This window comes from Pinus tabuliformis, chromosome 1_2 (assembly GCF_031772625.1).
Source record: "Pinus tabuliformis cultivar Carrire ecotype Pingquan chromosome 1_2, CPIR1, whole genome shotgun sequence".
Taxonomy (NCBI): domain Eukaryota; kingdom Viridiplantae; phylum Streptophyta; class Pinopsida; order Pinales; family Pinaceae; genus Pinus; species Pinus tabuliformis.
The window spans coordinates 333,989,187-334,061,275 of NC_142298.1; the positions used below are offsets into that span (position 1 = coordinate 333,989,187).

A 72,089-nucleotide genomic window follows, 5' to 3' on the forward strand; every position below is an offset into this window, starting at 1 on the left:
GAATGTAGTTTAACTATAAATGATAACGTTGAATAGATTAAAAAAAATTGTAGCCATTGTTATATTTGGATGGTTGTTAAATAGTAAATTATTATTTTGATAAATATAGAAATGATTGAGAAATTTGGAGTTTTATTTTCTTTAAGGGACCATAATAAAGTGGATTTGAGCTAATGATTTATGGTAAATAGTGCTTTGATAATGTATGATAATCATAAAGTGAATTTAAATTAATAATTTATGGTAAAGAAAATTTTGGCTAAATATTTAAATTAATTGTATTATAAATTTTTTTTGTTATATTCGATGAATCTATTGTTATTTTTTGTATTTTACTAGAGGAATCTATTTTTATTTTTTATATTATATTAGAGGAATTTACTTCTTTTTATTTTTATTTTTTATATTATATTAGAGGAATCGATTTTTATTTTTTATATTTTATTAGAGAAATCTATTTTTATTTTTTATATTATATTAGAGGTATCTATTTTGTTTAAAGGACAGTTATAAGTGGATTTGATCTAATAATTTATGGGAAGGTGTAATGTCTCCACCTTAAAAAATAAATAAATTTACAACCGCATAAAAAGGAAGTTACTGTGTATTACTACGCTGGTCTACAGTACCCATTTCTTGGTTTTTACGCAGCTCTAGAATTTACTGTTATTACAACTGTACCGGTGTCATTAAATAGCGTTTTTAATGTCAGAGGGTTGGTTTATGGTTTGTGAACCACACTGCTTGCATTTACATTCATGCCGCTGCCATCACGTGGCAAGCCATGCCAGATGAGCGTGATGTTAATTCCGCCTGCGCTGTCCTGTACATGGCTTGGGGCAACCAATAAATCCCATGCTATCGGGCTTTAAATGAATGGCGGCTATATATGCTGACCGTTCAATTTTGCTAAGGCCAAAATCGAACAGTCGACATATACAGCCGTTGTTCATTTAAAGCCCGATAGCATGGGAAATATGGCTCGCCCATGGCTTGGGAGGATCATCCGGCCTCACCAGCCACACTCGGAAACGGCAACCAATAAATCCTATGCTATTGGGCCATTAATGCATAGGATTTATTGGTTGTCAGTACCTTATGCTTGGTGTATGGCCTTCTTAATATGCATACCATACATGACCGTTGTCTTTCCGGCAACGTTTACGGTTTCAACTTCAGCGGCTAGATTAATCGCTCTGACCCACATAGCTCCATAATTCGTACTTCTATCACATCAGTTGGTTAATGCAGTTTTAATCTCAATGCCATTGTTTACCATTTCAAACCTTCCCATTCACTATTTCAAATTGGCAATGGCGCCCAATTTTTTTGAAATTAATTTATTTTGATTTCAAACTGGCGCGCAAATATTTTGTTATCCCTCCTCTGGTATCCGCTCATATAGCAGCCTGGCCGAGGAGCTGAGCCAGTCCATACCCAGAAGTTTCATCAGGCACTCCCCCAGCGGAATTTTCTGCGTCCTGCTGAAATAATCTGCATCATCTGGTTGGTGGATTAACTTCTATTCATTTTCTCTCTCATTCTCATGATGTTGTTTATGTTTGAGATAATTTGGTGGAGAAAAGTAATGGAGATGAATGAAATACAAAAATTCCCTTTACCAGGCCAAGACTCTGTAGGCCCAGAGGCTGAATGGCGAGTATGACATCTCAGACTACCTGCTCGGACGCGCATCTTCTCCTCTGAGAGTGATTGATTTCGTGGGTTCTGTGGAGATCAAGACGACCGAAGACAGTCGCTGCCGAGGACTCTACGCCACCCAAGAAATAAGGACCGGACAGCTCTTGCTGGTAAGCAACACCGTAGCAATTGCTTATAAGAGCGTTTTTATGGCCATGTTTCAAGTGGACAACAGGCGTAAAATGAACAACGCATCTCAGGAAGATCTTGTGGCCGCGGTAGCCTGTGCTGCTAGGAAATCACAAAGATTGCTCCGTCAAATTTATACTTTATTCTATTCTTCTACGCCCAACAACCTTTAGGTTTCTGCCATAGATCTATTTAAGATGGACAATCAAATCCTTGCTGGCCAAGAAGTAAAAAATGAAATTTTGCAAGTGGATGTTAACTGTATTCGGGAAATTGTAAGACTGAACTCATTGGATGAAGGCGTAGAGACTTTTGTTTCAAAATCCAAAATAAAGGAAGCCAGACTTGGCCTCCGAGAACTGAAATATACCAAACTCTGGCTGTTGCCGTCCCTCGTTAATGATTCCTGCCTGCAGAACTTGAGCTAGCTGGTAGTCGGAAATGCCATATTTATACATGTTTCCAAGCCCATCGGGAGAGAAGAGATCATTGTTCCTTACTTTGATACCTCCTTCCCTTGTTGCAGCACCAAGCCAAGTGAAAGAACTGGGGTTTTAAGGGCAAGTGTAAGAGATGCATTCTGGAGCACTCTTTAAGGAAATCTCTGGACCCTATAGTTACGGTAAGGGTTGAACAATTGTATGACAGAAAATGAATTGATTGCTGGAAGGTCTCATCAACTTTTGAACCATATAGATCTTCTGGAACAGGCAAAATTTGCGAAGCCTTTCCCAAAAGAAGAGATCATCCAGAGTTCCCATGTTTTGAAAACGGAAGAAGAAAAGCTCTGGATTTGTGCATCATTTTTGTCTGTATACCTCCTATCCACAATGTTGAGAGGCTTCGTTCCTTCCAGTGAGAAACTTGTGGAGGCTATTCATAGCACCGTGGCCGACAACGTACTAAATATGGCCATGGCAGCAGGGAAGTTAAAGAATTTCCGGCATTGGATGGTGGATGAAAATGAAGGAATTAATGCATGACTTGCATCAGACCAGGCAAGGGAGGCATGCATTAGTGTGTTTGGTAGACAAAGTGAATATGCTTTCAATGCGCTCATCCTCATGCATTCAAACGGACTCCATCGTTATGGAACCATCACAAATCTCTCAATAAATGAATGTTTCAAGAGAACTCTAGGTTGAGTTCTTTGACAATGGATTTAAAGGACAATAAATCAAAACAATGCATAGATTCTGAATGATTTGTGTAAATAGTTTAAGTCAAATTCTCTCAATACTAATTTGAAATATATTTTATTTGGTTACTAGTTGAGAATCACCAAAAATCTAAACTTAATAAATAAAAAATTCACAGTTAGTTGTTAATTTTTTTGCCATGAAGATCTCTAATCTAGATTAAACTAATTTTGCTTTAAAAATGACATTTCATTAGAAAACACCATCGAGGTACACCCATCTAACAACATAATCTATATTCAAGTTAACTCAATCTAGACTTTCTATATCATAGAGTAATAAGCAATTTCATCTTTTTGGCCTTTAACTTCACTTCATATTGTAATAAGCATGTCTTTCAGATTAATCACTTCAATGTTATTTGGTGACATTTCAAACTAACTAATGTGGTTTATTTCATATTCCTTGGAATTTTTCAAAATGAATTATTATCTTATAGTTATAAATATTATTGATGGGATTCTTTTCTATTTTTCAAATTTATTATTTTACGTGCTAATTTTAGATTAAATTTTAATAGTTTAAAAATGTAGATAAGAAAAGAAAGAAATTTATTTATAACTAAGAGTAAAAAAAATATCATTAATCAGGTTTTTTCCTATTTTTCAGATTTATTATTTTTCTTAGTGATTTTAGATTAAATATTCATCTTTTAATAATGTAAATAAGAATATGGAAATATATTTATATATCAGGAAAGGAAGATATTTATATTTAAGAGTGAAAGAAATAAAAATGAAATGTATATAATTTAGATTTGATAGTTTAACTGTTGTATGTTGAGTTCTTTGACAATGGATTTAAAGGACAGTCAATCAAAACACTGCATAGATTCTGAAAGATTTGTAAAAGAAGTCTAAGTCAAATGCTGTCAATACTGATTTGAAAGATAGTCCATTTGGTTATTAGTTGAAAGTCACCAAAAATCTAGATTTACCTAATATCTTTTCTTTTTTCTTTCACTATTTCCAGTAATGACCAAAGATAGTTTCTCCATGAAGATCTCTCATATGGATTAAACTATTTTTTCTTAAAAACTGCATATTCTTAACAAACACCATCAAAGTACACCCACTAGCAACATAATCTATATTTAGGATCTCGCAATGTGGACTTTTGGACTTTTTGTATCTTAGAGTTAATAAGCAATTTGAGATTTTTGGCATTAACTTCACTTCATATTCATATTCCTTGGTTTTTTTGCAAAATGAATTATTATCTTATAAATATTATTGATTGGATTCTTTTCTATTTTTGGGATTTATTATTTTATGTAGTAATTTTAGATTAAATTTTAATTTTTTAATAATGTAAATAAAAATGTGAAAAAAGAAAGAGAAAGAAATATATTTATAATTAAAAGTAAAAAATAAATATCATTAATTAAATTCTTTCATATTTTTTAGATTTATTATTTTACTTAGTGATTTTAGATTAAATTCTCATATTTTAATAATAAAAATAAGAATGTGGAAATATATTTATATATCAGGAAATGAATATATAAATGAAATGTATATATTTTAGTTTTGATGTTTGGGGTCGAACATGACTCTATTATTGTATTTGGCGATTCCATTTAAATCTGAAAGATTGTAAATGACATTTAGCCCAAATGAAATTATAGTTTTTACGATGTATTTGGATAAACTATCACATTTTGTTAAAAACATATACTATTATAGTTTTATAAATTAAATGATGGATAGGTATTAAAAAACATCAATCCATAATAAGTATTTAAAGATTTTATAATACATCTCATGGTATAAATTCATTTTAACTAAAGATCTAGTAAGTAGGCTAGAAGGATCAAATCTCATGAGGCTCAAACTTCTTTTAGGGTACCCAATTTAAACATGCAGTTCCAATAAATCTTTGTTGGAATTCACACTACATTGTAATATCAACCCAACAATGATGTTTTATAATACTTTTAATTAAAATTAATCAAATATGTATTTTCATTTTTGTTTTTTCTATATATATTTTTTTTTCATTTAGAGAATATTTTATTTTTATTTTAAAAGGAACACATGTCAACTTGTTGAGCACTAAGAGAATTATACAATTGTTCTTGGTGCAAAAATCGTAAAAATAATTAAATTAATTTTATTATTATTATTAACCATAAAAGGAATTAACATATAACTTAAATATGTATGCATTTAAATAAACATGTAACAAAAATTTTCAAGGATTAAACGTCACTTTATCATGAAGATTTTTAATTTGTAAATAGATTTTGTTAGAATACTATGGACCAATACCATGGTTCATCAATATCATATCCCAAAAACCATAACTCATTCCATGACACTTGTTCAAATGACATTTTTATTTAATTAATCAATTCAATTAAAATGACAAAAATGGAATAACTACTTTGAAGATCAATTTCAACTTTTGATTTGTGAATATCATTAAGAATATTCTAGAATGTTTCATGGAGGTTAAATAATTATCATTTACCTAGAAATTATTGATAATTAAAATGAAATTATGAATCCCTATTCTAAAATAAACAAGTCTACTAATATAATTCATATCAAAGTGATGAAACCAACACATAAGAGAAAAAATTGTAATAACTTTTAAAATAAAATATCATTTGAGGCATGGAGGTTAAATGTAGAAAATGAATTCTTAAAAAACTAGAAATTAAGTGTTTCAACTTATAGTTAGATTTTAGGAGCTATTTTCACTGATATAATTGATGAGTTTTTCAAATTTTTAATATTTACCATGTTAATATTTTTAGCTAGTGAGCTATCTCATAGGATTTTGACGAAGAACACTAACTTCATTCAACAAATAATTAAGTTATGCCTTTATTCAGTAAATAATTTATTGTATAAATGAAGAACAATAAGAGTGGAGGCCTAGTATGTGGCTTCTACTCCAACAACGACCTCTGATGGCACCCACTAACTTGATCTGATAGGTCTCAGTACTGCCACTTGCTTCCATGTTTCAATGTAAGCCCCTACTTGACATACATCCATGTTTTGGTTTTCGTTTTGAGGGAAGAATGGGTTAAGTCTAACCCTCCCAATCAATGAAGAATTCACCAGAGCTAAACACATTGTATGATTAACAGACAAAGTTTAAGCTCCCCCGTAATGGCCACACAATACAGGAGTCAGTGTTACATGCATGTTATGGTAAATATTTTTACTATGGAAGAAACACTAGTCGATTACTCGGAGGACCCACTAGAGGGTAAAACCATTTTCACCTCACCGACAACCAGTCCTCGAGGTGAGCAACAACTCCCCTAGTGACTAGGAAACAATGGATTCATTGATGGCACACTTTCCTCTACAAGGTAACATTTTGGATGGTCATTTTGTGACAAGAACAAACTCAGAAGACCTAATTGAGGATGTTGTTGGACCGGTTCTTCCCTCGGGAACCTCAAACCTTGAAGGTGGCCAGTTCACACTTCCCTTCCATGACTCCCCTTATGGTAACACTAGATATACCTCCTTCTCTTCTTTGTATGAAGGTGCAACTCCTTTCCATAATTTTTCATGGTCAAAGAGTTTTTTCTTTAAAAATCATGTTTTAGTGGCTCCTAGTATCCGCTGTCATGCAGGCCACCCCTTGATTTGGCCCTTTTCGAGAGATACACTACTTGTGAGTTTCTTTGCTTAGCCGTCCCTATATCCCCTCTTCATCAACTCTAGAAATATCCCTTTAATAATTTCTTAAAATCACCTAAGGTCATTGATCATTAGCAAAATTTGATGCATAACATAACAAGTGACCAACATATTTATCTTATCACCAACAAACCTATCGATGATTAATGAAATTTGATGAGTAGCATAATGTGCTACCCAAAATATTTCACTAGCCACTGACAAGCCTATCAACATTAGGAAAAATTCAATGGGAAACATAATGTGCAACCTAACATATTTCATTGATTTTTGACACCCTTATCAATAATTGGAGAAATTTTATGAGTAGCAAAATATGTAACCCAAAATATTTCATTGACCTCCAACTGGCCTATTAGTGCCTAACGGAATTTGTTGGGTAGCATAATGTGTGACACAATGCATTTCATCGATCACCAATAAGCCTATCAGTGTAGGTATCAGAGTGTTGCTCCATGTTGACTTCTCAACACATCCTCTTAAAATTCACTACAAATAAATTTTAGGATACCACTTTGTTTTCTCAACTTCAACTTATTGTCCCATTTATGTTTTCTAAGTAATCATCTTGTTGAAAATTTTGATGAATAATGTTTTCTATTGTTGAGATTCATTTGAAAAATATCCAATAAATTTTGGAAAAACACAATCAACTTTAATAATTGCTTAAAATAACCCAATTGGATATTAGAAAAACTTGATGCATAACATAACACGTGACCAACACATTTTTCTTATCACCAACAAACCTACCGATGACCAATGAAATTTGATGAGTAGCATAATGTGCCACCCAAAAATTTTCACCAACCACTGACAAGCCTATTAGCATTAGTAAAAATGCAATGGGAAACATAATGTGCAACCTAACATATTTCACCTATTTTTGAAACCCCTCTCAATGATTAGAGAAATTTGGTGACTAGCAAAATGTGTCACCCAAAATATTTCATTGACCTCCAACAGCCCTATCAGTGTTGAACAAGATTTGATGGGTAACAAAATGTGTGACATAATGCATTTCATCGATCATCAATAAGCTTATCAGTGACAATGAAATATATTTGGTTGGACATGATGTAACTCAAAAGAATTCATCGATGGCCAACAAATCCCATAAGTGTCTAGAAAATTGTGTTACCTAGAGGATTTCATTGATACCATAGATTTTATCCATCACCAAAAGGTCGTCAACATTCAATGACTTAATGGACATTAGTGAAATCCTAATGTTGATTTTCGATGTTAACCAAATCACTCAATAGGGCACTAATAATATTTCTCAACCATCCATTTAAAAGATGAAGTTCGATTCGAGCGAGTCCATCTTGTCATAAATTAGGCCCAATGACATCAAACCATGTAATTCCATGTCACCGTTGACACAATCAACAAATATTTAACTTGAAAATGTTATTTGTGATGGTCGAAAATCAATAATTGATGGAATTTACCTAGTATAGCATCAATGTAACCATAAGGAAAACATCAAAACTCGAAATACATAACACTAATTAGCAATCCATGATGTCATCCACTAATGGGTAATCATTGACGAATGCATCCAAAATCCTTTTGAAATCACCAAATGGTAGTTTCATGTGCTTGGAACATCATACCAGCCATCAATGTCGATTCAAGCATACACTACTACATTAGGACTAGACAATTCAGAAATTTTGTCATAAATAACATAGATTGGGTGCCCAGTTGGATTTAAATTCACCTAGAATCTTGTAATGCTTCATTCCATAAAAAGAATTCAAACAAAAGTCAAACCTAGTTGGATTTAAATTCACCTAGAATCTTGTAATGTTTCATTCCATAAAAAAATTTCAAACAAAAGTGAAACAATGAAGCAACTATTGTTTCAATACATGGTGATATCACTTAATTATATTTGATTATTGTTTTATGATTAAGTGATTTGAGATGAAACCTTCATATTTTACATTAGGTGAAATCATCCTTAGTTTAGAGTTATTCATGGTAATTTCCAAACATTTCCCATCCTTTTTCTTTTTCTATATAAAAAATTGGATTTTTTTTTTTTTTTTTGCATGTAGAGTCAAACAAAGAAATGCTACAAAAAGGAGTTGTAGTGTGAAAATATCCAAATAATCCAAATATGAAGGCTAAGGAAGCAGTCATAACATCTATCCCTATGACGATACATGAGGAAGAATATAAATTAGGAAGATGATCAGATGTTATTTCATTGTCGAAGAGAAATTTGGATATGAGGATCCTTTGATTTGGGGATAGAAAAGAAAGAATATGATTGTCGATGATGATTCTATCCTAGAAATACGTGTATACTATGTCCAAGAATTAATAACACACATACTTCACACCATATAGTTAACAATACAATTGAAAGGTAGATTATTTTGTTTTCAATTTTGTCAAGAAATCAACTTTACATTTGGTAATGGGATGGGAAATAGCATTTCCAACGATAGAATTGATCAAATAGGTTACCAATCACACCAGGCTCAAAAGTGGTATGATCATTACTGAAAAGGGAGAATGCCTGGGCAACTTCCTACCTCAAGATGTAAGAAAGTACTGTGAGTTTTCTCATTTCAATCTTTCATCCTCTCTTTGGGTGTAACCACAAGTTCAATTAGTCAAGGTGTCCCATGGGTCTAGGGAAGCCTCATTGGAATTGAACCTTTCCCAATGGTGAAAAACTCATATCTTTACACCATTGGAGTCTTGTAAAATTTTCCCCTTATATAACACATTTTGAGAAGGAGTTATTATCATTAGGACAACCTGGAGAGTTTCAACATTCTCCTAACTTACAAGGCATTAAGTATGCACATGGTACAAACATGCTATCAAAAAAGGAGAAATGCAAAGCTTAGTTAGTAGCAAAGGGTTATTCCCAGTTACAAGGAATTAAATTTGTTGATATTTTTTCTCTTGTTCCTAAGTTTACTTCTATTATATTTCTTATATCTATTGTACTGCTTTTGATCTTGAAGTAGAACAAATGGATGTGAACATAACATTCCTTTTTGGGGATCTAGAAGAAGAAAACTACATGAAGCAACTAGAAGGATTTGTTGTGAAAGGAAAGAAAGAGTCGATATGCATGCTAAAAAATTCCTTGTATGGGTTAAAGCAATCACCAATGATGTTGTATCAAGAATTTGATACTTATATATTGGGACTTGAAACATCCCCAATTCACCCAACTGGGGTGATGCAACCGACACTGACACCATTACCATAATCATAAAATATACATATACATAACATGGCATAATAACATGAAATAAAAACCATAAAAGATAAACCATGGGAATGCATAAAATAAGTTTCAAATACTTATATGTTAAAATATGTCGATCAAACTATGGAATTTGGGATAACATTATTTTTAGCAAACATCAATACAAGGTCATGGTCGGGCTTCGCTATCAAAATATACAACTATGATCTGGCAAAGTTTCCTTGGGTGGGAAAAAAAGGAGCTTGAGCTCCTCACAAGAATTTTTAAAAGACACAACCCCCATCATATAGTTAAAGAGCATTGCAAGTATATGAAACTCTTACATCCATATGAACATTAGTCTCTCCCTAAGAACTCATGTTCCAAGACATGCTCACATATGAAGAGTTATGGAACAAAATGCAACAGAGAGAATATTATGACTTGCTTCCTATCCACTACCCCAAAATAAGGAAAAGGGAAAAACAAAGAAAGCAATTCCCTTCAAAAGTAGAGGCCCTTTGAAAGGCCATAAATGAAGAGAAAAGGCTTAAAGCCAAGGCCCTTGAAAGGAAAATATTTCAAGCCAAAATGAGAATAGAACAACAAAGGTTGGTCAAGACCAAAGCCTTCATTGTTGATCAAGTAACTCTTCATGATGATGAATGAAAAACATAGACAAATGTATATAGCCTTCCAAGATTCATACTTGATACAAATGCTCAACTATGAACACATTCATTATATGTAAGCATAGTTTTGCTTGTAAGTTAAGGTCCCACCCACAATGCTCATGTTGGCTCCCAATTTTTATATACACACATATTAAATTGCACACATATGAAAGCAAACTTTTGTATGTGTGTGACTTTTGTAATTGCACACAAATATAACAACATGCATATCTAAAAGCCACACATGTAGATTTGGAAGTGCATATAGGAAAATATTTATAAAAGCTTATTGTCATATTTGTTGTTTTCCTAATACTTCAAATTTTAATAGGTACTCTATAAATGGTATCTCATGAAAAATGAGGCCATGCATGCCCACCACTTGTCATCTTATAATTGAATCCAGACCATCTCAGGATGCACTAAGGCATATAGTAATCAAGCCCTTTGCTGCGCATCACATTGGATTAATAACTAGATATATGATACATTTGGATAATTTGTTTATATCTAGGCATCTGGGCCTCCACAAGTGCAACCAAGAAATGCTTAAGAAAATAGTCGGATCTATATTTCCTTACCTTAGCCAACATGTGGACCCCAACAGAATGGTGATATAAATGGAATGACAGGTGGGTCTAGGTGGCAAAGGACATCAACGTGGCAACCAAAGGTGATGACACGTGACACTCATTTTTTTCACTTTTAGGTGGTTAATTGGATAGGCGGTAGATGACACATGGAGGTAGCAAAGAATAACACATGGAAATGTGTTGACTTGGAATATTAGGTGGCAGTGACATCGAAGTGATGACATGGTAGTGACATGGAAGAGATGATGTGGCAGTGACATGGAAGACATGACATGGCAAGAGAACCAAGTGGAAAGTTTTGATTGGTTCTCAAAATTTCCACATGAGAACTCCTGAAGTCTCAGGACTTGCACTCGGATTTGTTTGGCAGACTTTTTCTTTTTATTTTAATTTTCTCAAGTAGGACCATACCATGCCATGCAAGAATCCTATTGTCTAGGGTTGTAGGCAGCATGGACATGAGATTGAAGTCATGATCTGAATTCATCAAAAGAAAAAGAATTTGGTTGAGGTTCCAAAAATGGTCTTGATTTTGCACGTAACATGCTATTTGGTTATTTGGGCCTTCGGGTAAAAAGAAATATGGTGTATAAAATTTTAAGCTTAGATATGAATATAAATGAATAGGTGAAATACCTATTAAATTTCTTGTCTGCACTTGGTCATATGGATTCCATTAAAGCCCTTAGAAATGAAGTGTTATATGAAAGTGCTTATAGGAAATTCAAATTTTTGAAAAAGAATTTGTTTTTTTATTTTATGAAAAGATGTTAATGTTTTTAACACATCATTTAACTAAATCATTCACAAATGACAAGTGGTGGACATGCATGGCATCATTTTGCATGAGATCCCATTTATAGAGTACCTATAAAAATTTGAAGTATTAGGAGAACAACAAATATGACAATAATATTTTATAAATATTTTCCTATATGTGCTTCCGCATATACATGTGTGGTTGTTAGATATGCATGTTGTTATATTTGTGTGCAATTACAAAATTCACACATATAAAAAATATTTCTTTCATATATGTGCACATTAATATATGTGTGTATATAAAAATTGGGAGCCAACATGACCGTTGTAGGTGGGACCTTAACTTAGAAATGAAACTATGCTTAAATATCAAAAAGAGATTAAATATATTGACAGTTTCATATGCAGGAATGAAAGCGCATTTATGAAAGTGGATTTCTCTATATCTGCTTGCATATCTATATGCATATACAAAAGTGCTTGCATATACATATGGCTTCTAACATTGAAAGGGTTGAGTTTGGGGTAGTTGTTTTCGTTTGTTTCTCTTTCTTGCTAGAGACTGATGTAGGGTGAGAGGTATGGTGACAAAAAGCACATGGGTGAACTTCTCATGGGGCTTCTTACTCAAAGACATAGTAAATGGTTTGAGGCATCTCATCCACTATCGGAGTAGCAAGGAGTGTTGGTGTCACCGTTTGGATTGATGGAGGGCCTCTAATGCATCCTGTCAGGTGTATCCAACCATCTGCCACCTCTCAACGTATCATCCATGTCCAACATGTATCATGATTGAGACCTGATATCATATTCCTCATTAGTCCTTTCCTCTTGCCCATGGATGATCCTCAACTATTCTTGTCAATGCAAATTTGATAGGATATGAAGGATTACTACATTACCTTCTACTTGATTTTCCTGAGCTTTGACAAGTCTTTCCTGTGACTCAATCAACTTGTTATTGTCTGCCTTGCAAATTCTGATCTTTTGCTTCAAACTTCTCAGTGTATCTGCTAAATCAAGAGAATACGCATATCCTTTCTACTTGGATGATCTGTAAGGAGAGTCACGTGAATTGTAAGCCACCATTCTGCTCGTCATATCTAATCTTTTATCACCTACAAACATGCCATGTTAGATAAACCAAATATAGACATAATCAAATCATACCTTAGTGTGTTTCATGGGAGGCTATCCTGTATGCAACATCAATTGGTATTAGCATAATATACATAATGACACCAACAACATCATGATGCAACAATTGCAATAATGACCACCACAATGCATGTCTAACCTACTATGCATGATAAATATAATAATCACAATGCATGCACAACCAACACAATAAAAACTAACATGCATGCAGAACAATCACATTCACTAGACTCTTCAGCCCAGTGACTCTTCAGCAGACCTACCTATTAAAGGCACACCGACCACACTTTAATGGTTGTCATACAAATTCTAATTTTCCTTCCTTGGACAAGCAAGGCACCTCTTTCCCCAAGCAATTTGACCTCCCTCAGATCTCTTAGTGTTGGGAAAAATACTAAGGGGGGAGGGGGGGTTGTTGTTGGTGAATTAGTATTTTAAACTCACTTTAAACTTTTCATTTAATATTCTTCATTTTGTACGCTACTGTCATTTATGCAAACCACGTATATACATGACTTCTATGAAGTAAAGCCACGTATATTCAATTAACTAACTTTTCATATGTTCCATCAAATATTCATCTTTAACTAATGCATCATTATGTCATTATTCATTTATTAAGAAGAAACCATGAGAAGTAAAGAGGAGCTAACACAAAACATAAGCAACACACATAGAACACTGAGGTTTTATGTGGAAACCCAATGTGGGACAAAACCATCGTTGTCGTCGTCTTTGTCTTCTTCTTTTATTACAAAGGAAAACATATTACAATCTTGTATTGGCGCAAACTCATACCAGTATACAGGGACCCACCTGTAGAAGGCTACAACCTTCTCTCATTCTCCAACACCCATTGGAAGGGAGCTCCAACCCCTTGATCTCGTTTATCGACTCCTACCAGAAGGGAGCTCCTACCCCCTGCACAAATTCTCCAGCTACTACTCGAAGGAAGCTTTGACTCCCTCAATGAAGGCTCCAACCATCAACACCTCTTGGTTACCACGTTTCATAATGTTTCATACTAGATCCACCTGACTCAACACATAAAAAATGTAGGCCACCTTTCATCATATTTTCAGATTGGACCCACTTCTATCATTAAGCTCAAACCAGTAACAATTGTAAAAACAATCACTGAATCAAATCACCCAATCATTGAACCAACTGAATCATCAAATCAATCACCCAATCATTGAACCAACTGAATCATCAAATCAATCACTGAATCTTTGTCAACCAATGCAACTAGATCAAAGAAATTCATATCATATCATATCAATGCATAACCACTCATAAGTATACTAGACCATGTACTATTCATCACAGAAACCAAATGTTGTCACCGTAAACCCTGATCAAACACATGTCAGAATGTATATGCTACTTCTATGAAGCACACCTATGTATGTACACAATTCCTCTAAAGATGACCTACATATAAATCTCAATATATTGACAGCTGAATATGATTCATTGTAATACTGAAATAACCACTTAACCAATTAATACATCAATCATAGATCATTAATCTAATTACATATCACAACACAGTAACATATTTACTAATCAACATTTCATTCCATAACCAACTCAACTCAACCAGTACGGTCAAACACAGATTATCATGATAGAGACATCATTGAAAGGCAACAACAAACATAGCAGAACAGATGAAATGTCATCAACAAGCCATATTGCAAAACCCTAGAAGACATACGCGACTTCCATAAAACAAATCAATGTATGTATTAAACAACCATGCATAACACCCATGTACAAATTCTGAACACACTGAAAAGCGTATATATTCTACGAAGTCTTTTTAGTGTGTTTAGAAAAATGTATATATATTCTGCGAAGTCTTTTTAGTGTGTTCAGAAAAGCGTATATATTTTGCAAAGTCTTTTTAGTGTGTTCAGAAAAGCGTATATATTCTGCGAAGTCTTTTTAGTGTGTTCAGAAAAACATATATATATATATATATATATATATATATATATATATATATATATATATATATATATATATATATATATATATTCTGTGAAGTCTTTTCAATGTGTTCAAAAAAGCGTATATATTTTGCGAAGTCTTTTCAGTGTGTTCAAAATCAGTACGTGGGTGTTATGCATGGTTGTTGCACATTAACTACAATCTTGTATACTATATTTTTCTAGCATTTGTTTCAAAGACAATAATTAATACAATGAGGATATTTTTTAGTTTTTGTTATGAGAGAAAGATAATTCAAAGTTGTTCTTGGGTGCATTCTTGTATGCTATGTTTATATGCATTTGTTCCAAAGTCAATAAGTAATACGATGAGGATTTTTTTTGTTTTAGCTTTTTTAAAGAGAAAATATTGGGAAATGGATGACATTGGTGGTTTAGTAGAGCTTCATGGTTCAAGAACTCTTTCTTATTTGGAAAATATCTTACAACCAAGAGCCTATGGAGGCCAATAACTAATGATGATTATTAGAGAAAAGTCATAGAATAAATATGAATAACTGATATATATTTAAAAGAACGAACAATAGATTAACTGATCAATATTTTAGAAACTTTAGAATGCTTGCTACCCTTAGGTTTATGGTATTGTAAGATGAATAATTGTGAATTGAAAGAAAATCAAATAGGCCTAGATCCCTAGATAATTGGAACATAGGAAATCAAACACATAAATAACCTTAGTGGGGAACATAGGAAATAAAACACATAAATAAACTTTGAAGGATTATGTCACAACCCCCGCATCCAAAAAAAAAAAAAAAAAATTAAGCAAAGGCTAAAGTTCTTACCCGGCAATTTAACCAAGGTAACATTTACTGTGCCACCTCAGCTACATACGGGTTTGGTTTACCTTTAATGTGATTGAGTACCTGAGACAACGCTTTCTGTACTGTTATTAATTGGCAATGCACCCGGAGCTGGACACCTCAGCCACCACCTCGGGGTTGGCTCAAAATCATCTCCGGGACATAACTATGTTGCACTGTCGATTGTATTGAACCTGCAGCGATATGACTCTCCTCGGGATTCCTAATCTGATCGAGGGTGGAAAACTCCATCCATTCCATCGAACGGCTGGCTTTGCTCCATACGACCTATCAGTTTCATACCACCGGGGTTTGGTGCTCATTCGACTCATTTGGCCTTGGCTCTCGGATGAGGTTCTACTGTTCGCAAGCTAGCAGGCTTGGGGTATTCCCTGTGTCACCTTACAGGCGATCCCCTTGCAGAGATTTGGCAGATCCTTTCTTCTAGACAGGTCTGGTTATTTTCATTGTTATTTTCATTTCCAGTTTTGATTTCAGTCCACATGCTCCGGTATCTCATGAAACTGCTACTAATATCCTATTTGGGTCTCACTATTGCAGGTTCTGTCGGTCATAAATATGCTACGCTGCCGATGGTGATGAGTTGGTTTCTTTTCCAGGCATGGCGCGCACAGATCCTCTTGGGTAAGTCCATTCTTCTGTGTCTCCTTTTGCTTTGGGACTAAGGCGGAAGGATCACCGGTTTTTATTTCAAGTGACTATCTACACATTTCCTTTGCCAGGTCGGGTTACCAGTCCTCGCCTGAGGAGGGTTTCCGTTCGGGCTCTTCTTTTCTGGAGACTATACCCTACAATTTACAACCCAGTATAGGGTTTCATCTGCATGCGTTCCATCCAGAGTTTACTACTGCATTTTAGTCTTGTTTTCTATATCCTGCAACTTACTAGCCTGGACAGAGGCCTCGTAAAAAAATGTTATGCCATTCATCGCCTCAACTTGAGGTTGTGTGGTTCGTGACCGTTATTAATCTCCCTGTGCATGTATTGATAAGTTTGTGACTTTCGGGTTGAGCGTTAGCACGCTGCTCCCTTGCTATGAATGTGTATTCCTGAATTTTAATTATGCAGACTATCATTCGGCTCCTGCTCTTAGCTACAGCCGTTGCTCCTATTTTCTCTTATTCTGCTATTTATGTAACCATGGAGATTTATTCAGAGTAATATATGCACATGCAGTCTATCTGATTTATTTTACGCTGTGGGTGATTCTACATTGATGGAATAATGGATTTATGCACTAGCCATACCCAATTGCATTTCTGTTGGACACATTCTAGATAATTTCAGAAATAGAAGGGTAATTCCCTGCTGCCTTTACAGTTTTATGTTCCTATTTCATGTGTTTGGGCAAGATTACTCGTCTGAATTCTTGCTACAGGTTCATGCTTATGCAAGTCACAGAGGTTCTCTGTGAACTTGCCCCGGTTCCATACTGCTATAATTCTTTGTTTACTTGTTTTTAAGGGAAGGCATCGACCTTCGTATGTTTGGCCAGTTATATTATGTGTGTGCGTTGTGAACACAACTCCGACTTTACAGTTCTTTGCCCATGCATGATATTAAAATGTTAACCCTAGCCCGAGGCTAACATACCCTAGCGGTTCTTGGCTTGATGCCCTTTTTTGAAATTGATTATAACTGGATTCTGCACTTGTACATGGGTTTGAGTTCCAGGAACGAATCTTCCCCTTGTTTTTCCATGTTATCGAGACTTATATGAGGACTAGACAGAGAACACTAACTGTCGTACTCTTTGATATTTTATGCAATTATGTATATCTGTTTTTCAGTGCAATGGCATGTTTCTCGGGTACCATGCAAATTAAAATGTGTCTCTGTATTGACTGCTCTTTTTTTTTTTTTTTATGGTTCCTCGAAAGGGTTCCCTAACAGTCTTGCTCATATTGTCTCCCTGAGTTACATGGTTTTCCTTTATAAATAAAAAGAACAGGATTTCCTTTATAAATAAAAAGAATAGAAACAGAAAACTCGTATACAGTTCTGCCCACCTGGTTATACCCTAGCACGGTTTCCCAGTAAGAATTTCTTTCATCCTCCTCCATAATATAACAGGAACAGGAATTAAAATTAACCTTATAAGCTACCTATTAATATCAGTGCTAGGGGATTGCCTCATACCTGATGTTCTTCTGGTTGAAATGTCGTTTCCTGGCAATCTCCTGGAAGATTGGTGTCTGGAATTCCTGAAATCGAATATAGTCTTTTTTAAAAACAACCAATCACCCGAAACTGGGTTTGTCTTCTATCAATCCGCCCGACCACAAGATTCGTCCTTCAGGACCAAAATCTCCCCCCTTGCTTCTTGCCAGACCTCGGTCTTAGCAAGCTGCTCGCACTTCGAGCAAGGCTATTTGATCATCACTAGACGTAGCCACCTCCGTTTCCTTGGAGTCGTTTTTCTTTTTTTCTTCTTTCTCTACTTGTCCTTACAACCCAGATTTTTGCCTCCTCCCCGTCCATGTCTTTGGAAGCCTTCCAGTTAGGGGAGGTAGTTTGATTGCAGTTCCAATAACTGTCTTTTTCCAACTTCCTCCTCAGAAGTTGCCAGCATTTCAAGAAATATTTCTTACATATTTATATATTAAAAGAACACAATAATAATAACAATACTATTAATAAATTTTTAAACAGTTAACAATGTCATATTTGGTTCTGTCTTTTACCACAGTGAAAATCAAATATTTACATTTTCCTGGGACATCACATCTCCCCCTCTTGAGATTGGACATCTTCCTAATGTTTGATGTTCATAAACAGCTCTGGGTAAGCCTTTTTCATGAGCTCTTCATCTTCCCACGTGGCCTCATCAGGCCCAAAGTGTTGCCACTGCACTTTAACTTGGGTAATAGCTCGCTTCCGCAGCTGTACTTCTCTCCAGTCGAGGATGCTCAGCGGCTCGACCAAGACTTCTCCTTCTGGTTCGACCTGCAACAAACAATATTCCAAATCAGTCTCTTTAAAAGTAAACTTTTAGACAGGTCTATTGGAAATAATCCCCACCTGTATATCTTGCCATCTGATCACATGTTTAGGATCATAAACATATTTTTTTAACACAGAGACATGGAAGACATTGTGGACCCGGATGTGACTTGGCAGGGCGAGCTGGTAAGCCACCGGCCCAATTCTTGCCAAGACTTGGAATGGTCCACAATATCGGGGTGCCAACTTGGCACACCCGCTCCATTGCAGTGTACTCTTTCTGGCTTGGATCCTTACATAAACATGGTCACCGACTTGGTATTCTTTGAACCTCCTCTTCCGGTCAGCAAAGCTCTTTTGCCTATCCTGAGCAGCTTTTAAATTAGAGCGCACCCTTTTCACCATATCCTCCATTTCCTTAAGCATTTTTGGCCCTAACCTTAGTTTGTCTTCAGGTCCACCCCAGCTTGAGGGTGTGCGACATTTCCGCCCATATAGGACCTCAAAGGGGCTCATTTGTGTCGAGGTATGATACCCGTTGTTGTATGCAAATTCAACCAAGTGCAAATACTCCTCCCACTGTGTTGGTTGCTGCATTACATAGGCCCTTAACATGTCTTCCACCACCTGGTTTACTCACTCTGTTTGTCCATCGGTCTGGGGGTGGTACGTTGTACTGAAGTTCAGCTGTGTTCCCAATTCTTCAAATAATGTCTTCCAAAAAGCCGACGTGAATTTCACGTCACGATCAAAGATTATTGTCTTCGGGAGTCCATGCAATTTAAACACATTCTGCATGAAGATATGGGCAATCTGTACAGCCCTGTAGGTGGATTGCACAGGTATAAAATGTGCTGCTTTACTCAACTTGTCCACCACCACCATAATAGAATCATTATTTCTCTTTGTCCTAGGCAGCCCTGTTATGAAATCCATAGAAATGATTTCCCATTTCCATTCCGGAATGGGTAAGGGTTGTAATAGCCCTGCTGGATGCTGATGCTCTGCTTTAATTTGTTGGCACTCCAAACACCGTGCTAAATACTCGGCTACATTCTTCTTCATACCTGGCCAATAGTACTCTTTTCGAAGCGCAGTGACCATTTTCTGATACCCTGGGTGTCCAGCATAGTGACTGATGTGAAATTCGTCCAAAATCAGATTTTTAAGACTGTTTTGATTAGGTACATATAACCTCTTTTTATAATACAACATTCCAGCATTATCTACTTCATAACCTTGCTGATTCTTCTCACTGGTAGACTGTTGAACTTGCTGTTTTATTTGCTGGAATTCAGCATCTTGTTCTGCTGCTTTTTTTATCATTTCCTCGAAGGGACTTTTCCATTCGCTGAAGGAAATTTCGTACAAACATTGTACCTTCCGACTTAAGGCGTCAGCCACCCGGTTTTCTTTTCCCTTCAGATGTTTGATTTCAAAGTCAAAACCGCTTAGGAAATCTACCCACCGCGCTTGCCTAGCGTTCAAAGTGGGTTGGCTAAAATAATTGGTCAAACTTTGGTGGTCAGTCAGCAACAAAAATTTCCTGCCCATAAGATAATGTCGCCACATCTTCAAAGCGTGTATGACAACAACCAACTCTAAGTCATAAGCAGAATACTTTTGCTCATGCTCTTTTAGTTTCCTCGACTCATAAGCAATTACTTTCCCCTCTTGCATTAACACACCTCCCACGCCTTCCTTGCTTGTGTCAGTGCACACCACATAGTCCTTATTAGGGTCAGCTATGCTCAAAATGGGTGCGGTGGTGAGCAGATGCTTAAGCTGCTCGAAACTTCTTTGACATTCTGGGGTCCATTTGAATACTCTTCCTTTTTTCTGTAGGGAGGTGATAGGATGCGCTACTCTTGAGAATCCTTCTACAAAGCGTTTGTAATAACCGGCTAACCCCATAAAGGACCTGATGTCTGCTACATCTTTCGGTACGGGCCATTCCATTATGGTCCTTATCTTTTCAGGGTCCACTGCGATCCCCTCCTTTGTAATTATATGGCCCAGATACTGTATTTCTTCCTTGAAGAAGTCGCACTTGCTGAACTTAGCATATAACTGGTGTTCCCGGAGGGTCTGTAGCACCAATCTAAGGTGCTCCTTGTGTTCTTCCATGGTGCGGGAGTATATCAGTATATCATCGATAAATATCAGCACAAATCTGTCCAAATATCGATGAAATATGTTGTTCATCAAGCACATGAAAGTTGCAGGGGCGTTAGTTAACCCAAAGGGTAGCACCACAAATTCGTAATGCCCATACCTTGTTCTAAAAGCTGTTTTAGCTATGTCTTCCTCCTTAATCCTGATCTGGTGGTAACCCGAGCGCAAATCGATCTTGGAGAACACTGTTGCACCCTTCACTTGGTCGAAAAGTTCATCAATCCGAGGTAGAGGATACTTGTTTTTGACTGTCAGCTTGTTCAGCTGGCGATAATCTATACACATGCGAAAGGTTCCGTCTTTTTTCTTGACAAATAACACTGGGGCTCCCCATGGAGACACACTGGGGCGAATATAGTTTTTGTCTAACAATTCCTGTAGCTGCATTTTTAACTCAGTCAGCTCAGGTACACTCATTCTATAGGGTGCTCGAGATACCGGTGCTGCTCCCGGTATCAGTTCGATGGTAAAGTCTATATCCCTCTTAGGCGGCAGTCCGGGAATCTCTTCTGGAAACACATCCGCAAACTCTTGTATTACAGGGATATTATCCAACGTGGCGTTTTTATCCTTTGAATCAGCATAGCCCACTTGAATGGCATAAATCTGACACCCCTTCCTGATGCATTTTGCTAACTGGGATGTAGTTATTGGCCGAACCTGCACTGGCCGTTTAATTCCTTGCATCTCTTGCCTAGCCCCAAGTTCATCCCTATAATAAATAGTCTTGGTTTTGCAGTTAACCAATGACCAATGCTTTTCTAACCAGTCCATACCGATCAGAACATCATATGAACCAAGGGGGAGCACGTTTAAATCTGCCATTACTGGCTGCCCTACTATTGTTAAAGGGCAGTTATTGACTTTTGCCAGCACTCGCCTCTTGGCCCCTGTAGCCAGCTGTACTAGCCACAGATTCTTGAATTTAACAGGTTGCAGTTTACAATGTTCTACTACCTTTGGACTAATATAACTTAATGTGGCTCCAGGGTCAATTAAAACAGCTACAGTAAGGTCTGAAATTTTACCTTCAAATTCCACCATGGTCGGTTGGTATTCCACCTGACGATCGTCCAGGGCTGCGTTAATCCTTGGTATACTACGTCCTACATCGCCGACTGTCGATGCTTCATGGATTTGAGATAACTGTTCGGTTCCCTTTCGCTGTAGACAGTTTTTGACATAGTGAGGCCCTCCACAACCCCAACACTGTACTGGGGGTCTTGTTGTCCCTTCACTGTCCAATCTTGCAGGCTGCTCGCTGACTCTGGACTCACTGGTTGGCTTGGATTTGAATGAGCTTCTTTGCATAGTTCTGTTGCTCTGCCCTTTGCCCATTCCCTTGCTTCCACCACTACGATTTCCTTTACTGTTTCCAACTGGCTTATTTCCTCTTTTCTCATTCCATCTTTTGCCCGGAGCTTCTCCTTTCTGTTTATTCTGCTGGTAACAAATCCTGGCTTTGCGGATAGCTTCGTCCATCGTCTTTGGATTGTCAAACTCAATCCTTTCCCACATATATAGGGGTAAACTACTAACAAATCTTTGCACCTTAGCTTTTTATTCTCTAATATAAGGCACATAGCGAAGCAGGGAAGTAAAATTCGTCCATGGTCTGCTGGCCCAACCACAAGTCATGGAATTCTCTTACCTTTTCGTTGTAGAAATGCTTGGTCATATATATTTCTTTAAAGTACCTTTGAAATTTCTCTCAAGTTATGGTCTGTTCGCTTACTCCTTTTACGATCTTGACTTCTTCCCACCACAGGGTTGCTTTTCCCTGTAATTGGAAGATGGCTAATCGTGCCTTCAGGTTATGATCGTATTCATACAGCTGGAAGTATTTGTTCATATTTATTAACCATGCCTCAGCTGCTTCCTCCTGTTCCCCGTCAAAGTGCGGAGGTTTAATCTTACGAAATTCTCCCTGCAACTCTATTCGTTGCCTCTTTGATGTATGCTGTTCAGATGCATTATCAGATCGTTCCTCCCTCTCCTCGGACCCTTCAGGTTCTGTATGATGGTTCTGTTCTTCTGACATTCTCTGCTGTTCCGCACTGGGATTAGCTGGCGGCTGGTTCTGCCTGTCAGATAGGATTTTTAGAATTCTTTCTTGCTCCATCGTTAATCGTGCATTATCTTCACGTAACCGGGCCATTTCATTTTTCAATTCTTGCACAGTCTCCAAAATAGCCTGGTTTGTATTACGAGCTTCCTCTCCGAGCTGTACCCATAGCTCGGGGTTATTCTCAGGGCCAGGTACTCCTTGACCCATCGCATACCTGCGGGATGTACTGTCCGCTCTTCTCATGCTGTCGGTCTTCTGGTTCCTGGTTCTGTCCTTAAACATAGGAAAAGTGACAGCAGGAAAAAAAAATTAGCACACTAACTGTTTTCTGGATTTGCACGAATAAAATGAAAATATATTGTATATGTTGTTTTCTATAATTCACTTCCAATTCCCAGAGGCCTCAGTTTTGTAACTGGGCTCTGATACCATATGTCACAACCCCCACATCCAAAATAAAAAAAAAAAATACACAAAAGCTAAAGTTCTTACCCGACGATTTAACCAAGGTAACATTTATTGTGCCACCTCAGCTACATAAGGGTCTGGTTTACCTTTAATGTGATTGAGTACCTGAGACAACGCTTTCTGTACTGTTATTAATTGGTAATGCACTCGGAGTTGGACACCTCAGCCACCACCTCGGGGTTGGCTCAAAATCATCTCCAAGACATAACTATGCTGTGCTGTCAATTGTGTTGAACCTGCAGCGATATGACTCTCCTCGGGATTCCTAATCTGATCGAGGGTGGAAAACTCCGTCCATTCCATCGAACGGCTGGCTTTGCTCCATACGACCTATCAGTTTCATACCACCGGGGTTTGGTGCTCATTCGACTCATTTGGCCTTGGCTCTCGAATGATGTTCTACAGTTCGCAAGCTAGTAGGCTTGGGGTATTCCCTGTGTCACCTTACAGGCGATCCCCTTGCAGAGATTTGGCAGATCCTTTCTTCAGAAAGGTCTGGTTATTTTCATTGTTATTTTCATTTCCAGTTTTTATTTCAGTCCACATACTCCGGTATCTCATGAAACTGCTACTAATATCCTATTTGGGTCTCGCTATTGCAGGTTCTGTCGGCCATAAATATGCTACACTGCCAATGGTGATGAGTTGGTTTCTTTTCCAGGCATGGCGCGTGCAGATCCTCTTGGGTAAGTCCATTCCTCTGTGTCTCCTTTTGCTTTGGGACTAAGGTGGAAGGGTCATTGGTTTTTATTTCAAGTGACTATCTGCACATTTCCTTTGCCAGGTCGGGTTACCAGTCCTCGCCTGAGGAGGGTTTCGTTCGAGCTCTTCCTTTCTGGAGACTATACCCTACAATTTACAACCCAGTATAGGGTTTCATTTGCATGCGTTCCATTCGGAGTTTACTACTGCATCTTAGTCTTGTTTTCTATATCCTGCAGCTTACTAGCCTGGACAGAGGTCTCGTAAAAAAATGTTATGCCATTCATCGCCTCAACTTGAGGTTGTGTGGTTCGTGTCTGTTATTAATCTCCCTGTGCATGTATTAATAAGTTTGTGACTTTCGGGTTGAGCGTTAGCATGCTACTCCCTTGCTATGAATGTGTATTCCTGAATTGTAATTATGTAGACTATCATTCGACTCCTGCTCTTAGCTACAGCGGTTGCTCCTATTTTCTCTTATTCTGCTATTTATGTAACCATGGAGATTTATTCAGAGTAATATATGTACATGCAGTCTATATGATTTATTTTACGCCGTGGGTGATTCTATGTTGATGGAATAATGGATTTATGCACTAGCCATACCCAATTGCATTTCTATTGGACACATACTAGATAATTTCACAAATAGAAGGGTAATTCCCTGCTGCCTTTACAATTATATGTTCCTATTTCATGTGTTTGGGCAAGATTACTCGTTTTAATTTTTGCTACAGGTTTATGCTTATGCAAGTCACAGAGGTTCTCTGTGAACTTGCCCCGGTTCCATACTGCTATAATTCTTTGTTTACTTGCTTTTAAGGGAAGGCATCGACCTTCGTATGTCTAGCCGGTTATATTATGTGTGTGCGTTGTGAATACAGCTCCGACTTTACAGTTCTTTGCCCATGCATGATATTAAAATGTTAACCCTAGCCCAAGGCCGACATACTGTCACACCCCTGTTCATATATATATACATAAATAAATAAAAAAATATTTGAATATCCAAAAGCGTACCATAACTCAGCTATACCATATATTCTTACTTTGTGCATTGTAACATGCGTAACTATATACCAACACTTATGATATGCATCGTTCGTAAAACATAAACTTATTATTCTACCACTTAATCACTTTGCAACTTGGTATATATTTACACCAGGGTATTGAGTTTATGCCGTAATTTGCTTTTATGGAGCACCTTGACTTACAGCCGAACCTAACTATTAAACCCCCCTCAGCATACAGCATACATTTATTGGGCTCGAGATCTGGTGGTCCGGCCGCAGCCCTTGCAGGCGCCAGCTCATATGTTATTTAAATGACCTTGGTCCATATCAGGACAGGTGGCCATCCGGCCATGTGACATCTCGGGCTCGGGTTCCTTGGCCTTCCCGCTTCATTTTCCCGCTAAGCCTGAACGGACGAGATCTCATCCTGGAAATGGAGGGCGAGGATGAGTCCGAGGGTTTAGAGTTATTACATAACCCCTTTGGAGCGAGCTCGGGGTTCATTTGCTTGCATTGGTCTTTCGGCTCCGCCTCGGTGCTTAGACGTTGGTTCAATTCTACCAGGGTTACCTTCACTACCTGCAACCTCACCAGAGGCCGTGAGGTGCCCCGCTCCAAATCTACTCAGGTAAATACTTATGCTCCGCATTTACTGGTTATTGTTTACTGTTCTACTGTAAGGTAGCGGCCACTATTAACTTGTGCCTTTTTACTGTTAGCGAATGCAGGTGAAATTGTCAAACCCCTTCTAAGGTGTCGAGGTGACTGGTCTCGGCAGTCCAGCCTGCTCGGCGGTTACAGGTAGGCTCTTATCTAATGCTTGCTTTTTCCCTTCATTCGAGAGCTCAGAACCCCTCGTTCCTGAGCTATTATTATTGTATTTTTGTTACAGACCGTCGTCGGTATGCCGGCTCTTTGCTTGGGTTTGCTGAGGTATTCTCCGAAGAGAACCCTCCTGGTTTGCCTTTATGTTTTTATGACTGATATGAGTCAATGACCCGTCTGCTAAGTTGTTGCTCTCAGCGGAATCCATGCATTCGATTTCATAAGCTTCATGGATTAATTTGGGTTTTATGCTGCCCTTGCGGCATATCCGGACTTGGGTCTCTGTATTTGATGTAAGGCATACGGTATCGGCCTAGCCGTAACACTCAGTTCCGGGTTAGCGGAACCAGGTTTCTTTTATTAAAGTTGTCTCCATTTTTCGTTGTATGTATACTTGTTTCCTTTCAGAGACACACTGTCGGTATTATTATTTTTTTCGTGGAAGGATGTATGCACATGCTGCTCTGCTCGAGCCCTCAGGACGGCTTCCGTTTTGCGTCCTTGGTTAATATATATTGATGCTTAGTCACAATAATTTGATGCATGTTGAACTGTTTATAAGGTTGTTGCTTATTATCGTTGGTTCCGTATTTGGATATGGATATGTTGTGCGTCTCAGCGACGACAGGACTCACAACCTCCTTAAGATATACTGTGGTTTCGAATCATTCGTTTGATATATATATTTATGCATTCGTTCTGTTATATTCATGCATTTGTGCTGATATATTCATGCATCTGTCGTTTTCACTAGCTTTTACAATGAATGCTCTCGGTTAGTTATGTAGACAATACCATGCTGTTTTTTTCTTATTTCACAGTTGTTGGAATATACGAATGTCCCGAGTTTAGTTTTTTTTCTGTAAACTAATTCCTTTGTTATTTTATCGACAACGCTGGGTTTGATAAACCCTGTTTACAATCGATTACAGAATAGTTCTTTCTGTTCACACAGCTGTGAAATTTATCTTTCTGTCTGGACTAGCATGTTATTCTCGCGTTCCAGCTATTCTCTTACAGAGCGCTGTATATTCTTCTATTTCTTATCATTGAAGTTATAATCCGGCTACAGCCGGGGTTTCTACCCGAGCTCTGGGTTTTACAGGCTCGTTTTTGATGGCACATTATATGTATGGTTTAATATGTTCAAGGCATTTTGGTCTGTGTATTTCGGTATTGGCTTCTTCTGCGCTTATAATACCTCTGTCATTCTGCCTGTTTCGTGCCATATTTCTCCATCCTTAAGCAGTCATTTAATTATCTACACCTTGGTATTCTTTTTATTAACCGCAAGGTTAAATTTAGATCAGGTCTATCAGCTGATAGCCTGTCCCTTAAATTAATACTACACTTATGCAGTTATAAGAACAATATAACAGTTCTAAGAAACGAAACACAGTTTTTGTTTAACTACTGTGGGGTCACTGTAAGTTTCCCATTTAATGCAAAAGGACTCTGAGGTTTGAAACTGTACCTGGTTCACCAGAGTCATAAATAGATACTCAAGCAAGTCACCTGTGCTTCGAGTCTGCTCGTCCACCCAGCCATGAGATCCATCTCGCAGACGGAATTCTCTCCCCCGAGCTATCTTGCAGGCCTCAAGCCCTCAACAAGATCTGTGCACCTTGTGCCTGGTTATCTGGTCCCTACCAGACTTAACCCATTTTTCTTTGTATTTCCTTTTCCTTTCCTTGGAAAAGATCTCTTCTGTCTGTCCCAACAGCACAGAACTTCCTCCCTACATCCAGGACTTTTCCTGTTTGGGAGGGCAGTTCCAATCAGTTATTACAACTGATCTCTTTCTTTGAAATCCACCTCCCAGAGGCTGCCAACATTTCAAGAAAATATTTAATTTATTCAATAATGTAGTTTATCACAGTTTTGTTTTTTTTTTAAACATAAACAACAACTACTATATTGTCTTTTACCATAGTAAAATTTACATTTACATTTACTGGGGTCATTACACATACCCTAGTAGTTCTTGGTTTGATGCCCTTTTTGAAATTGATTATAACTGGATTTTGCACTTGTACATAGGTTTGAGTTCCAGGAACAAATCTTCCCCTTGTTTTTCCATGTTATCGAGACTTATATGAGGACTAGACAGAGAACACTATCTGTCGTACTCTATGATATTTTATGCAATTATGTATATCTGTTTTTCAGTGCAATGGCATGTTTCTCGGGTACCATGCAAATTAAAATGTGTCTCTGTATTGACTGCCTTTTATTTTTATTTTTATTTTTTTATGGTTCCTCGAAAGGGTTCCCTAACAATCTTGCTCATATTGTCTCCCCGCGTTACATGGATTTCCTTTATAAATAAAAAGAACATGATTTCCTTTATAAATAAAAAGAATAGAAACAGAAAACTCGTATATAGTTCTGCCCACCTGGTTATACCCTAGCACGGTTTCCCAGTAAGAATTTGTTTCATCCTCCTCCATAATATAACAGGAACAAGAATTAAAATTAACCTTATAAGCTACCTATTAGTATCAGTGCTAGGGGATTGCCTCGTACCTGATGTTCTTCCGGTTGAAATGTCGTTTCCTGGCAATCTCCTGGAAGATTGGTGTCTGGAATTCTTGAAATCGAATATAGTATTTTTTATAAACAACCAATCACCTGAAACTGGGTTTGTCTTCTATCAATCCACCCGACCACGAGATTCGTCCTTCAGGACCAGAATCTCCCCCCTTGCTTCTTGCCAGACCTCGGTCTCAGCAAGCTGCTCGCACTTCGAGCAAGGCTATCTGATCATCACCAGACGTAGCCACCTCCGTTTCCTTGGAGTCGTTTTTTTTTTTTTTTTTCTTTCTTTGCCTGTCCTTACAACCCAGATTTTTGCCTCCTCCCCCTTCTTTTCTCTGGAAGCCTTCCAGTTAGGGGAGGTAGTTTGATTGCAGTTCCAATAACTGTCTTTTTCCAACTTCCTCCTCAGAAGTTGTCAGCATTTCAAGAAACATTTCTTACATATTTATATATTAAAAGAAAACAATAATAATAACAATGATCTAGGTGGATATTGGTGGCCACCTGCCAAGTCCACCTGGACCCCCACCATTGTCTTTCTCAGCATTTTCAGTTTCCTTAATTGTAGCACAACTTACTATTTTTTGCAGTTTTTCGAGTCCTGAACTTCCGGAGCCGTTTTGAGGCCCTAAACGACGTTTTTTGGGGAATCCAGGGGCAACATGGGTCCATGGTGCCCGTTCCAACAATGATAGTGCTCGGATAGATCTTTCTAATGAGCTATTGTATGCGTCAAACGGAGATCATATGCCAAAGTTACGACCCCGGGAAGTTGATGTACCAACTTACCCCCAAACGGGGCCCATAGTTTGGCGTTTCATCTCCTAGGGTTAGGTTTTGGAATGTTAAGGGTTTTCTATTGTTTCTCAACAATAAATAGGCCTTCGAGCCTCATTGTAACACAGTTCAGAGGCATGTAGCCACCACATCTCTCCTCAGAGATAAGCTACCATCGCCCTAGCTGGTTTATTTCCATTTCTGGTTGTAAGCATATTTCAGTATTTTCCATTAATGAAATGAAGTATTATTTCTGCTGCATCTTTGTGTATATGGTTATCTCTGTAATTTGTTGCGTTCCTGTTTAAATCCGGATCAGTGGTATCAGAGCGGTCTACTTTTTCTCTGTTTTTCTTTGCATGTCCCCAACAAGGTCGGGATATAAGGAGTTAGGGCTTGAACTGGTTGAACCTTTGCAAGACCAGCCTCGCAAATCCCGACGGCCTCCCATGGCGGACGAGAAGAAAGACGAGGGGGTAGGAGATCCCATCAAAATCTTGCTCGAAGAAGCCCTCGAGCGACAACGGAACGCGATGATGGACAACTTTGCCCAAATCCTTCAGCGGCTACCCAGAAGCAACGCATCGACTTCCAGCAGCTACTCTGGAAACGCCACACCCTTTAAGGTACAAGTTAATTTTGAAATCCCCATATTCGAGGGTCAGATAGACGCAGATGTCGTAGATAAATGGTTAAATCTGCTAGAGGGTTATTTTTCTGTTCATGAATTTTCGAGTCGGGAAAAGATTGTTTTTGCTCTTCTCAAAGCAGCCCCCCACGTCAACGACTGGTGGGAAACCTACTGCGAGGAGAAGGATGAAAGTACTGGCTCACTATTTTCAGCCGCACCCACCTGGGATTCGTTCCGGGATGCCATCAAGGAGCAGTACTACCCTGTCGGAAGCTATGAGGATGAATACATAAAGTGGAACACGCTGCGGCAGGGAAGGGACCAATATGTGCCAGAGTTCACCAATATTTTCCATACCCTTCGCACAAAGTTGGGTATCAAGGATTCGGAGCAACATTTGATACTCAAATACCGTGACTGCCTGCACAAGTACATCCAGGAAGAAATACAATTTCTAAACATCCCCTCGCTCGGCGCAGCATACCGATATGCCGTCAAGGTCGAGCAGAAGTTTAAACAAAAGAAGCGAGACTTTGGATCTGCGAATCCAAAGCAGGGGAAAGGTGCCCCTAAACCACAGAACAAAGGACAAAGCCAAGGCGGGACATCCCAAGACAACCAGCCGAAGCCGCAAGCAAAGAACAATGCCGCAAAGCCGAGAAAGGACACTGGAAAATGGTGCGAGTTCCATAAGAGCTCCACTCACAACACAAGTGAGTGTCGGGCCAAGCAGTCACTGGTGGCTGAGCTAAAGGTTTCAGAATTAGATGCATGTTCCGACTCTGAGTCAGAACCTGATAAGGGGTATGAAAAAGGGAAGCAGATCATTGATGCGGATCCCAGCGCCACTGTTGCTACCGCAAAGATCCAGAAAAATGAACCCGAAGATCCAGAGGAGGAGGAGCGTCTCTTCCACTCCCAGATGTGGGTAAAGGGCTCCCCGATACAGTTCATTGTTGATAGCGGGAGTCAAAAGAACCTCATTTCGGCAGAGGTCGTGAAGCGGTTGGGCTTACCGACCACAGCACATCCACAACCATACACCATTGGGTGGCTTCACCAAGGACGAGATCTTCGCGTAAGCCAACAGTGTCGCCTTCCATACAAGATCAAGCCCTTCACGGATGAGGTATTGTGTGACATTGCTCCCCTTGAAGTTTGTGATGTATTACTAGGACAACCATACTTGTGGAAGCGACATGTTGTGTATGAATCAAGGCCCCGTGCTGTTATTATTACATTGGGAAATAAGTTGTTCAGGATACCAGAGGTAGCACCACCTGCCGCCATCTCTTTGATTACTGCAAAACAATGCAGTAAGATCATTTCCAAAACTAGGAAATTTGTTTTCCTGATGATACGCCCTCAAGGAAAGAAGAAGACAGTGGCCGCGGCCTCCAAACAGGGTCCCTCTGCATGACAACTACAGATGGACAAGATTGTGGAGGAGTACGAGGACATCTTCACCTCCCTAGCAGGGGTTCCTCTGCACTGTCAAGTCAAGCACTCCATCGATCTGACCCCAGGTGCGCCGCTACCCAATGGACCAATTTATCGGCGCTCCGTTCTGGAGAACGATGAAATCAAGAGGCAGATTCAGGAGCTCCTGCAGAAAGGTCACATCCGTCCGAGTTCATCGCCCTGTGGGAGCCCGATCGTGTTGGTACAGAAGAAGGATGGGACGTGGAGACTCTGTATTGACTATCGGGCGCTGAACAAGATCACTGTCCGTAATAGGTACCCGATCTCGCGGATTGATGACCTCCTAGACCAACTAAACGGGGCGAAATATTTCAGCAAGATCGATCTGAAGTCAGGATATCACCAGGTACCAATCGAACCCTCCGATGTGTGGAAGTCTGCCTTCAAATCCAAGGAGGGCCTCTTCGAATGGTTGGTCATGCCTTTCGGATTGACGAATGCTCCTGCAACCTTTATGAGGCTAATGGATGACATCTTGCGACCATTCACCAACTCCTTTGTAGTAGTATACTTGGATGACATTCTGATCTTCAGCCAGAGTTGGGAAGAGCACCTCCACCACATCCGACAGGTTCTCCAAACACTGCGGCAACACAAGCTATGTGCCAATTTGGAGAAATGCACTTTTGGCATGACCCAGGTTCAGTATCTGGGATACATCATTGATGAACAGGGGGTACATGTCGATCCGACCAAGATCCAAGTCATTCAGGATTGGCCCTCTCCAACCACTCTAACAAAGCTCCGCAGCTTTCTAGGTCTTGCCAACTTCTACCGCAGGTTTGTGTTGGGGTTTTCTCATATTTCTTGGCCCTTGAGTCAAGTCACCAAGGGCGGGGCGAAAGCAAAATTCTTTTGGTCTGAATCTCAACAGAAGGCATTCAGGGAATTGAAGGATCGCCTCTGCACAACACCAGTGCTCGCGTTACCAGATTTACAACAACCATTTGAGGTCGAGACAGATGCCTCTCACTATGCTATTGGGGCAGTCCTTACTCAACATGGACATCCAGTGGCATATCACAGTGAAACAATTTCAGACACAGTCCGGAAGTACCCCACTTATGATAAAGAGATGTATTCCATTGTACATGCCTGCCGACAATGGAAGCATTACATTTTGGGGAAGGAAACGGTCATCCACACAGACCACCGACCTCTGCAGTTCATACAAACCCAAGGGAAATTGCAGAATGATCGCCATCAAAAGTGGTCTACATACCTGCAACAGTTTCACTTGAATATCAAGTATAAAAAGGGCAGCACCAATAATGTTGCAGATTGCCTTAGTTGGCCACCGATCATGGCGCTAACCACTGTGCTCAACTCTTGTGGGCACGAGACTGCTGATTGGCCACTTCTCTACAAAAGCGACTCAGAATTCGGTCACACATACCAGACACTCTTGGAGGGTCGGCATGTTGCAGATTTTCACCTCCAGGACGCCCTATTATGCCACCTCGGGCACCTTTGTGTTCGTTCAAGCGAGCGTGCCAAGATGATTTGGGAAGCACACTACAGTCGAGCTGCTGGGCATTTCGGGGTCGAGAAAACAGTGGCAGTACTGCAAAATTATTTCTATTGGCCGAATCTTCGATAGGATGTTGGGAAGTACATCCGATCATGTACTGCCTGTGCCATTGCCAAACCGACCATTAAGAAGCACGACCTCTATACCCCGTTGCCTACCCCTAGTCGACCTTGGGAATCCATCTCCATGGATTACATGTCAGGCCTTCCTTCCACTAAGCATGGAAATGACTGTGTTTTTGTGGTCGTCGACAGGTTCTCGAAGATGGCCATTATGATGGCCTGCAAGAAGAATATCACAGCAGAAGCCACTGCTAAACTCTTCTTTGAACGAGTGTGGGTACACTTTGGGATCCCACAGTCTATCATCTCAGATCGGGACAGTCGGTTTCTCAGCACATTTTGGTCCAGTCTCTGGTCAATGCTAGACACCAAACTCACGAAGTCCACAGCCTTCCATCCTCAAACTGATGGCCAGACAGAGGTTGTCAACAGGATGATTGTGCACATTCTGCGCATGTATAACTCAAAGCATCCACGCACATGGGACGAGAGCCTCCCCTATGTTTAGCATAGCTACAACCGAGCTCTTCACAGCTCCACTGGCCATAACCCTTTTCAGGTGGGTTTGGGATTCCAGCCACTATGCCCCATTGATGTGGCCATGCCCCTTGCAGCTACTCACATGAATTCAGCTCATGTCCAGTCCGAAACAGATAAGGCCACCAGCTTCATTGAGCGCATCCAACATATTCGCCAGCAGGTCCATGACATTCTTGAGAAATCAAATGCCAAGTACAAGCAGCGACATGATCAACACCGGGTGCCACACAAGTTTCAGGTGGGCGACAAAGTCTGGTTGCATTTGCAAAAGGAACGCATTACTGGAGCCTATCGGAAATTGAGACCACTCCGATATGGTCCTTACACCATTACTAAGGCTATGGGAGACAATGCATTTGAGCTCAGCATTCCCCCATTCCTTGGCCTGCACCTAGTGTTCAATGTGGACCGCCTTCGGCCATACTTTCCACCATTGCTAGACACATCCGACATTGCAGAATAGCTCAAACCCACAGAATTAAATCCATATTGCATGGAACAAGCTGCAACTAATCGGATCATGGACACACAGATCAAGAACACTCACCAACAGAATATCCAACTGTATCGAGTTGTCAAAGCAGACCAACTCCTTCAGCAGGGAATGTGGCTCACCAGGGAACAAGTTCAGCAGAAGTTTCCTCATCTCATGGAGGAGCTCAACGCAATGGGGACCATTGCTTCCTAAGGGGGGAGGAATGATCCAGGTGGATATTGGTGGCCACCTGCCAAGTCCACCTGGACCCCCACCATTGTCTTTATCAGCATTTTCAGTTTCCTTAATTGTAGCACAACTTACTATTTTTAGCAGTTTTTCGGGTCCTGAACTTTCGGAGCTGTTTTGAGGCCCTAAACGACGTTTTCTGGGGAATCCAAGGGCAACATGGGTCCATGGAATGGACCGATGTTGCCCATTCCAACAATGATAGTGCTCGGATAGATTTTTCTAATGAGCTATTGTACGCGTCAAACGGAGATCATATGCCAAAGTTACGACCCCGGGAAGTTGATGTACCAACTTACCCCCAAACGGGGCCCATAGTTTGGCGTTTCATCTCCTAGGGTTAGGTTTTGGAATGTTAAGGGTTTTCCATTGTTTCTCAACAATAAATAGGCCTTCGAGCCTCATTGTAACACAGTTCAGAGGCATGTAGCCACCATATCTCTCCTCAGAGATAAGCTACCATCGCCCTAGCTGGTTTATTTCCATTTCTGGTTGTAAGCATATTTCAGTATTTTCCATTAATGAAATGAAGTATTATTTCCGTTGCATCTTTGTGTATATGGTTATCTCTGTAATTTGTTGCGTTCCTGTTTAAATCCGGATCAAACAATACTATTAATAAATTTTTAAACAATTAACAGTGTCATATTTGGTTCTGTCTTTTACCACAATGAAAATCAAATATTTACATTTTCCTGGGACATCACAGATCATATTTGAGAAAGGCCAATGACTACTCACATTGGTTAAATTTTATGATCAAAAGATAATGGAGGCGTATCTAAACAATATCATTGAATGCATTTCTAAATATTTCTTCTTCTCATAAAAATATGGATATAAATTTTGTATTCTTTTTCTTCTCCCAATAAAGTTGATGCTTAAAATATTTGATTGTCTAATAGATAAATTAAAAAAAAAACATGGTTAAAAATTCAATTAATTATTTGCCTAAGAATAAGGATGCCTTAATATATGTCAAATTGGTGTAAATACAATAAGTATGTGGGCCATGTTAAATGGATGGACACTCTTTGTTTGGCTCTTGGTGGAGCATAAAAGGATTGGAATGCAATCATTACCACTTCTTCGATTCACCCCATTCTATCCAAAAATTTAGTAGCAAATGGGAGGACACTTTATGAAAGGATTTTAGATATCATTATGTTGGTATTTTTGAGTATTATTGTAAAATGTGGCTCTTTATTCTATTTTGAGAATACATATAGAATCATATTATTGATTGCTAAGTAATATGAAATGGAAACTATATCCAACTGTAATCATCCATATTCAGTTTATCACAATATTTTTCTAAAAAAATAATTATTTATTGATACTCTAACACGATTTTTTTATTAAGAGAAATTTGAGGTTTAAAATGGGGTTTTTAAAGGAAAATAACAAAATAATAGTTAAAACAATAAAATAAGAATTATGAATTTATAAATTAAAAGAAAGAAAACTTTTTTTATAGTATTTTTTTTTAAATGTATGTTTAGTCAAATATCAAGTGTAGGTTTACTCAAATATCAAGTGGGCACCTCGTAGATGAGGAATTGAATTTTTAGACATCAAGTGGGCACACTAGATCAGGAATTGAATTTTTAGACATCAAGTGAGCACACTAGATCAGGAATTGAATTTTGCATCCAAGAAGTGCCAACTCCATTTGAGTCATTTTGTTAATACATTTTTTTGTTTTAAGGTCCATTGTTGATCTCAAAATTCCCCTAATATTTATTTACTCAAATAATTATTATAAATTTAGTTGTTATTTTCAGGGATTAAATCATACAACACAATTTGTATATATTAATCTTATTTTTTGAAAGACTCTATTATCATTTTGAATATTATTTGTTCTTTTAAATTTCATTTTGTTAATACATTTTTTTTGGAGGTTTATTGTTGATCTCAAAATTCCCCTAATATTTATTTACTCAAATAATTATTATAAATTTAGTTGCTATTTTCATGGGATTAGACCATACAACACATTTTTTTATATATTAATCTTATTTCCTAAAGACTCTATTATCATTTTGAATATTATTTGTTCTTTTAAATTTTATTTTGTTAATATTTTTATTTTTATTTTTATTTTTTATTTTTGTCCAGGTTTATTGTTGATCTCAAAATTCCCTTAATATTTATTTACTCAAATAATTATTATAAATCTAGTTGTTATTTTCATGGGATTAAACCATACACCACCATTTTTATATATTAATCTTATTTTCATAAAAAAATCTTAAACAATGGATATTTAAGGAGAAATTAATATCAGACAAACAAAATGATATTTAGAGAACTATTTATATCCATATAACTTGATTTTTTCAAAAATGTGAAATTCAAATTTATGTTATGCAAATAAAAAAAACTCTCATTTTACATAAATAATAAAATCTAAATTAATTATAATACATTTGTTTCTCTCATGTGTTATAAATAAATTTATCCTCATAATTTTTACCCCTGCAAACTTCATTAATATAATTTTATGAAATAAAAAAATAAAACTTTTAAACTATTTCTTCTTTACCTATACCCTTAAATATATCCTTCCCACACATAAGTTATTAACTAATATCTAATATTTTCATTATTTATATTTTATTAATTTTCTACTTTTCTGTATAAAATGTTTTAAAAAATTATAATTTAACATAACCCTGGAATATATCCTTCCCACCCATAAGTTATTAACCAATATCTAATATTTTCATTATTTATATTTTATTACTTTTCTAATATTCAATATAAAATATTATATTTTTAACATATTGTATTATTTTATCTTTTATCCACGAATCACATAACTGAAGTCGAGGGGTGAGTTTTAATTAAGTCTTAAGTGTACTATGTTCCAGGGATTAAACCATTATCTGCAGACGCCTTCTGAGCTTTTATTAACTGCACCCACGCTTCCAATAATTACGCATATCTAGTTCTTAACTATTAATTATAGCTGTGCCAGCGCTTGACACTGACGCCGTCCGCTGGAAAACGAGGGCAAGACTACTCGGAAACTTTGAGTGACGGGAGATACGGTAATGAAGTCACATGCATGCTCATGGTAGTCATGCAAGAATCCATGTGTTTCGTCCTTATGGAGAGATGCAGATGTCCTTAAAGAACATTAAATACCGTATAGCATAGAAAATATGGCTTGCCCTCGGAAACCCCACCCTCATCGACGGTGCAGTTCATCTCCCGCGATCCGACGGTGGCGCCTTTCTCGGGGTTTCCTCTTCTCCGAATTGCGACGGGATTGACCTCATTTGGCTATGCAGCTCTCCCGCGGAGCCTGCTCTGATGCGGCCATTCCTTCAACAGCTCTGTTCTTTGGTTGTTCAGAAATTCCTTGATGAAGTCTGCTCCGTTCCAACCTCATGGTCTGGCAGTGGTCCAAATTGTTTACAGGTAAACTGTTCTTTTTTCGCCAGCTGGTTCATCTTTTTTTTCCTTATCATTCGTAGCTGAAGGCGTTACGAGCCTTACTGGATACTCTAATCAATTTCTTGTGGAATTGAAATACAACGCAGGTTGTTGGGTTCGGTTTTGGCTCGACTTACTTGGTGGCGGCGACGCATCTACAGCGACGGACTTCACCGGTTACGGGTAAGAACTTACCCTGGCTGGAGAGTGAAAGCCTAGAGCGTGGTCATGGCTCTCTGCAATTTATATGATGTTCGCCTCACTGTCAGTTTTTCAGACTAATAGAGGTTAGGGCTTTTAAGGGTTTTTTCCCAAATTGTATGTGGCTTCAACGCCGTTAATACCCCAGAGCTTACTTCTGCTCTGAACTGAGTAGTTCTCTTGCTGTTATATTTTGTGACAATTGAGGGTTTCCAGATTTGTAACTGTCTATTGCTCTGCTATTTGATATGGATATTCTGGCACGCAGTAGAAAACATTATCTGCTTGAATCGACTTGATTTCTGTTATAAGTATTTACAGTTCTGGGTTTGGGTCATTCGTTAGTCTTCTGGAAAAAAACATGTGATGTAAATGCTCGGTTCCTCGTTTAATCTTGTATGAACAATATGTTGGAACTGTTCAGAATTTAAAGGAATATTTGCGTTGAAAATGGTTATGAATTTTAAGTTTGAAATGTGGTCTCGGCCAGCACCAAACTCTGTTCGATACAAAGTCCTTCAATAACCGCAATAGGGTTCTGGTCTATTTCTTACTATGTGCGTTCTCTGTTGTAAATAGCGGGGTCTGCTACACAGGGTCAATGTAACTTTGCTTTCCTCAGTTTTCTCAATTTTCTTTCGTGAGATTGTTCTCTGTTGCAAACTCCAGGGTTTCACAACCAGGAGGGTTTCCTCTCTCGCAAAGTTGATTACGGCCCGTAGGTTTCTGCTGTCGAGCCCCCTGTTCTCAGGGACTCCTGGACTCGTATGCAGTTCAAACCCTCTTCCAAGGGCATAGCAACCCAATTTCTGGCTTGCCCTGGCTTCGTAACATGATCATATCTCGTGCTTGTCCATCGCGATCGGTTCCACCTCGAAAGGTGTAACAACAAAATCAACGAGCCATGGTGTATTGAAAATGAAAAAGTTATACATAATATAAATATAAGGCGACAAATATATATATATATATATATATATATTGTTATTACACCTATCAGACAAGTAAAACAAACGAGATTCCTCAGATTGATATGTACCCGTAAATATATTATATATTCATAAACGCGGAGAGTAGCAAGAAAAACGGATATTATGTACACATGACGACGATGACTACCATTAGTAATTCGTTTTATAGCCGTCCTCCAATTTGGTAAATTATATTTTAATAGATATAGAGAAGCGGGCAAATTTGGATTTTTCCTATGTCTTGAGAATATTTAAATTAATCAAAATTTTGAGAAATAATTAACATTCATTTTTAATAAATATAGAAAGGAAATTTGGATTTTGTTTATAATGATTTTTTTAAAGAAAGATACGGAGGTAGAAAATTACCCTGATCGTCACACGTTACAAGAATTTGGACCAAAAAAAATTTAAAAAATCTTATAGTAACGGTGTTTTATTAAAACTTAAATTTTAGAAATAATTTAGAAATAATAAAATAATTAGAATCCTTCAACCTTTTATTAGTATATTTAAAAAAAATCTGAATCATAATAATTACTTTAAAAAACAATAAATCAATAATATAATAAATATTTTAAAAATTAAATTAAATATAAATAAAAAAATTATATTGTAAATTATTTTTTTTACAACTGATAGCAATGTTGACCAGCTATGTATCCCCAGTTTCATTGTAAATTATTTTTATTAATTTCTTATATTACCTATTATTATAACATAAAATTGAAAACCATTATTCTTATAAATTTGAGTTTCTGGTAAGAACACTGAAAGTTAATTTAACTCACCATATCCATAGAAAGTAAATTCTACACCATAACGATGTAAAAAGCATGCCCACATAATCTTGTTATTTATGGGAAATCCTCGTTATTTAGAGGAAATGGAAAATTTCTCATATATAGTAACCCTGAATCAGTGAAAACAAACTAGCATTAGAATTTTGGCAAAAATCTCTCAACATTATCTAAAAAGTGAATACATTGGTCAGGTGGTTTATGTGAGTTTGTTTTGTAATTTTTTTTGGCAATTCTGAAATATATATATATATATATATATATATATATATATAATTGTTTTTAAGAGGTGGGAAATTTGTTTTTTAAGAACTGTATGGGATTGTTACTTTTTGAATGGGAGCTACTGAAAGTTCAGAGGGCTTTGATGTAATGTCTCCATATAAAAAAATTTGAAAATGATTACAAATCACAACATATTCATACTTGCTAATTATAGACGTATCATTAACTATATTATTAACTACAATAAGTACTGTATACATCTCTCAGCACCATACATTTGGGGTTGGGGGGATGTTGTTACAACCATAACTTAATTTGTAGGCGGGTTTATGATTTCCAAGGTTTACATTTATCAATGGTTTTGTCAACCACCTAATTGACTATCCCAACTATACAAACCCTCATTCTACGCATCAGGGTATTGTCATAAATATCCACAGACTTGACCTATTGTGGAACTATACATTCTTTATGGTGGACTTTAATTTTCAGAGGCCACTTGCCAGGACGAGGGGACGACCTCCTTGGGATGCTTCTCCATGGCAGACAACTGTCCCTTGTTGCTTTGAGGTTTGTACCCCATCGAGGGCCCTCCTTGCCGCGTTGAATCGGACGATGGAGGCCACTACTGGCAGTATTATGCTTGGTCGAATACAGGAAAGGTCTTTATTGTTGTTCTTGCTTGCGATGGAGGGTTTCTGCTCATGTCCACGTGCAGAGGGTTTCACTGTGGTAAAACTCTGAACCCAACTTTTTCCTTTTCATTCTCGCCGCTGCTCGAGAAGGCCTTTCGCTCCTTGATTGTTCTTCCTTCTTGACTATAGTGTGCCGCTATGGCTTTGGGCACAGCTATAGGGGTACTGGAGGTGTTTTGTGACAGCCCAGATAAGTCAACCCAACACGAAGGCATTGTTATTTTAGAGTTGTAGTGTTTGATTCAGTCGCCAATGTTTTCTAACTAGCCTCATTGTTAGGGTATGTAGGTGCAACTTGAGAGGCCTGACTCCGGTTGTCGAAACTCGGCTTGGTCTTCAATGGGTATGAGTTTAGTTTTGTATATCTTTCAACAAATGAAGGGCGTGCCCCTGGTCTCATGAGTTGTTATGTCTCGTGTATATGTTAGCAAGAGTCGGGGTTGCTCTAGTTTAGAGCTTCTAAGTTTTTAGCTAGGTTGATCGTGTTGACATGTATTCTTTGTTAATGAGACCACGAGTCTCTAGCCTTTGAGGTGTTATTTTTAGTTTTATGAGGGTTGGGCCCGAAATCTCTGCTCCTTTTGAATGAATGGTACTGTTCTTTAATTTTTGTGGTGACTACTGTCCTCAAACTGGTTGTATGAATAAGCCGGCTCGGCCTGAGTTTGATTATGTAAAACTGGGACATTTTCCTCTTGAACTGTAATTTCTGAGGACGGTCTCTATCTCTGGTTAATGTATGATTCACGGTTATTGCTTATGCAAAACTTGCGGCTCATTTGCTTGGTGTCTGTATTGGAAGATAACTTTAAGTGACTCTTTCGCTCACTGATATTTAATATGTTGTTTTCTTTGCTTCTTGGCTTGAATGTATTTGATCTCGCAGACTATTTTTTTGCTATAGGTTTTTCCCTGGATAATTGTAGCCTTCCGGCTATATTTCTTACAATTTCCTATTGATTGCTTCCTTTCCAACTAAAGAATTAGTTCCAGTTTCGTTTATCTGTACCCAGATTTGGGGATTCCGTCGGATTGGAATAGAGTTATATTTTTGTTTTAATATTGAGAAGGAAATGGTTCTATGTATTTATTGAAACGTAGATGTTGTTCTTTCCTACTAGTATTGGGCCATTATTTATGCCGCTATTTGGGAATTCCTCTGAATAGATACATAGTGTTATCTCTTAAGCTTTCTGAAAATTTTGTCTCATGTTGCCAACTCCTGAACTTAAACGGGTTTCAGTTTATATATGTTTAGTGAATCAATTTTCTTTAATTACTTTTTTTTCCGAAGAAAAGAACGCGTAATTTCCATTAATTTCAGAAAATTACATGTTGTAGATGCTGAAACGCATATGCAGTAGTGTGGGTAAACCACTTACAATAACCAATACTTCAGGGAAGTATGCAGATAAAGCCCTCAGACAGGGCATCCAGAAACAGGGTATGTAAACCCCAACAGGAGTATACTCCTACCCTAATAAGCTAATAAAAACAGTAAATAAATGATAGCTCCTGTGGAATGTGCAGAAATAATTCAAACGGCAGCCAAAAGACAGAGGGGAGAGGCACGAAATGGAGAGGCCACACCTCCCCCATCCCCTCAACTCTCCACCAAAGCCCGCAGAAGCAAGTGAAAGAAAACCACCCATATATCCAGAGAAGCCAGTAAAGAAACTAACCAACAACAGCCATAGAAGAGCGGCACGAATCGATGCAGAGACAGACTCTACACCTCAGATCCCTCAACACTCTCCATAGTTGCAATGGTAACTAGCAAAGGACCAAAAAATAGTACCCAACATCAGCAAAGGAGCCCAACAGGTCCCGAAACGAGCTAAGGCGGGTCGGTTCCGGGGGCAGAGGTGGCTAGGGCAGCCACCTCGCCCCCATGAAGAAAGTCAGGCCCAAGTCCCTTGACCCCGCTTTGCGGCGCAGCACAAAACTCAGAGGCCAAAACCCCTTGCTAAAACCGCCAAATCGGAGGGTCTGTCGGTGCGCAGATACTCGAGGAACTAGAGGAAGAAAACGCCGCCGCCGCTCAGCTCAAAGCCCGAGCCTCGCTGAGGAAAATGAAGAAAAACACTGCGCGAGGGAAAACGCAGGAGATAGGGGAGCCGAGGCCGAAATCACGCCGCAGGCTAACTGTTCCGCAGAACTCCAGATGCAGCGAGCCCTGGATCCGCAGAAACCACCAGATGCAAGGAGCCCCGGCACTGATATCAGACGATGGTAGCCGGAAGGGTGACCAGTACCCCCACCAGTGGTAAGCCCTGCCGCTGCAGGCTCAAGCAGCAGCCAGAGCCCGGTAAACCCTAGGTTCTCCGCCGCTCTTTCCTGAACACCCACAATCTTACCGTGACTGATGGAGATATTTCTTTTGGCGACTCCACTGGGGATCGAACCCGTGGAGATTTTCAGTTTTCTTTAATTACTATTTGTATATGCAACTATATTTGAGATTAGCATTTTGTTTAAGGATTACTGCTGTTAGTAATTAAGCAAGATGTTTCAAATGTAACTTATCTGGTTTGTAATTTACCATTTTATTTTATTAGTTACTGCTGATAGTATTCAAGCAAGATATTTTAGATGTAAACGTGTCTCGCTTGTAATTTGCCATTCTATTATAAGAAAATTACCGCTAATAATAATTAAGCAAGATATTCCAGATGTAAACTTGTCTGTCTTGTAATTTAACATTCTATTCTAAGAAAATTACTGCTAATAATAATTAAGCAAGATATTCCAGATGTAAACTTGTTTGGCTTGTAATATAGCATCGTATTCTAAAAAAATTATTGGTAATAATAATTAAGCAAGATATTCCATATGTAAACTTATCACAGTTGATGAACTCCCTATAACCTTATAACTCGTTTAACCTCCCAACCTTGAGACTTGCACTCCAGCACCTTCAGTCTCCCTTGAGGTACCCGAACTTGGTAAATTATTCAAAAAAATTCTGTCCTGAATAGCAGCAAAGATTTGAGCTTAACCACACTTATCTGCTGCTTGTCTGTCTGTCTCTACAGCACGGAAATTCTCATTTCCTACTCCTCTATTCCCTTGATCGCAGATGCCCTTGCATCCCATCCTCTTGATATTTTAGGGATGAATTTTTCATAGGAGTAGCTAGGGTTGGGTAACTGCCCCACCAACTGTTTCTTGAGAACTCATTTCCATCACCCTTATCACAGATATATCTCATGAATTAAAACAATTTCTTTCCTTAACATATTCCTATACTAAATTTATTTTAATCAATTTAAAAACAAAATGTCTAATTCTAAAAACTCAAATCAGTTCCAGTTTGTTTTAGTGGCAGTAAAAATAAATATTCACATTCATAGGGGAAAGCACATCTTCGCCCCCTAAGATTAAACATCGTTCTGATGTTCCTCTATGGGAAACAATTGTGGATAGGCCTCCCTCATAGTTTGCTCATCTTTCCAGGTGGCTTCTTCGGGCCCATAATGCTGCCACATGATTTTAACTTGGGTGATAACTCGTCTCCGCAACATTACTTTTCTTCGATCGAGTATACCCATTGTCTCTACCAGGAATTATCCTTTTGGTTCGACCTGCTTGACAAAATAAAAGAATTCAGTGATAAAAAAAAATTCATTCAACTACTAACTTTTACTTTTGCATCTGTATATCTATACATTTGTATGTATGTCTACAATAGATTGTTTTGAGAGATTCGTCTTTCCGAATCACCTTGATGTCCTATCAGTTTATTATATGTTTAGCATCATAAATATATCTCTTAAGTAAAGGAACATGAAAAATGTTGTGCACATGAATGTGGCTGGGTAGAGCGAGCTAGTATGATACTAGCCCGATTCGAGCTAAAATTTGGAAAGGCCCGCAGAATCGGGGTGCTAGCTTAGCACATCTAGTCCATTGCAAGGTGCTTTTCTTGGCCTTAACCCGAATGTACACGTGCTCCCCTACTTGAAACTCTTGGAAGCTCCTTTTCCGATCAACAAAATTCTTTTGTTGGTCTTGAGCAGCCTTTAAACTAAGTCACACACTTTTCACCATATTTTCCATCTCTTCCATCATATCTGGTCCCAACATTAGTTTGTCATCTGGCCCGCTCCAACTCAGAGGTGTCCTGCACTTATGCCTGTATAATACTTTAAATGGGCTCATCCGTAAGGATGTATGGTATCCATTGTTGTAGGAAAATTCTACTAGATGCAAGTAGTCTTCCCATTTAGATGGTTGTTGCATTATATAGGTTTGCAACATATCTTCGACAACTTGATTTACTCTTTCTGTCTACCCATCCGTTTGAGGATGATATGCGGTACTGAAAGTAATTAGGTCCCCAATCCCTCAAATAGGGCCTTCCAAAAGGCTGGCGTAAATTTTACATCTCGGTCAGAGATGATCATCTTAGGTAGGCCATGCAACTTAAAAACATTTTGCATAAAAATGTTAGCAATTTGTACCGCTTTATAAGTTGATTGTACAGGTATGAAATGAGCAGATTTTCTTAGCTTATCTACCACTACCATGATAGATTTGTTCAGATTTTTTGTTTTAGGCAGTCCAGTAATGAAATCAATAGATATTGTCTCCCACTTCCATTTTAGAATGGGTAGTGGGTCAAGCAATCTTGCTGGGTGCTGGTGCTTTGCTTTTACGAGCTGGCATTCCAAACAGTGTCCTAGTTTTTCTTCTACTTTTTTCTTCATACCAGGCCAAAAGAATTCCTTCCTAAGGATAGAAATCAATTTTTGATATCCTGGGTGTCCTACGTAAGGAATTTTATGATATTCATTCAAGATTAATTCTTTAAGCAATTTTTGGTTAGGCACATAAAGTCTCTTCCTATAAACCAGCAACTCATTTGGAGTCACTTTGTACCCCATTTGCTGTTCGTGGCTATTTTCCACTTTTGCTTGCTGCCACAAATGGTTATATACCACAGCTTGCATGGTTGTTTCTAGAATCTGATCATAGAAGGTAGTGCGAGACTCACTAAAAGAAATCTCATATAAGCAATTTACCTTTCGGCTTAGAGCATACAGTACCCGGTTTTCTTTTCCTTTCAAGTGCCTGATTTCAAAATCAAATTCGCTTAGGAAGTCAGCGCAACGAGCTTGTCTAGCATTTAATGTGGGCTGTTTGAAATAACTTGTTAGGCTTTGATAATCTGTTAAAAGCAGAATTTTTTTGCCCAATAGGTAGTTCCGCCACATTTTCAAAGCATGAATTACTGCTGTTAACTCTAAGTCGTATGCAGAATACTTTTGCTCGTATTCCTTGAGCTTTCTTGACTAGTAAGCTATGATCCTACCCTCGTGCATTAGTAGACCGCCTACCCCCTCCTTGCTAGCATCCGTACACACTACATATTTCTTACTAGGATCAACAATACTCAAAATTGGAGCAGTGGCGAGCAGGTGCTTAAGATGGTCAAAACTTCTTTGACAATAAGCGGTCCAACTAAAGGTTCTTTCTTTCTTTTGTAGAGAGGTAATAGGGTATGCTACCCTAGAAAAACCTTCCACAAACCACCTATAATATCCACCTAGGCCCATAAATGATCTTATGTTAGTCGCATGTTTCGGTACCGACCACTCCGTAATGATTTTTATTTTCTCACGGTCTACCGCGATTCCTTCCTTGATGATAATATGTCCCAAGTACTGGATTTGTTCCTTGAAAAAGTCACACTTGTTGTACTTAGCATACCACTGGTGTTCTCTTAGAATTTGGAGGACAATGCGAAGATGTTCCTTATGTTGTTCCATGCTTGGTGAGTAGATCAAGATATCATCAATAAAGATCAATACAAACTTGTCTAAGTATTGATGGAATATGATGTTCATGAGGCACATGAAGGTGGTTGGGGCATTAGTCAGTCTAAAAGGCAGCACCACGAACTCATAGTGCCCATATCGAGTTCTAAATGTTGTTTTTGCTATATCTTCATCCTTTATCCGGATATGGTGATAATTTGATTGGAGGTCAATCTTGAATAAAACGGTTTCCCCCTTAACCTAGTCAAACAATTCATCTATATGGGGCAAGGAATATTTGTTCTTAATGGTCAGCTTGTTTAACTGACAGTAGTCCATGCACATTCTTATTGTTCCATCTTTTTTCTTAACAAACAATACTGGAGCTCCCCAAGGGGACACACACTGGGTTGTATATACTTCTTATCTAGCAACTCTTGCAGCTGCATTTTTAATTTTGTCAGTTCAGGAATGCCCATACGGTAAGGGGCTTGAGAGACTGGTGCAGCTCCCAGAATTAGCTCAGTGGTAAAATCTATGTCCCTTTTTTGGGGTAAACCTAGAATTTCGTCAAGGAAAACATCAAGAAAGTTTTGTATTACTGGTATATCTCCTAACACAACAAATTTCTCCTTAGGGTCAACATAACCTACTTGAATGGTAAAAATCTGACAGTCTTTTTTGATGCATTTTGCTAGTTGGGAAGCTGTTACAGGTCTTATTTGCAGAAGCTTCTGAATGCCTCGTATTTCTTGTCTTTCCCCCTTATCATCTCGGAAATTAATGGTTTTAGTTTTGCAGTTAATAAGGGACCAATGCTTTTCCAACCTGTCCATACCAATAAGGATATCATATGATCCTAAGGGTAGTATATTCATATCTTCCTAGATGGACTGGCCAGCTAACTCTAAAGGGCAATTATTGACTTTGGCCAAAACTCTTCTTTTGGCTCCTATGGCTAATTGCACCAACCCTGGATTTTTAAATTTTACTGCTTGTAACTTCAATTGTTCCACAATCTTGGGACTAATGTAACTTAAAGTTTCCCCGGGGTCAATCAAAATAGCTACAATTTGGTTAAAAATTTTACTGTCAAACTCGACCATTGTCGGCTAAAATTCTACTCGGTGGTCTTTCGGGGCTGTGTTAATTTTGGGCAGACTCCTTTCTATTTCCCCTACTGTAGAGGCTTCTTGTAGCTGAGATATTTGGTCAGTGCCCTTGCGTTGTGGGAAATTTTTGACATAGTGCGGCCCTTGGCATCCCCAGCATTGTACAGGGGGCCTTGCGGCCAACGCAGCTTCAATTTTTCCCAGTTGCTCATTAGTTTTTGCTTCGCCTGGTACCTCAAATCTGGGTGGATTTTTATTGAAGTTTTTGTTAGTCTGTCCCTTGAAAATTCCCGTGTTGCCTGAGCCTCTATTTCCTTTATGTCTGGGAACGAATTTATTTTTGTCATTCCATTTTTTGTTCATGTCCCCTTTTGGTCTTTTCTGCTGATAGAAAATCCGTGCTTTGCGAATCACTTCGTCCATGGCCTTTGGGTTGTCAAATTCTAGTTGTTCTTTCATAAATAAAGGTAAGTTGCTGATGAATCGCTGCACCTTTGCTTTTTCTTCACGTATGTAGGGCACATAATGAAGCAATGAGGTGAACTTTGTTATAAATTCATACATGGTCAACTTTTCGAGCCGGAAATCATGAAACTCTTTAGATTTCTCATCATAAAATCTTTTTGTTAAGTACTTTTCTTTAAAATATGTTTGGAACTTCACCCAAGTTATACTTTGTTCATCCATTCCTTGAACAGTCTTTACTTCCTCCCACCATAATGTGGCCTTTCCTTGCAGTTGGAAAATGGCTAAACAAGCCTTCAAGTTATGGTCATAATCATACAATTGGAAGTATTTGTTCATATTTATGAGCCATGCTTTTGCTGCTTCTTCCTGCTCTCCATCGAAAAGTGGGGGTTTTATCTTTTGAAACTCCCCCTGGATTTCCACTTTCTGTTTTTTCTGGGTACACGCATAGAGGGTTTCACTGTGGTAGAACTTTGAACCCAACTTCTGCCTATTCATCCTTGCCGCTGCTCGGGAAGGCCTTTCGCTCCTTGATTGTTCTTCCTTCTCGACTACAGTGTGCTGCTATGGCTTTGGGCGCGGCTATAGGGGACTGGAGGTGTTTTGTGACAGCCAGGGTAAGTCAACCCAACACTAAGGCATTGTTTATTTAGAGTTGCAGTGTTCGGTTCAGTGGCCAATGTTTTCTAACCAGCCTCATTGTCAGGGTATGCAGGTGCAGCTTCAAAGGCCTGGCTCCAACTGTTGAAACTCGGATTGGTCTTCAACGGGTATGAGCTTAGTTTTGTATATACTTCAAGAAATGAAGGGTGTGCCCCTGGTCTCATGAATCATTATGTTGCGTGTATATGTTAGCAGAGCTGGGGTTGATCTAGTTTAGAGCTTCTGAGTTTTTAGCTAGGTTGAGCTGGTTGACATGTATTTTATGTTAATGAGGCCACGAGTCTGTAGCCTTTGAGGCGTTTTTTTAGTTTTACGAGTGTTGGGATCGAAATCTCTGCTCCTTCCGAATGTATGGTACTGTTTTTTAATATTTTGTGGTGACTACTGTCTTCAAACTGGTTGCATGAATAAGCCGGCTCGGCCTGAGTTTGATTATGTACTACTGGGACATTTTCCTCTTGAACTGTAATTTTTGAGAACGGTCTCTATCTCTGGTTAATGTATGATTCACGACTATTGCTTATGCAAAACCTGTGGCTCATTTGCTCGGTGTCTGTACTGGAAGATAATTTTAAGTGACTCTTTCGCTTAGTGATATTTAATACTTTGTTTTCTTTGCTTCCTGGCTTGAATGTATTTGAACTCGCAGAATGTTTCTTTGCTATAGGCTTTCCATGTTTAAATATTTCCTTTCATGGATAACTGCAACCTTGTGGCTATATTTTTTACAATTTCCTACTGATTGCTTCCTTTCCAACTAAAGAATTAGTTCCAGTTTCATTTATCTGTACCCAGATTTGGGGATTCCACCAGATTGGAATAGATTTATGTTTTTGTTTTAATATTGAGAAGGAAATGGTTCTCTGTATTTATTGAAATGTAGATGTTGTTCTTTCCTACTGGTATTGGGCCATTATTTATGCTGCTATCTAGGAATTCTTCTGAATAGATACACAATGTTATCTCTTAAGCTTTCCGAAAATTCTGTCTCATGTTGCCAACTCTTGAACTTAAAGGGGTTTCAATTTATACATGCTTAGTGAATCAGTTTTCTTTAATTACTATTCGTATATGCGACTATATTTGAGATTAGCATTCTGTTTAAGGGTTACTGTTGTTAGTAATTAAGCAAGATGTTTCAGATGTAACTTATTTGGTTTGTAATTTAGCATTCTATTTTATTAGTTACTGCTGATAGTATTCAAGCAAGATATTCCAGATGTAAACTTGCCTGGCTTGTAATTTAGCATTTTATTCTAAGAAAATTACTACTCATAATAATTAAGAAAGATATTCCACATGTAAACTTGTCTAGCTTGTAATTTAGCATTCTATTCTAAGAAAATTACTGGTAATAATAATTAAGCAAGATATTCTAGATGTAAACTTGTCTGGCTTGTAATTTAGCATTCTATTATAAGAAAATGATTTCTAATAATAATTAAGGAAGATATTACATATGTAAACTTATTTGACTTATTGAACCGCCTATAACCTTATAACTCGTTGAACCTCCCAACCTTGAGACTTGCGCTCCAGCGCCTTCAGTCTCCCCCGAGCTATCGGAACTTGGGTAAATTATTCAAGAAAACTCCATCTTGAATAGCAGCAGATATGAGCTTAACCAGACTTATCCACTGCTTGTCTGTCTATCTCTATAGCACATAAATTCTCTTTTCTTACTCCTCCATTCCCTTGATCGCACATGCCCCTGCCTTCCATCCTCTTGATCTTTTAGGGATGGGTTTTTCACAGGAGCTATTAGGGTTGGGTAACTGCTAAAATAGTTTCTTTCCTTAACATATTCCAGTACTAAATTTCTTTTAATCAATTTAAAAACAGAATTTATAATTATAAAAACTCAAATCAGTTCGAGTTTGTTTTACTAGTAGTAAAAATAAATAGTCACATTCACAGGGGATATCACATTTGAAGACTGTTTTTGGAAAATACAAAGCATGTAGAGAAATATGCTGAACTTCTCACAAAACATGAGTCCCAATCAAGCACGAGACAAGAAATTAGAAATTTCTCGTGGCTGATTTTGGATATTTCTATTTTTATTATGTGATCAATCATGAGTAAATGTGATGTAAATTTAGAGACTTATAGTTTATGTATTGACAATTGACAATTTTATCATAATGTAATAAATTAGAGTGTATCATATATGCTTTATGATTGCACATATTTCTTAAATGTCCATATATATATATATATTTCGCGTTTCCCCGTTTCCAAAATTTGGGGAGGTTGCGTTTTGTATCGCTTCCCGTTTCAGAAACTTGTACCTGTTTCCCCGTTTCGTGCAACCTTGCTTCGAAGGAAGAAAGGCCAAAGACATCCTTAACACCCATGTCCTTAGTTGAGAAACTAGAGTAAACTCTTGATGGGTTAAGGAAGCGTGTGACACCTCGACTTAAGGGCAATATTTGGGATGTCATGCTGATGAGTATTTGTTTCTCTGTTTATGTATATATATTGGAGAAGATCATGTATGCATATTGTATGTGGCAGTCAATGCTTAAACAATAGAGTTGCTTTGCTTTTTCTCCTAAGAATAACTATAGAAACATAACACTGTTCCTTTGTATTTTTAAGCCAGATTGTTTCAAAGACTATTCATGTGTGAAAGAACTGATAATGAGCTTGACATTTTATATATATAAAATGGAGAGACTCGAGGAGAGAGACAACTAGAAAATATATTTATATATAAGAGAGAGTATATATTTAAATTGATTTGAATATTTTGATTCAATATTAATTTTGATTATTATTATCTAAATTATATAATTAAAAAATATTTTATATTTTTAATTATATAATATTACTGCTTTTGTTTAGCTAAGAGCTCGTCTTTTTCGGACATAAGGAAACAGGTTAAAGACCACCAGCAGCCGGTTATTCAAGGTGGGGGTTATTCGAGGCGGCATGGTTTTCTGTGAATAACAGTGATGAGTCTTCTTGGGACGTAAGGAAACAGGTTAAAGACCACCAGCAGTGGGTTATTCAAGGTGGGGTTATTGGAGGTGGCATGGTTTTCCTTGAATAACAGTGATGAGTCCTCTTAGGACCTGAGGAAACAGGTTAAAGACCACCGGCAGCGGGTTATTCCAGGTGGGGTTTATTCGAGGTGGCATGGTTTTCCTTGAATAACAGTGATGAGTCAGCTAGCATTCTCGGTTAGCAGCCCGAGATGGTTGTCCTCACGGCTGGTTTGACAACAAAGTTATGATAAATTTTCCCACCATGTAAAAAAAAAATATTACTGAATCTGATTAATAGCAATTTCTTATAAATTTTGAGAAAACTTTTTACAGTTCCCACAGCCATACCCAAATTCCCATCATTCTCAATTTCCAAAAAATCATGCAAAATATATATATATATATATATATTTCACGGATCACCCTGCTACTAGATACTTCTACCTTATAATATTTCTGTTTGGCATGCCTCTATCTCTCTGTATAATAATATTAATAATAGGGTCAGAGCTCTTCTCTTATTCGTGTGTAGACTTTGAAGCGGTTGTGGTAGTGATCTTAATCGTTATTGAGACACTAATTTAAAAGGAAAAGCAGACTGCAAGTGATTATTTGTATTTAATTCGGAACACGTTAATCTCGGCGTGGTCGCCCAATAAATAGGATCAGTAGCTATAAAAATTCGTTACTTGAATTTCATTAACTTGTTTTTGTTGACTCTGGCGTGCTATCTACTAAATCAAGTGCAGATGTATGAGTCGCTGTCAAGAAAACTTTGTAGAGATATCAAGAAATATTATTAATTGACAAATAATATTAAAAATGGAAGGTTACACATCACATGTATTTGGAAGTGTGAGAAAGATCGTTACGCCAACTCTCTAAGGGTTGACTCGGTTAGTTCAGAGTTAATTTTAATCACAGATGACATTCAACAGTTTCTGGTCGTGTGAATGGTAGCTAAAATAAGAGTTTCCGTTGTAAAGTAACGGAGGTAAAAAGAGGTAAAAGGAGTGTATTTACCAGTTTTTGCTGGTGAGATTGGAATGTAACGGAGGTAAAATTGAGAATGTGTGCATCACTCCCCCGTACAGAGTTGAGCTAGAGAGATTCTCGGCTCTGTCACTAAGTCATTAGATTCCTATAAATAGGATATCAATAGGTTGATTACGCTGTCTGAGATTCTTCCCTTGAAGGTATTTGCTTATAATGGAATTCTTTCAATTTCATTTCCTTTTCAACTTTCTTGGTTTTGGGTGCATGGCGTTTCTCTTGGATCTGTTTCTACTTCATTGTTAACACTTTCTAATTATAACGAATGGTGTGCAGTCTTGAAGGATTCAAGAAATTCGAGTTGCTTGAAAGAATGGCCGGCTTAGATAATGGGGTGGTAGGTAATGGTATCGTGTCTGTGAAATTCACCAAACTCTTTATTGATGGAAAATTTGTGGACGCAATTTCAGGTATGTATATGTTATTTTGAAATATTGGGTTTTGCTTGTTTATTTTTGGATATAAATTAAGTAGTTTAAGTATGTTGAGAGAAATTTTTGTCTGATTTTGATAAAATTTTGTGGTAAATTTTTAATTTCTATTATAATTGTTAAACTATTTTGGGTGTGGCAAGGATTTTTGACGGTACTAATCTATTTCCAATATCAAAAAATGATTTAAACACTCCCACAATTGAATTTCTTGAAGAAATTAGCAGTCTTAGCGAAATTGTAGCCTTTTTAAACAATGTTAGTGGGTAGGTTGATGGTTTTATTTATTTATTTTTAGATATAGATATAAAGGGCCTTGTCTTCCAAGGCCACATTCTCCTGGAAAATTATTTTTAACCAGAATTTCCAGATTTTTTTTTCAAAAACTATGATCATAGGAATGTTTGAATTGTTTTTTTTTTTGCACCCTCGAAAACTCTTTCGGCACCCAAAATCTTGTAATTTGATAGCTGTAACTCAGATTTCCCAAAATTTCTGCAAAATTTTAAAGTCGCACCAAAATTTCCACTATTTTCCACTATGTATAAATTGAAACATGATTAACCACTGTGTCCAAACTTGAATACTAAAATATTCTGAGCTTGAGCTTGGTGTTTCTGTGGATTAATACTGGATGCAAGGATGAGGCGAAATTTCTGTGGATTAATGGGTGTAAGTTGTTGGTGGTGCAGGGAAGACTTTTGAAACTTTGGATCCTCGAACAGGAGATTTGATAACGCGCGTCGCAGAAGGTGATAAGGAGGATGTGGATTTGGCTGTGAAGACGGCCCGGGAGGCTTTCGATAAGGGACCTTGGCCTCGAATGTCTGGCTATGTAATATCATTTTTTAGACCCTTGTGCATAAATAGATTCCCTTGTGTTTTTGCCTTGTGATTTGGATCTCATGAAGAATTTCCTTTTTTGTGTGTAGGAAAGGGGTCGCTCTCTGAATAGGTACGCTGATTTGGTAGAGCAGCATATAGATGAACTAGCAGCTCTTGAAACCCTAGATAATGGAGAACCACTCACCCTTACTCGTGTCATTGTGACGGGCTGTATCCAGATTCTCAGATACTATGCAGGTACTGAACAGTCAATACTCCATGACACCCGTGCTTAAAATAGCTCCCATTAAGGAATTTTTAGTCTTATATGTATCTTGGGGCAGGTATAAGATTGAAAATTCATATTATATTATGTGTATCTTGTGGTAGGTGTCAAGGAGGGAAAGTTTTGTTGTGGGGATTATGTTGTTTTTTTGGTTATAGGGTTTGAATCTCATGTTATGATATGTTTGTGGATTATTAGTTTTTTTTTTGTTATTAATTTTTTCCTTCTATTTCTAGTTTTAATATTATGTTATGACATGTTTATCTAGCCACATAGATCTATCTTAAATACTGATCTAATATGAGTTTAGAGGGATCTAATTTCTTCACATACAAATTTTTCTATGAGCCTACATTATTTAAATGTTTTGTATGGTTTTTTTTGGTTCGTTGTTTATTCTATTTTTAATTTTGCTTAGTTTTATCAGATTTTTAATTTTTAATTTTTTTTAGTTGTTTTTGTTTATTTTGGCTGACATGACCAAAATTTCAACTTTGATGATGGTTAGTTTTATCAGATTTTTAATTTTTAATTTTTTTTAGTTGTTTTTGTTTATTTTGGCTGACATGACCAAAATTTCAACTTTGATAATGGACGGACAACGTTACACATCACAATGGGTTGTAGAATGAGCTTCTCCACTCAATAATATAATTATCTATCTTGATTTCTCATTTCTCAAAATAAAGATAAATGTTGATTGTACCAAATATAATAAACTATTTAACTTTTTTATATTTTTTATATCACATAACATATTTGTTTGTAATGCTATCTTGATTCCTTTATTTTGATTTCTTATAAAAGAGATAAGCGTTATTTGTACCAACCGAATTATTACAATAAACCATCTAAAAAATTTATCTCATATAACCTATTTGTTTGTAATGCCACCTTAATTCCTTTAAATAGTAGGTAAAGGTAAATGTTGTCACTAGACTGTTGTCTTTTTATGACATATTTATCTATACCTTAATTCCTTAGAATAAGAAATAGGTGTTGTTTGTGTAGTTTGTACCAATAAAACAAAATGTATCCTGTGGTGGGTTAACGAGGGTTTGTCAATATGGTTCATTGTCAAGGTTGTAACTTCTAAGTTATCACAATTATAAACATTGCAGGACCTCCACTATCCAATAATAAAAAAATATTATATTGACTCACTCTGCTCTGGAAATGCAATTAACAATGGTTTCTATGTGATTACGATATATAAATTTCATGACATGTACAGGAGCGGCTGATAAAATACATGGGGAAACATTAAAAATGGGAGGGCAATATCAGGCATATACTTTGCATGAGCCTATTGGAGTGGTCGGTCAGATTATACCATGGAACTTCCCACTTTTCATGTTTTTCATGAAAATCTCTCCAGCTTTGGCTTGTGGATGCACTATAGTTATCAAACCTGCAGAACAAACTCCTCTAACTGCACTTTATTGTGCACATCTGGCCAAGGAGGTAAGTCAATATGTGTCTGTAATTTCTATTCACCGTTGAAGTCAGAAATCATTTCTTATCCCCTAAGAAGTTTTCATGCCAATGTGTCAATGTTTTGCTGTTGTCACAGGCAGGGCTTCCACCTGGAGTTCTTAATGTGATAACTGGTTTTGGAGAAACGGCTGGTGCTGCAATAAGCAACCATATGGATATTGACAAGGTAATCATGTTTCTTATTTATCTTTCTTAGCATCAAGGTATCATGGAAGCATTGGTAAAGAAGTATTTATTTTGTGTAGGTCGCTTTTACAGGGTCTACTGATATAGGTCGGGTTATCATGGTGGCTGCTGCCCAGAGCAACTTGAAACCTGTAACCCTTGAACTCGGGGGAAAATCTCCGTTGATTATCATGGATGACGCTGATATTGAGGAGGCCGTGAATCTTGCCCACAAGGCCATATTTTTTGGCAGTGTAAGCACAACTCAACGATGTAGTCATGGTCAGTTATTAGGTCGGCTTCCATTAATCAAACCAATTACTGTTTCATTGGGATGGCAGGGACAAGTATGCTGCGCAGGATCCCGGATATATGTTCAAGAGGGCATCCACGATAAATTTGTGAAGAGAGTGGTGGAAAGAGCGAAGAAACAGGTGGTCGGCGATCCTTTCAACCCAGAAGTTGACCATGGTCCTCAGGTAAGTTTATCTTGATCTGTGCAATTATATCCGCAATTTTCTGTAAGGGGCTGCCATTTTTAGAACTGTATTCATCTGAATATGGGTTACCAATATTGGTTGAAATTCGGCATCATTTCCTCTCAAATTTCAAATTGCAATTCCACAAATGAATTCCATACTCTCTGAAAGCCTATTGCAGTATAGTTATCTAATATTAATATTAAGCCTATTGCATTATAGTTATCTAATATTAACTTTATGTTGATCGCAGATTTGAGGAATATTTAATTGCATGGAAACTTTAATGTAGTATAGTTATGCAATGGTCAATTTATGTCGATTATAGATTCCAGAAATATTAACTGATTGTTGGGAGAGGAGTGAATTGTTTGATCCTTATTTTCAGATTAGAGAATGTTACCTTTATGCATTATCTAAAATTATTTACTAATAATTCCAACATATTCTTAAAATCTGCTATTCACATAATAATGTTGTAGTCACTTATACAACATGTAAATCTCACATTAAAAAAAATTCTTAAATTTTCATTTTTTCCAAGTAGAAAATGAGCAATGTAATTTTCTATTATTTTCGCCAAGTAGATTGAAAAGGCGCAATTTGAATAGAAAGAAGCCCTATATTCATGTCAATATTATTTCCTGTCTGAGCAGATTGACAAGACACAATTTGAGAAAATATTAGAATACATTGAGCATGGGAAGCGAGAAGGAGCAAAACTATTGACAGGCGGTAGTCGCGTGGGTGAGAAAGGATTTTACATTGAACCAACCATTTTCTCCCATGTGCAGGTTCTCTCACTGAACACTATACATCTGGATGCCATATATATATAAAGCATGTGGGATACACATGGATAATAAAATTTCCTAATGTTTTATGGTTGATTTCTTTATGCGTTTATGTATCAGGAGGACATGAAGATTGGGAAAGAAGAAATATTTGGACCAGTCATGTCCATTTTCAAGTTCAGGTAAGTTTGAAATCTAAATAAAAAAATTATTAATTATTAAATTACACTATCTATTTTCTGTTATGATTCCTGTCACACTTAATTGTTTTTTACAACTTTACGATAATATTTGCAGGACCATTGAAGAAGCCATAGAACTGGGCAATAAAACAATATATGGTTTAGCTGCTGGAATTGTGTCGAAGAACATAGATACAGTCAATAGGATTTCGAGATCTATTCGAGCAGGAGTGATTTGGGTTAACTGCTACCACGTAGTATTTCCTGATGCTCCGTTTGGAGGGTACAAGATGAGTGGGATCGGTAGAGAGCAGGGTCTCGATGTTCTTAAAAATTATTTGCAAGTCAAGTGTGTCATAACTCCTCTCCATGATTCACCTTGGTTGTAGAACTATGCTTTAACCTCTATCAAATGTGTTTGTCAAATGCTTCATAGCTTTATATATTTAGGTTGAAGCTTCAACAAATTTTGTATGTAATCACTTGAGTCAATGATGTCATTTCCTTCACATGAATTCCTTATAATATTTAAGTATCAAATTAGTCATTACATTTACATGGGTTTTTATTTAAATAATTATACATATAAAATTGAAATAATATTATCAAATTAGTCATTACATTTACATGGGTTTTTATTTAAATAACTATACATATAAAATTGAAATGATATTATTTATAATATCAAATTTTTTAATTTTTGAATGAATTTTGAACTATTTATTATTGATATGTAAATTTTTAATAAATTATTTGTTTAGTATGATAAAGTATTAATGATGAGAGGATTTTGATTATTGTTAGTAATATAATTTATGTTTTTTAAATTTTAAGAAATTATTTAAAATATTAATTTACAAGATTTAATAGCTTTACAAATATTTTGAAATTGCTATATATAATACCTTTGAGATAAAGTCTTTTTTATTGTCTAGTTTTTTAATAAATTCTATTAAAACCCTTGCTCTATCAAGTGTTGAGAGGGATCAAATCCCTTGAGGTGGACTTTTCTTAGACGGAAAAAAAATGAAGGTAGGTTTTCAAGTCAAGGGATTTGATCCATCTTGATGTTTGATAAATCCAATTCCACCATTAGTGTAGATATATGTTGATTCCAATTGTTGTGTTTACATAAAAATTTAGATGATAATCAATTATGTACATTTTTTTTTTTTTATGTTTGATAAATCCAATTCCACCGTTAGTGTAGATATATGTTGATTCCAATTGTTGTGTTTACATAAAAATTTAGATGATAATCAATTATGTACATTTAATTTTTTTTTTATTGAATATCCTCTATAATCTAAATAGTACTATCAAGAACACCACTTCAAACTTTACATAAGGAATAATGTGAATATGATAAATAACATTGTTCAATTGTTGTGTTTACATAAAAATTTAGATGATAATCAATTATGAACATTTTTTTTTTTTTTTGAATATCCTTTATAATCTAAACAGTACTATCAAGAACACCACTTCAAACTTTACATAAGGAATAATGTGAATATGGTAAATAACATTGTTCAATGATGATGATGGGAATGGTAAGATAGATCACATGATGGAAAATTTTAGGTGTGAATTTAAGCCTTTAGGCAAAATTAAGGGGTTTTAAATTTTTAGTGGGCGAATAATAGGACATTTTTACATATCGATTCAAATTTATTTTATAAAAAAAATTAGGTATGGAGGTTAACCACTTTATTTTAAGGGAGGGTAAAAAAAAGGTAAACTTTAGCCCTTGATATTAGGAGTTACAACTTTCCATTCGCCATAATTTTCAATAATAGGTTTTATTTAAGTGAATCTTATGGGAGTTACAACTTTCCATTCGCCATAATTTTCAATAATAGGTTTTATTTAAGTGAATCTTATGGGCCAAATAGCATATTTATAAGAGGTATGGTAAATTGGTAAATTAATAAAAATATAAGTAAATGAGAGGTATGATAAATTAATAAAAATATAAGTAAATGAGAGGTATGGTAAATAAATAAAAATATAAGTAAATGAAAGGTATGGTAAATAAATAAAACATTTTTTATATTTAGTCCATTACTCAACATATATACATGCAAGGGTGTAAACAAATAAAAATATAAATAAAGTGGAGGTATGGTAAATAAATAAAACTACTTACTCAAAAAGTATGGTAAATAAATAAAAATATAAATAAATTAGAGGTATGGTAATTTTTTTTTTAATATATGCCATAACCCTCTTTCTATTTATGAAGGTTAAAAAAAGAGGTTTTATTCAAGTGAATCATATGGGTCAAATACCATATTTGTAAAAGAGGAATGGTAAATTAATAAAAATAAAAATATAAATAAAGTGGATGTATGGTAAATAAATAAAACTTCCTTTTATACTTACTCAAAAGGTATAGTAAATAAATAAAAATAAAAATAAAGTAAAGGTATGGTAAATAAATAAAACCTCTTTTTATGTTTAAGCCATAACCCTCTTTTGTTTATGGAGACTCAAAAAAAAGGTTCTATTTAAGTGAATCCTCTAGGTCAAGTAGCATATTTGTAAAAGAGGTATGGTAAATTAATAAAAATATAAATAAACGAGAGGTATGGTAAATAAAATAAATAAAACTTTTTTTATATATATATTCCATAAGTCACCTTGTATTTACAACATTCAAAAAATGCTTTATATTTAGGTGAAACCTAAGGGTATGGTAAATAAATAAAACCTCTTTAACATATTTTTCATAGTTATTCCATAAGTAACCTTGTATTTACAACATTCAAAAAATGCTTTATATTTAGGTGAAATCTAAATGTATGGTAAATAAATAAAACCTCTTTTTATGTTTAGGCCATAACCTTCTTTCTATTTTATGGAGGCTCAAAAAAGAGGTTCTATTTAAGTGAATCATATGGCTCAAATAGCATATTTGTAAAAGAGGTATGGTAAATTAATAAAAATATAAATAAACGAGAGGTACGGTAAATAAAATAAATATATATATATATATATATATATATATATATATTATATTTATTCCATAAGTCACTTTATATTTACAACATTCAAAAAATGCTTTATATTTAGGTGAAACCTATGGGCAAAATACTATGGGCCAAATACCATGGGTTAGATTATTATTAATATCATGCAAAAAAACATTATTGATCCTAACATTAACATTAGTATTAATAAAAATAAAAATGGCACATGGTATTGACCCATGGTATTCATGTGGAATGTAACCTATTCATGTGGAATGTAACCTATTTAAAAGGGGGAATTAAACCAACATAGATCCATTTTTACTCTCGATCTATTAAGCTTTGAGAGGGATCGATATGCAAACTAGCATAGCGTGAAAAAATATTTGATCCCTTTCGGGGCTTGGTGGTTCAATACTAAAAATGGATGTTGTAATTTAATGTATGTTAAACATTTTAACTTGGTTAAAATAAAAATAAAATAAAAAACAATTATTAATTTTATTCATTTTTCTAAATTACTAGTAGTAATTTTTAAACTCCAGGTTTATGATAACCCAAGGTATTGACCCATGGTAATACCATGGTATTCATTTGAACATAGGTTATTTAAAGGGAAAATTCTATCATCTTAGATCCATTTTAATTCTAGGTTTACGTGCTCAGAGGGATAAATAAATAGATTTCATCCCTCTAAGAGTGGTAGATGTGAAGTTAAGATGATATAGGTTGGTTTTCATGATAATGAAGATATTAAATAGAAATTATATTGTAAAAACATCTTAAGGTGAATGGTTAAAGCTACATTTAGTCACTTCACAAAATTTAGTAAAAAACACCAATATCTCCATTCATATTGTTTTTTTGATTTAACAAAAAAAATTCAAAACAGTGAAACCCTATCACTCTTTCAGCATCACCCTTGCAGAAGGTTTCCCACCATTTTTCAAACATTCTCAATATGATATCTTCATGAAAAAGTTTAGGTACTGATGTTGGATTAGTTGTTTGAAAAATAAACTGGTTTGTACAACCTTTCATCTTCTGTGCTATTCTTAGTTTGTCCTAATAATATGTAGGGGTTGGAGCCACTACATCATATTTTCTTAAAAGGTGGAGATTGTTCACCAAAAAGGAAATTAATCTACATGTTACAACGCTATTAAAAAATGCGAGAGGTATGCGGGTAGCTAATTATGCTAATAAGCGATTTAGATTGGGAGAGATGTAATTAAATTTTATTATTTAATTGAAGATTTCCAATTAAAATAATAATAAATCTACATTTATATATTCATATATTGATTGGAAGACTTCTCACAATGGTCACTTCTTTCAATTAGATCCCTTTCAAGTCTTTGGGATACCTAATATTTTATTATATAATATAGTTGGGGCTTGCTACTTGTTGGCGTGTTGGGGTAAACAAACTTGATGTGTTTTTTTTATTATCTCGCAGTTGGAGTCTATGGAATAAAAAAGAAATTTGATAATTTGAAAAAAATGGTAGCTTGACAAAGTTGTCGAGAAAAGAATAATCTCTCCTACCTTGATAGAACTCGTGGTCAATATCAACACCTACAAGAACTTTGTTGTGGAATATTATCAAAACTAATAAAATGATATGAAAGAATGTATTGTAAGAACCTTGACAAACACGGCCACTGAAACTTGGAACATTGTTTGTAGGAAGAGAAAATTATGTTTCTTTTTTCCAAACATGTATGTTAGTATATTACAGTTTAATGAATATGTTTTCTTATTATCATATATGGTTTTATACTTTAACAAACATTCACCAAGAGTTCACAATGTTTTATTATTGAGTAAAAGATTTGCCAAGATCTTACAAGATTTTATAATTCAGTGAAAGATTTTCCATCACTGTACAACATAATATAATCTAGTGAGAGATTCGCCAAAAAAATTATATATACATATTATATTATTGATAAAATTGCCTCCCATTTTTCCTATGTATTATGGGGATTAGCCCATTTATTATACATATAAATTTAGGGTGGTTCTTAAAATTTTCCCTAGATCACAAATAGATTATAGAATAATCTCAATCAATATTCATCACCATTTTTATAGCTATACTTGGTAGATGGAAATGGTAAGATAGATCACAAATAGATTATAGAATAATCTCAATCAATATTCTTCACAATTTTTTATAGCTATACTTGGTAGGCTTCTTATATTTTTGTATCAACCATAGGGAGGTTGATTTTGAGGGCCATCCAAAATTCCAAGTCAAGGCAACAAGTTGTAACCTACCTCTCCTTTCCAATACTACTAGTTACTTTATCCAACATTAATTGTTGTTACTTCATGAAGCCTCAAGAAGCACCCCACTTATGAAGCTGGGTATCATAAGGACTACTCATCCAAATTGTTTTAATATCAATGAAAATTTCCACACCTTGGGGTGTACTTGGGATTATAGGAGACTTCCTCAGTCTTTGTATTTTGAATTGATCATCTTTGAAATTAGAGTCCATGTGACATTTGCTACCTATTCTTAGGCATCTAGGCTTAATATAAATTATAGAAGTGGGTTATATGACCTCTTCATTTAGATTCTTACCATTTGGTCCCTTATAGTTGAAGATGTTGGAATGATGTGGCCTTTTCTTTCATAAATCTAGATCTAGTAGCTAATGAATTGGGGCTCATGTAACCATTTTCCTCTAATTAGTTTTCTATGATCGTGATTTGAGATCATCTAAATGACTACTTATATTTTGTTTCATTTTTAAGTTATATTATTGTACCAAGTGATTTCCTAATGTTTCTGATCTATGAATAACTATGGATACTCCATTGGGTAGTTCACCCCAACATATCTAATAAATTTTATACTGAAAATACAAAAGCTATATTATGAGGATCATTTTCCTTAGAATTATGGATCTATTAGGTTTCTATTTTTATGGATATAATATAAAAAATGAAGAAATAGAGAATATACAAAATACAATTACTTATAATCGTAATTACACAAGATATGACTCGAGAAATTGTTTCGGGAGAGAACCCAATTGGAAGGTGATGTGGCTCTACTATCTCTTTCTATAAATCTAAATGGATCCAAATACAAAGAAGTGAGATCTATGGCTCATAGAATACTATAGTGCACAAACCATCTTTGTTCTCTGTCATTGACCAGGGGCTTAAAATTACGCTCAAAACTCAAATTGTCAGAATCTCCATAAAATTAGCTTCAAGATCGAAGATCTTGTCATCTTCATTCCAACAGTGTGAATGACACTCAAATCCGAGCTCGTATGGAAAAATTAGAGCAACTCAAAGTTTAGGTTTGACTTGGACAGATGGCAGGAAAATATGATGTGGTAGCGTTCTTCAGGGAATGGGGAAGCACCAAGTGGCAGGCCACCATTAGCCCTCGCATTTCACAAATCTCATGTCGCATGTGGGTCGACGTTAAAAATTGGCCCGGGAAATAGCTAGGGTGCGATGTGATAATCGTAATCGCACATCGCAACAGGGCAGGGGGAAAGACATTAAAGAATCAGCCCTCGAGCAGGGGAAGGGTTGTGATGCGATAATCGTAATCGCAGATCATAATCACACACCACAGAAAACAGAGTCCTGCAGATATAAGACCGTCAGTACTCCACCGATTGCGAATTGCGAAAATATGCCGGATGCGATAAGTTTATGAGTTCTGGTTAATAGTTTTGTTGCATCCGCCATATCGCAATCGCACTTTGCCCCGCCGTATACACAAACCATAAGCCCTTTAGTTCTCGCCAATTGCAATTTGCAATGGGATAGTCAGTGCCGACAGATTATGGAATGTTGCATGGTAAAATTTTCTCCCAGTTAGCACTTTTTGGAGATAATTTGTAGGATCATGCTGGATTTGGAGCAATTTGTGGAGGGAATAGTGCAAAAACTAGGAGAGGTCATAACTTCTTCAGTTTTCCACAAAATTGGATGCAAAAAGAGGCTAGATATCCATTTTTGGTTATTCTGAACTGATTGGAGTAGGTTTCAAAAGCATTTGACCATTGTAAACACAAAATTTTACACTTTGGAGCATAATAGAGAGGCCCAAGCCATTGGAAGTTGGACGAAGGAGACGTAGCCCAGGAGGGGTGAACTCCTTTATCACGTTCCTATAGTAATGTGTTTTTGATGATGGTCTGTACATATTTATGTAGTTGTTCAGTGTCTTATTTATATTAAATTTCTCATAAAATTAACATAAAAACTCATCATTTCACTTACAAAAAATCATGAATCCTTAAGCACAATGAAAGCAATTTGTTTCTAATCTGAGAAGGATCTTAGCACAATAATCTAATATTCTAAATCATATCATTTTGGTATCAGAGCTCTAGGTTTTATTTGTGAAATAAGGATTTAATTGTTTGCAATTTTATGTCGTGCTTACAAGGTTAAAACTCAAAAGAGGAGAAGGGAAGCTAGTTGGGAGCCCTGAAGTTGGGTCAAGGGGAAGGAGAGCAAGGTTTCCACAATCTCTAACACCAGTTCAGCCTCAAGTTGCAGTTGACACTCCAAATATCATGTCTCATGAAGGAGAACCTACAAACATGACAGAAGATGAGAAGACCTTCCGAATGTCTTTCTTTGGATAACAAAAATGGCGAAGGTCGTCTATGAAGAGAGGAATACCAGGTTGCAAGGGGAAAGTTCCAAACCTCCCAAAGGAGAAGGCTCTTCAGAAGGAGGTAATGGAAATGGAGATAAACCTCCACCCCCTCCACCATATTCTTCATATTGTTCTTCAAAAGAACCTTCACCCGCTTCCACTAACACAACCCTTACTCATACTCATCATCATTCTTCAAAAGGAACTGGTAAAACACCTTTTTTAAAACTTGATGTTAAATTTGAGTTGCAAATGTATAATGGTGAAGTGAATGCAGAGAAGCTTGATAATTGGATTCGTCATTTGGAGGTCTATTGTAGGATTCAAAACCTTCAAGAGGATGACATAAAGATTCAATTAGCTTCCTTGAGAATGGGGGGTGCAACATTGGTATGGTGGGAATCAAAGACTCAGGAGGAGATTTAAAAACATGGTAAGATCTCAATTTCTTGGATTGATTTCATTGTTGCAATAAAAATACAATTCACCCTTTAGCTTATATGCAGAAAGCCATCATGAATTGGAAGAACTTTAGACAGCTCAAAGGTAAAAACGTGCAAGATTACACCCAAGAATTCAGAAAAAGGTCTTTGACGTTAGGTGTAGATTTGCAATCACAGGACACATTGCTGAAGTACATAGGGGGTTTACACAGTTACCTTAGGCATAATATCTTAATGTTTAATCCCAATAATCTAGATAATGCATGTGTGCAAGCCACTCATCTTGAAGCAAGAGGGAAAAACACCCAAGAAGAAGGTAGTAAAAAGCCATTTAAGAGTAAAGGAAAAGAAAAAGACTTTGAAAGGGAAGGCAAAGAAAAATACGTTTATCAAAAAAGGAGGAGAGAAAATGACATGCAAACATTGTTCCAGAGAGGGTCACGATGAAGCTCATTGTTGGAAGTTTCATCCTAAAATGAGACCAAAGAAAAACAACAACAAAGGAAAGCAAAAAACAACTGCAACCACTCAACAATATTTGGGATTTGATTCAGGTGATGAAACTAAAATCATAACCATGGGTTAAAAGGAAAAGAATTCATTGCTAGCACTAGTTCTTCAAACTCACAAAATGAAACTCCAAATGAAAAGAGGAGAATAGAACTTTTTCACATAAGGGCAATATCAAAACACAACAAGGTTGATACGTTGTTCGATAGCGGCTCTCAAGCCAATCTTGTCTCTGAAAACATTGTCAAAAGTTTAAATTTGGAAATCGTTCCACATCATAAACCGTATCCATTGGGATGGGTGTGTGACAACGCGCAATTCGAGGTTATGAGAAAGTGTAAACTGAATTTTTCCATTACTGCAAATTTCATAGATGAAGTGGAGCTTGATGTTGTGTCGTTAGATATCTGTGGCATAGTTATGGACATCCCATACTTTTATGACAGAAAAGCTATCTTCCATAGACATGAAAATGAATATCATTTATTCAAAGGTGGAGTAGAATATATTATGAGAGCTCATAGCAAGAAAATAAATATTTTGTTTGTTAATGCAGGGAAGATGAAAAGACAAGTGAATTAGAGCAAGAATTTTGTGCTTCTAATGATCAAACCCAATGATGATGTTGACAATGAAGCTTTTAAAGGTTTTGATTGAAATTTGAAATCTGAATTGGTTGACGTAGTTAACCAATATGACGATATGTTTCAGGAACCAAAGGGATTACCTCCCAAGAGTGGAATCTAACATGAGATACAAATAAACAAGATTGTCCTCTTCCTAACATTGGCATGTACATGATGTCAGTGATGGAAAGTGCAGAAATTAAGAAGCAAATTCAAGAGTTGTTGAACAAAGGGATCATTAGACCATCTTCCTCACCGTGTGGTTCACCTATTGTCTTGGTTCCAAAGAATGATGGAACATTGCGCATGTGTGTGGACTTTCGTGTATTGAACAAAATTACGATAAAGAACCGTTACCCACTGCCCATAATAGATGATTTACTTGATCAATTGAAAGATGAAAAATATTTTTACTAAGTTGGATTGAAGAAGTGGCTACCATCAAAGCTGAAGGATACATTTGGAAGACCACATTCAAAACAAAACAAGGTTTGTTTGAATGGCTAGTTATGGCGTTTGGTTTATGTAATGCTCCCACTACATTCATGCGTATGATGAATGATGTACTGAGGCCATTTCTTGATGAGTTTGCCATAGTCTACTTAGATGACATCTTAATTTTCAGTAAATATTGTGATGAACATGTTATGCATGTAAGAAAATGTACTTGATGTCTTAAAAGAAGAACAATTGTATCTTAAGATGTCAAAATGAGAATTTGGAAAAACTTCGTTAGTTTACCTGGGTCATATTGTTGGAGGAGGTGAGTTGAAAATAGATCCCTCCAAGGTTGATGTCATTGTGAATTGTCGAAGGCCCAAGACAGTTATGGAGGTAAGAAGTTTTTTGGGAGAAGCCCAATATTGGAGGAAATTCATTGCTAATTTTTCTCTTATAACAACTCCTTTGCATGCGTTGACAAGCGTGAAAAAAGTTTTTCAGTGGGGAGGCAAACATCACAAGGCCTTTGATGCATTGAACGAAAAGATCAGTACATCTCCAGTACTTGCACTTCCAGACTTGAGATAGTCGTTTGAGATTCAGACTGATGCTAGTGACTACGCTATGGGTGCAATCCTCATGCAACATGGTAAACCTATATGTTTTCATTCATAAAATTTTAATGGTGCAATTATTAACTATCCTACATATGACAAGGAATTGTATGCATTGGTGCAAAGTGTGAAAAAATGGAAACACTACTTGATGGGTAAGGAAACAGTCATTTACACTGATCATCAACCATTTCAATACCTGCAATCATAATCAAAGTTGAAGCTAACAAGGCACTTCCGATGGATGGGTTTTCTTCAACAATTCCACTTGGTAATCAAGTATAAGAAAGGTATCTACAATAAAGTTGTTGATATTCTTTCTAGTCCTATTGTTAGTGCAGCTACTTTACTCGAGCATAATTGTTTTTTACATGAAAGTTATATTGAGCAATATGCATTAGATAATGAATTTAAAGATGTTTATGCAAGCTTGAGTCAAGGTAACCAGGTAGCAGAAATTGGATTATCATTTGCATGATAACTTGTTATACCATCTTGGCAAGCTTTGTATTCCACATGGAGAAAGAGTTAACGTCATAAGAGAGGTACATACTTCTCTTATTGTTGGTCATTTCGGTGTAAGTAAGATGGTGGCACATATACAGAGGTATTGTTATTGGCCTCGTATGCTTGAAAGTGTGTTTCGTTTTATTAAAGGATGTTCATTATCTGTAATCAATAAGCCTAGCAATAGGAAGTTAGGATTGTACACACCACTTCCGGTTCCTTCACGACCGTGGGAGAGTGTTTCTATGGATTTTGTAGGAGGTCTTCCATTGTCAAAAAGAGGTCATGATTATTTGTATGTAGGTGTGGATAGGTTTAGGAAAATGTATATTTTGATGCCATGTAAAAAGAAAGTTACAACTGAAAAAACTGCTTAGTTATTCTTTCAGAATGTTTGGGTGCATTTTGGATTACCCACATCCATTGTTAGTGATCGAGATTCTCACTTTGTTGGGAATTTTTGGTCAATCTTGTGGGGATTCATGGACACCAAATTGAAAAAGAGTACAAGTTTTCATCCACAAACAGATGGTCAAAGAGAAGTGGTGAACAGAACAATGATACATCTTCTTCATGGGTATTGCAACAAGCATCCTAAGTTGTGGGATGAACATTTTCACTATATTCAAGTTGTTGGGATACTTGCCTAAATCCCATTTGGATTTTACTTTTGGAAAAGATGTTGCTATTGAAGGTCATAGCGACATAGACAAAGCAAGAAATTTCATTGAACAAACCCGATTAGTACACCAAAAGGTTCAAGAAAAACTTGCGAAAATCCAAGGCAACTACAAAGAAAGGCACGATAAGCGTTGTCAAGATCACAAGTTCAAAGTTGGTGATGGATTTTGGCTTCACATTAATAAAGAGAGGCTCCAAGAAGAAGTTAAAAAGCTAAAACCAATTAGATATGGTCCATTCAAAATTTTGGAAAAGATTGGTAACAATGACTTCAGGTTGGCTTTGCCTTTATATATGCAAATTTATGTTGTTGTTAATGTTGAAAATTTAAGGTTGTACGAGCCTCCTTTTATTGAAGATAAAGGAGAGAATATTCAAATTCCATCTATTGAAGTATTTTCTCATGAATTTCTTAATGAGCTTCAGCAAGACACTATACTTGACAGAAGAACAAGGACATCAAAAGGGGAAGTATCGAATATCTTCAAGTGGGGCTCAAGGGTACAAATACTTTAAAAGCCAAATGGATGGAGTTTGGAAAGGTGAGGGAACTGTATCCTCACCTGCTGGACAAATGAAATTGATCCTGTTGGGGTCCAAAAGGCTTCCATTGGGGAGGAGTGATCAGTGCTCAAAATTAGGCTCAAAATGTAAAGTGTCAAAATCTACATAAACTTAGCTTTAGATCGAAGATCTTGTCATCTAATAATTATAGCATTCACATCACACTTGTTCATTGAGTAATTGATATCAACATGGTCAGTATGTGTTGGGCCTCAAAAATTTCATCCACTTTCACCTTAATGTCCATCATTTTACCCTCATTCTGTAACTCTGTAACTACATAACCCTACATTAAGTAACCACTTTCATGATCATATGGGTTTAGAGTTATATTTTCTAAAGTCATTTATTTTAAGTATTTTAACTGAATTTGTGATTAAATATTATAAAATTAGCATGTTTTCATATATACATGAAAGTGGTATATGTTTTGTGATATTGTAAGCCTACTTGGAGCTTCTAGAAGGGTCCTACTTGGCCTCCTAACTACAAATTCAAATTTCAAGTTCCAACTCATGAAGATTTGTGGAGTAATTATAGAAGATGAGAATCGTTATCTACGCATATTCAAAGGAGAAGAATCATGGATGAGAGGATTTTGAGAGGATATGTATCTCACATTTTTAGGAGATTAATTGTAACCACATGAGATAAATGTAGATTTAGGAGAGATTTGAGGGATCGACATTTATTGATCAATCATCTTCAGTTTTTGTATAAATAGGGGTGCATCCTTCAAAAGAAATATATCTATTTATATATCTATATATCTATGTATTCTATTCTTCCAATAAAAAAAATAGTTTAGTCCAGGATTCTCCAGCATATTGTTACTTTGAAGATGTGATGGTATTTTAGTGTGCTTGCTGAGGAATGGAGGGTCCCCATCAACCATAGTTTGAAAATATTTGTACATTGGTAACATAATATAGTCTTGTTATTTTATTTCTTTTCATGCAAGTGTGCTTTAAATTATGCAAGTGTGAGTGTGATTTCCTTTCAGTAAGAGTGCTTTCAATTCCATAAGTGTGGTGTGATTTTCATCTATGAAAGTGTGATTTTAGTTTCTGTATGTTTCTTTTGGATTGCATTAGATTAGATTGATTTATTTCCTTAGTTATAATTGCATATAGATTAATCCAATATGAAATATAACCACCTGGTACATATAGTGCAGGTATACATCGTCAGTTTACGGAACCCCGAGTTGACAAATTAAATGACAGGGATTTAACTAACCATTAAATCACCCAACAATATGCACAAAGTTTTTATAACCATTGATGTAGTGTCTGAATTTATTCAAGGAATGGACAACAACTAGGAGTTCCTTCTCAATCATAGTGTAATTCAGTTCAGCCTTAGACATTATTTTTCTAATGAAGTAAATGGCATAAGGAAACTTGTCATATATCTAGCCTAGAGCTACTCCTACATATTTGTTGGATGCATCAACATGGATGTGGAAAGGGAGAGCCCAATTTGGGCCTCCAACTATGCGTACAATAGTCAACTTGTCCTTCAAGATTTCTAGGGCCTCTTGGCAATTATCTAACTAGAAAAATCCAGATTCCTTGGCCAGCAGTCCAAATAATGGTGAGGCTACTTTGTTGAAGTCCATGATAAACCTCCTATAATATCCAACTTGGCCTAAGAAACTCCTGACGTTCCTCTGCTTTTGAGGAGTAGCGACCCTTTTTATGAAAGCCATTTTATTTAAGTCCACTTTATTGGACATTTTATAAACCAATTCTCCCTGTGTGTTTTGCGACATGGACTAACCGCCTCTCGTGGATCCTTATCTCTGACGATGTGATTGTTGACTAACACCTGCGGGTTTTGGTTTAACGACAATCATGATTCCCAACAAGTGGTATCAAAGCGTAGGTCACGAGTTCGATACATACCCAACTCGCATTGGGGGAAATATTTTTGGACATTGGATAAACCAATGCTCCCCATGTGTTTCGTGACATGTAATAACCACATCTTGTGGATCATTATCTTTGACGATGTGATAGTTTACTAAAACTTGTGCGTTTTGGTTTAACAGAAATCGTGATTCCCAACAAACTTGTATTCCTTCCTGCTATATTGAATGAACCAAAATGGTCCCTGCATTCATCAAGTATTCACACTTCTAGAGACTAACTGATAGGTTCCTTTGAGTGCACTTCTTTAGTAATTTCCCCAAGTTAGAAAGAGCCTCCAGGAAGTCACACCCATAGGTAGTGAAATCATCCATGTATATCTCTACAGATTCATGGACTAGATCAACAAAGATGCTCAGAACTACCCTTTGAAAAATGGCAAGGGCATTACATAATCTGAAAGGAAGGACCCTATAAGAAAAGGTACCCTAAGGACAAGTGAAGGTGGTTTTATCTTGGTCCTATAGGCTGATCTGAATCTGATTATAACCACTGAATCCATCTAGGAAAGACAAGAACTTCTTTCCTACAAGAACAATTAGGTTATGTTTACATTGTCATCCCCAATCTGCCTTGGCCTGGTGTTGCCAATGCAATGGGGGAATCTCATGTCGCGGATGGAATAGTTAGAACCATTTCACAGCCCCAACAATATACTCCACCTTCGACGATTTATGATCCACCTCAGGG

The 72,089-nt window shown here is 36.8% G+C and overlaps 1 protein-coding gene across 2 annotated transcripts; it reads left to right on the forward strand.

Moving 5' to 3' along the window:
• The first annotated feature begins 37,642 nt into the window (after positions 1-37,642).
• On the forward strand, positions 37,643-58,021 carry LOC149205725 (aldehyde dehydrogenase family 2 member C4-like). 2 transcript variants are annotated; one of them, XM_089395143.1, is made up of 12 exons: positions 37,677-37,854; positions 37,977-38,052; positions 53,083-53,216; positions 53,930-54,072; positions 54,170-54,320; positions 55,583-55,812; positions 55,922-56,011; positions 56,091-56,264; positions 56,352-56,489; positions 57,146-57,283; positions 57,404-57,465; positions 57,581-58,021. In XM_089395143.1, the coding sequence occupies exons 1-12, from the start codon at positions 37,824-37,826 to the stop codon at positions 57,852-57,854; spliced, it is 1,641 nt and encodes a 546-aa protein (XP_089251269.1). In that variant the 5' UTR covers positions 37,677-37,823; the 3' UTR covers positions 57,855-58,021. The 2 variants fall into 2 exon arrangements, with proteins under 2 accessions (XP_089251270.1, XP_089251269.1); XM_089395144.1 differs by lacking the exon at positions 53,083-53,216 and having other exon boundaries at positions 37,643-37,854.
• The last annotated feature ends 14,068 nt before the right edge of the window (positions 58,022-72,089 follow it).

Coding starts and splice junctions, on each gene's coding strand:
- LOC149205725 (XM_089395143.1), top strand. CDS start 37,824: ATGGTCTGGCAGTGGTCCAAATTGTTTACAG. Junction 56,265..56,351: donor AGGCCATATTTTTTGGCAGT/GTAAGCACAACT, acceptor TTGGGATGGCAG/GGACAAGTATGCTGCGCAGG. Junction 57,466..57,580: donor ATGTCCATTTTCAAGTTCAG/GTAAGTTTGAAA, acceptor TAATATTTGCAG/GACCATTGAAGAAGCCATAG.